A 64,889-nucleotide genomic window follows, 5' to 3' on the forward strand; every position below is an offset into this window, starting at 1 on the left:
TGTCTCAGTGTAACAATCAAGGATCCTTTGGAGCTAAGGAGATGAATATCTTTTTGTGTTGGAGACCTTTCAGACTGTTGTGACAATTCAGACACTGCTGTCTGTTTGAGCTCTGCACGGATGGTACAAAGTCGCATCTAGCGGGTGTGATTCCAGAATGCACCAAACTATTTTTGGTCTCACCTCACTCTCTGGGAGCCGGTCGCTTTCCTGCAGTGTCAACAGATTCTGCTGTCGAGGGAGTGCAGCGAACTGGTTGTTAAGGGACTGTGTGGTGGTACTGATTACTTTCATAGTCCATTTTCATTTCATGCAGCAAACAAACTGAGCTAAAGAACCCTAACTATTTTATTCCAGTCAGTAATGCTGTCATTTGTAATTTACATTTTTTTCTAGTTCTGTTTTGCAGTGCATGATGACTTTTGGCATAGTTTGGGTGAGGGCATTTCCTTGATCTGAATGGGACTTTGTCTGTACATTGCTCAAATAAGTAAAGAAAAATTCAAACATTGCAGTATTGAACAAAACCATTTAAACCTCAGGGATATGTCCAGCTAGGAAGCATAAAACCCTGTAATTTCACCTGCTTTGGTGCAAATGGAAGTGACAACAGGTGTACTACAGAGGCAAAAACAAGACAACTGCAAAAAAGGGGATGGTTTTGGAGGTGGTGGCCATAGACCGCTGTGCTCTCCTCATCCCCCCTTGATAGATTTTTTTTTTTCTCTAGTTTGGTTTTTGCTTGTGTCTTTGTCACTACTGGTAGCATGAGGTGATACCTGCAACTCATTCAGTTTGCACAGGTAGTCCAGTGTCTCCAGGTTTGCCGGCATATCCAGATTCCAAAGTCTGGAGATATCACGATACAGGCTGTTATACAAGAAGACAGGGCTGCAGAATGGGTGCCAGTGGCAGACCGGCAGCTCTGGTCTTCTCTGGCGAACTGTCCAGCTCTCCTTGTATAAAAATTTTCTTTATTCTTGAGACTGTGAAGATACAGCAAACCTTCTTGTGACAGCATGTATAGATGTATGCAAGTCTTGAGAAGTGGCAGGTATGGTCCCATGCTACCAGACAAAGACACTAGAAAAATGCAAAACTAGAGAAAAATAACAAGGAGGTGTAATGTAATGATCTGCAAAACCTTTTGCTCTGTGGTTGTGTCCTGTTGTTGCCTCCCTCGTGCACCAAAGTATGTGATTTACAATGGTTTATTCTTCCTAACTGGACAGATTTATGTCCCTGGAAAAAAATATATGTCTCTGTTTTTACTTTGTTTCCATTCATTAACACAAGACATAAAAATTATGTAATGCAGCACTGATATCCACTTAACTACATAGATTATGCAATTTTATAGTTTGGCTACATCAGGGCTCTTCAACTCCAGGCCTCGAGAGCCCCTGTCCTGCAGGTTTTAGATGTCTCTGCTTCAAAACACCTGAGTCAAATATAGAGGTCATTAGCAGGACCTGACTGCATACTGAGGAGGTAATTCAGCCATTTGATTCAGGTGTGTTGGATCAGGGACACATCTAAAACCTGCAGGACAGGGGCTCTCGAGGCCTGGAGTTGAAGATCCCTGGGCTACATTATTTTTCTTGTCTCTGACTGCATTTATTGTTCAGAACAATGTGCACATGTGTGGCTACCCCAACACCTGTCTCCAGTCCAACAGTGTGCTCATGTTATTGCTTTGAATAAGAGTTGTCCTAACTGTGAACTGCTACTGTACGCTGCAAAGATCACACCTGCTCCGTAGAGGTGTTCTAGTTGTTTTTACCTTTTTTTTTTCTTTTCTTCATTATGTGCAAATACATTAAAGCTATGAAAAGACATAGTGAACAAAAAGTGCTATATCAGGTCGTCACCGGAACCATGTCCAGCACCATTGAAGGACTTGACTTTTCACAAGGCTCACTAGTGAAGTGAAATCATTCCAGGCAATGACCTCATGAAGCTGGGCAGCATACAGCATCTCCTTTATTCAATCTTGCTGAAATCAGGTTTTAGGTCGACACCTGGGGTTACCTGTGTCGATTTCTTTTGCTTTATTAATGTCACTGCTGTAGCACAGGTGGCACACATGTTATATGATCAGGCTTCAGTGTCTACAGTCCCTATGTTGTCTATTTTTATCAGCAGCATCAGGAATGAAGAGATGCTCTGCAAGCTGACAAGATCTTATACATGTAACTACTGTAATCTCTTAGATTTATGGACGGAGGATGTATCAGCTATGACACAGGAGTGATATTTATACCCTATTACAATCTTTTCCATTATAGCTGGATTCATAGCATCTGCGTACCTTGTGTCTTGTTACGTTTGTTACTTTTTGGGTTATAGTGCAGCTATAGTGCATACAGTGGCTCGAGCGTCACATACATCTCAAGCCACCCAGCTGTTTGACATGAGAGTGCAAGAAAGGGAGGCAGACGAAGCAATATAAACTTGACTAAATATGCCTTTATACTTTGTCTCATAAACATTGACAGTTGTGAGAGAAACTTGGTGAAACATTTGCTTGTCACTTCACAGCAGAGGTATTGATTATACCACTGAAAGAAGATTTATAGCATACAAAGAAAAGAGGTTCACCATAAAACAGTATACATTTTGTAACAGTATATAACAGAGCAGGAATCAGCTGCCTCTTCAGTGTGTCCTTGTCCTGTGGAGCGATTTAAGCTTCACCGTCTTCAGCTGCAGGCGATAACAGCAGTCCGTGTTCTTCTCTGCAGCCTCTGTGGCCTCAGGGTAGTGGCAACAGTTCTCCACTGGCTGCATGTTGTGGTTTCAGCAAAAGAAGCACAACTGTTTGTGGTCCAAGATGTAGGAGTTACTTGACCAGCCTGCGTGTAAGAGGAACAGTAGACAGAAAGGACCAGAGCTAGCTGGTTAGCAGCAAGTGAACTTTCAAAATAAGAGCAAGGGGAATGACAAATAATAAGTCAATCACACTGTCTTCTCAGGTGAGTGGGGGGGAAAAAAAATCACTAAATACATTTTGGTGGCCTGTGTGGGGAAACATTGTAATATTACTCCTAAAAATCATATTAACCTGCACATAGACAGACTACACATACACACATAGACTTTCCTCCAAGAGCACTGTGTCATCTGCAGTCACAGACAGTTCCTTTCCTCTGGAGACCAGCTGCGACCTGGAGGGCTACCCAACCAGATCCTGTGCTGCAGTTCCAATGTCGTCAAGCTTGCAGCACAGAACAAGGACTACTGCAGCCAGCTGTAGTCCCAGACTGTCCAGTTGTAGTCCACCAGCAGGACAAGAAGCTCTCTGGAAACAGTTTTTGTAACAAATTACATGGGTTTTAAAGTTTTTACTGAGGAGCACCTCTATTTTAATACCAACCAGTACTTCACAACTATAACTATTAGTCATCTCTCACACTAACATGCTGTGAACCTTGTTTTTGTGCAGTGCATTGTTTTCTGAGTGTTCTGCTTACATTTTGAAAGAATTCCTAACTAGCTTTATTCCCACCCTGTCAGGTTTTTTGCAGGTGGATCAGAGCGCAGTGGGCAACAGATTGTGGGACCCCCCAAGAAAAAGAGCTCCAACGAAGTGGTAGAGGATCTGTTTAAGGGGGCGAAGGAACACGGAGCTGTGCCTTTGGACCGCAGCGGGAGAGGACCGGGAGAGCCCAGCAAAGCTAAGGTAAAGTGAAGCTCCTGTGAACAGCTGTTCATATCAGGCTGCTTCTTCTTCTACTGTCATATGTCTTTCATGTTTCATATTTTTTGTATCTCAATGGTTACATGGTGTTTGGTTGTACCTGCTGTTCTAGGCATTTGTTGGTGGAGGTTACAGGCTAGGAGCAGCCCCTGAGGAGGAGTCAACTTATGTGGCTGGAGAGAGACGTGTTTCAAACAGCCAGCAGGATGTGAGTATAGATTTTTGTAATTCAGTTCTTGCATTTTCCTGCATTTGTGAAACCTCTTTAGGTTAGACTTGAGCCAATAAAAGCCCGGGACTCTTAAGTTTGTAGCACTAAAACAAGATGGTAACAGATGGAGGCTGATTAATCCTATTCCAGGAAACCTACTAATCATTAATCAAATACTGAAAAGTATTCTCATAAGTAGAGACACATACCACTTTGTAGTTAAGAAGCCGGGACATTTACTGTGTTGTTTTGTTGTATAAACTGTACTCAGGGTCATCTCGCAATTCATACAAATGCTAAAAGGCATGATGCAATTAAGTTGTTGTTCTGAGAGTATTTCAAAAGGTACATTGGCTCTAAAAGTAGCTCATAAATCTGAGACAATGTGTAGGCAATCCAGAGGTCACCGTCACCACTAAGACCAGACAGTGCAACATCCCTGCAGGGTTTTTTTTTTTTTTTAAATCAAGCCTGAATACACTCTGCAGATATATATGTACTTAAATATAAGTTTTCAGCAACAGTAAGAAATAAATAGAGCTGATTTTAGGGCCACCACTAGATTTCTCTGAATAAGTCTGCATTTAGAGTTGCCCCCCCCCCCCCCAATCCATCCATCCATCCATCCATCCATCCATCCATCCATCTTCTTTCACTTATCCAATTCAGGGTCACAGTTGGGCAAGAGCCTATCCCAGCTGCCATAATGCGAGAGGTACACCCTGGACAATCTATTGCAGGGCTAACACAGTGTGAGATTATTAACACTCATATTCACACCTATGGCCAATTTAGAATCACCCATTAACCTAACATGCATATCTTTGGACTGTGGGAGGAAGCTGCAGTACCCAGAGAGAACCTATGCAGACACAGGGAGAACATCCAGACTTCACACAGAAAGGCCCCAGCTGGCCGGTGGATTCAAACCCATTCCTCCATTGTCCAACCATCCTACCAAAGTTCATAACTACAAAATCAGTGGTTCTGCTTGGTGTATTTTGGCAAATGCAGGACATGTGGAGGGCAGCATGTCTGGTGTCAACAGCAGAATTCAAGCACGCGAAGACCAAGACCTGGATTTGGATTCCTTGTACAGTGATACCTCGAGATATGAGTTTAATTCATTCCAGAGCCGAGCTCGTAAGTAGAGCAGCTCGTATCTCGAACAAATTTTCCCCATTTAAAATAAAGGAAATAGATTTAATCCGTTCCAGCCCTTTGACAAGTCCCCAAAATATCCCAAATTATGAAAAAATCCATGTTTTTAATTAAGAAAAAGACAATTATACATAGATAAAACATAAAAAAATAAATAAATAAAAGAAAAATGTATAGAATACGGTACTGTGATCTTACATTGGCGACAGATGAGCGTGGCTGAGGAGAGAGGGAGGGAGCAAAAAATGAGTAATAGGTAGTTTATCCCTTCCAAGCCCCCGTTTCCTGTTTATCGCTCCCGCACAAGTTGACCGGGCGCACACCCAAACAAACAAAATTGTGTCCGCATACACCTCAGAAAGTAGCTGCGGTCCTGATGGGAGACGTATCATAGGCACTTTGCAGATTTTGCAAGTGTGAAATATGTTCTCACCATGCTGATTTAATTCAACGTGCTAATACCGAGAAGCACACATGCACAAAAAAACAAAACTGTGCACCCTTCTCTTCTGAGGCTAAGAAACATGGATTTCACTGTTCCAAAACACAATGAAACAAAACAAAGAAGTGAGCTATACTGTTTAAAAGCGGCCTCAGTTTAACACAGTGTTGGGTTGCCAGTTGGGCTTTTTTGGGCTTGTTTTCATAGAGCTGGTTGCTTGTTTCTATCGCAAAATCTGGCAACACTGGATACAAGATGAGGGATCCGTGAGGATTGTGGGACTGAGCGCCGACGTGCCAACTATCGGTGGCGTCCTGAAGCTCGGCTCGTATCTTGGAACTGAGCTCGTATCTAGAGCAGAAATTTTACTCGAGCCGCGGCTCGTATCTCGAAAAACTCGTATGTGGAGCAGCTTGTATCTCGAGGTACCACTGTAGTTAGTTTAGTGATTCATTATAGAAAAGCAAAGGAAGAGGCTTTGACGTGGGGGACTTGCATCCATATTGAATTACGTGTGTGTGTGTGTGCGTGCGTGCATTAGGTACATGTGGTGCTTAAGCTGTGGAAGTCTGGTTTCAGTCTGGATAATGGTGAACTCAGAAGCTATGATGATCCTGGAAATGCCAACTTCCTTGAAGCAATCAGAAGAGGGTGAGAACAGTTCCACATATGTTCATGAGGGCACACTATTTGTGTTTCAGTGACTCACTTTTCTGCGCACATTATGAGTCCCACATTCACCTGTTCATCCTCACCCTGCAGAGAGATTCCTCTTGAGTTGAGGCAGCGGTCTCGAGGGGGCCAAGTCAACCTAGACATGGAGGACCACAGGGATGAGGACTTTACCAAGCCCAAGTTGGCCTTCAAAGCCTTTGAAGGTGAAGGACAGAAGCTGGGGAGGTGAGGATGATGTTTCATTTGACATTGTACCTGTATTCTTTCAGTAGAGCACGTTCCTCACCCGGTAAAGAATCCTTTTACAAATTCCTGGATCTAGATCGTCATCCGAATCACCACCTAAATGTAATCAGTTGTTCCTTGTACCATTCCCAACAACTCCAGAAATGTTTATCGAAATCTTTTCATAATTTTCCAAGTTATCCTGCTAACACCAAATGAACGCAACTGCAAACATAACCTCCCTCCACCTGTCAGTGGGTGAGGTAAAGAGCAGCAACTGTGTTCAATGCAAACCCGATTCATATAAAGGCCAATGAACCAGTCTGACTTGTTCTGCATGGATTCATGAAGCACCTGAATCGAAGGACTGGTTTCCATGGGACATGTAACTCAAACTTTATTGTTAATCTGCAAAAATCAATACACGCTGACAACGGTTACATTGGTGCTGTTTTTATATTTAATGATTAGGATTAGAATAAATATATTTAATACATCCATTTCAGTGAAGATTTTAAGCAACTTACTCATACTTAGTACAATATGAAAGATTAATATTTAGGAGCATTTACTGTCACATGCAGGCTCGCAGCCAGTCTGGAGAAATCTTAAAAAAATAACACTGTTCAGTTCTTAGAAGGTAGAAGAAGTTTGAAATTTAAAATGGTTTTATGCTGACAGTAAAATTAGCTCTGATTTTATTTTTTTATTCTTCAGAAATGCCTGTTCTATTTATGGAATTCCCTTTTTCTAAAACATAATCAAATAAAACGAGTCAGATATGTATTTGTTCAAAATATACGTGACTGTCACTTTTAAAACCCGAGTGTGTGAGGTGGATTTGTGAAAAAGAAGGCCCCACTCTGAGCTTTTTCCTCTTCTGGTACAGCTCCGATCTCCTGGCTCTGCCCCAGAGTCCAGTCTGCCTGCGCTCGGTGTCTCTCAGCCAAGACCTGAGAGGTTGTTCTCCCAGGACTTGGCTGTCAGGGAACAAGAAAAGTAATTGTTCTAACTGACACACATCAGAAGCTTTTTACTTAAAAAAAATAAAAAAATTACCATGCAGAATATTTTCAAAAAATTGTGATGTGGTATAATTTATATGCTGGTGTTATCTGAAAATTATACAGAATCCCAAAGCTGAAAATGGAGCTTTTTCTCAGGCCATGAAATCGCCTGCTTTCCACAGGACTGCAGGAGCATGTAATTCAAATAATTAAATACTTAATATCCCAGCACCAATGGAATATAAATTCCAAATTAAAATACAGCATGGCTTTTATATAAATAAGGTTTGGACATGGCTGAAAAGAAGTCAGAAAGAAATCGAAACTAGAGCAGTAAAAGCTGCTGGAGCGTTTCAGGGAAAGTAACTGCAAACAGAGTCAGTGCCTGCTTTATTCTTCAGAGGCTGAAATGCAGATTAAAACAAAAAGTATACTTTGTGTATTTTTTGCATTCATAAACCTCCGTTGGAGTTAAAGGTTTTTTCTCCCTCTTCCATCCAGCGCCACTCCAGAGCTGGTGTCAGCTCCGCCCACCTCTCAGCAGGACCAGGCTGCCAACGAGGCTCAAGCCAGTGCCTCAGTGACCCTCGACCCCTCCCAGCCCATCACTAACATTCAGATCCGACTGGCCGACGGTGGCAGGCTGGTCCAAAAGTTCAACCATACCCACAGGTGAGTTTCTGCTTGACGTCAGCATGTACACAGAGCTGCTGTTGTTTCTGTAGGACTGTGGATATGTTGACAGAACTGTTTAAAACAACAAGATCTGCAAATATTTGGTCCCAGTTTTTAAACCAGCCCGCATGCTTAAAGGGTTAAATCCGTTTGATTGTTAAGGCAGACACCTCGTGTTGCTTGTTGCTTTATTAGGGACACAAAGATCAATGGGGTGAATCAGTGAATTATAATCATATACTGTGATTTTTCTCTGTTACCAGCAGTGAGAAGCCAACTTGTCCAATTGTCTCATTGATCAGTTGCAAGTTGAGTTAAGAGTGTTTGGCTACTGTTTTTGTATTTAGTAATGAATGAGTGCCTTTTTTTTTTCTCTGTAGGTTTTAGTTTACAAAAACAGTTGTTGGTCATTAGCTAAGGTGTGGTTCTGAATATGAGGCCTGACTTTTATCTGTTTCAGGTCAGAGTTCAGTAATAACTCTCAAATTACAGAAGATTTCCCTACATTTCAAAGTCACTACTGACTCTAATTTAAAATGATCCAAACATGAAGAGGAGGGATGCAGTTTAAGTGTATTTCATTGAAAATATTCAAAGTAATGGCTGTGAAATTTAGCAAAATGTATTTTATCTACCACCATTATATTTACACACGTTTCCACCAACACAAAACATGTTCTTAACAAAAAAGGTGGAACAGATCCACATTTAAACTGTGGAAACACAAAGACTGTGGATGAATTTGGTCAGGTTACTCTCCTGATATGTAGCTTGGTCAGTGCTACCAGCCAGAGTGATCAAAGAGGGTTAAATCAATCCTTTATCTAAAACTAGAAACTAATGTTGAATTTCCTCCTGTAATGGAAGTCTCATTTCCTGTCCCGATGTGTCCTGTTATCTCTCAGGGTGTCTGATCTGCGGCACTTTGTGGTGGCGGCCCGGCCCGCCATGGCTGCCAGAGAGTTTGTTCTGATGACCACGTTCCCCAACAAGGAGCTGACGGACGAGAGCCAAACGCTGCAGCAGGCCAACCTCCTCAACGCTGTCATTGTCCAGCAGCTAAAGTGAGGATGAGAGAGGAAGAGCAACTCCTAACCCACCCCACCCCCCCCCAGCTCCCCCCTCTCCCAGTGGTGAGGCTGAGCATCTGCAGCCCTTTGAAACCTGCTGTTCCTATTGAGGGAGGAGAAAACACAGACTTATGTATGGACTTCTAATTTCTGAATTTTGTTTTTCTAAAGTCAAACTTAACACTCTGCTTCACAACCCTGCCCCCTCCAAATTCTCCCCCTCTCCCTGTCTGCGACAGACTGTAAAGGGGAGGAAACTAAAAATCTTCCAGAATGGAACAGAGTTCAGGAAAGAGCCTGTCGGAGCCTGCAGACGCAGTCCATCTTGCTGAACGACAGTTTAGTTATAAACACGATCACTAAACGTTTGTTTACCATCAACCCTTCTTTTCTTCTTCTATTAACATTAACTTGGCCCGTCAGCTGCTTACTGTCAGTGGCAGATCCACGCAGCCACAGATTTCCACTTCTAATCTGTCTCAACAGCACAAACCAGACCCACATAAGGAAGCTAGTTTAGTATCGCATGATGATGAGGCTTTTTGTACAAGTTTCCATTTCTCTCCACACATTCTATCTGGAGAGAAATGTGGAATGATGGAGCAAAACACTTAGGATTTTTTTTTTCTCTCCAAACCAACTTATACCAGTAGCCTTACTCTTCTTTATTCACCTCAACAATCACAGCTGTCCCTTTGTTTAAATGAAGATGGAATTATTTTTTTAAATGAACCCCTCTCATCCTTTTCTTTCTTCCTTTCACAGATTGTAAGTTTGTCCCAGTTAGACGGTGGCATTTTGATATATGAAAACCAGTTACACGTGGCTTTACTATCGAACCAATGGTTGAGCAAAAGAACATTTAGATTGTAAACACTGGATTGTGTTAGCAGAAGTTGAATTCCTAAGATACACTGACATCTTCTATGCATCCTGGGGCAACACAAAAATATGTTTGGACCTCTGGTGAAATAAATTCATTTTATGGTTGATGTATAAAGAAATTACAGTCTTGTGTTTTTGTTGTTGTTGGTGGGAAGTGGGAGATTTGCTGCTTTTATAAAGTCAGAAAACATGAATTGTAATTATGCCAGATTTTGTTTGCAGACTGTCATCATTATCAGTGTGTTTATGTGAACAGCATGTATCAGATTAGCAGTGATGCAGCCACATTGCTGGATTCTTCTGTTTGTCAAACTTCCCAAAAGAAGTGACACATGGAACCGTGTGTAACGCTTATATGAAGTGTGGAGTTCAAAAAAATGTACCCACAGTATAGTTTAAGAAGGAAACTAGCTATAGAGGCCAAAAGCATTTTTTCTTTCAGGCTGGATACGTGATTATTTCTGCTGTGAAGCTGAACATTTTAAAATGAAAGTCTATAGAGACTGCCTCACTTTTGGAGACATCCTCAGGTGGCTATTAGAGCCATTTTGTCACATCATTGAAAGGAGACTCATGATGTGGTTTTTAATCTAGGAGGCCTCCTTGGATTGGGCATGTCCAAATGGAAGGAGACAATCCCATTTGGACATGGGATTGTTTATCGTGTCTCTTGGCTGGCTTGATAAAACCTCAGTCCCTCCTGGAAAAACTAACAGTGTTGGCTGGGAAGAGGGAGGTCTGGGCGGCTCTGCTCAGCATGCTGCCCCGTGACGTGTGGTGGGTGGGTGGGTGGGTGGATGGAACAGTTTTTCCTGTGAAGCTTTGTGTAATATTTGAGTACTGATCAGATCTACTGGGCCTCCTTTTATTTAAGTGGTGTTTTCTTGGCTGTTTTGCTGTGTTTATTTCTAAAAAACCTAAAATTGTTTCAACATCATTCCTGATAAGTAAAAAAACAAAACTTCCACTTTAAATGTTTCCTGTTAATCTCACATCTAATTGAAGTTCTCTGTAGTTTGAATTAACATTTATTTCATGGCATTGCATGGCACGCACTTTTACACTGGCCTCAACTACTCAGCTACAGTTTAATGATCCATGGAGAAAGTTAGGAAATCAAAACGTACAAAGTGACTTAGTTTGGATTCCTGTTTCAGTCAGAACTGAGAGGCATACAATTAAATTTCTCGCTGTGCTGTGTTTGTGGAGCAGTTGCTGGTGTCCTTGTTCCCCGCAGTGGCCCAACGTAAACCCAGTGCTGCGTGATCTGTTTTTCCTTTTTGAAGGCCTGTTTTTCTGAATATTTTGTGAATGCAATCCTGAGATATGGCAATGAATCTGAGAGATGAAAGTTGGTTTTTTTTTTTTTGTTGTTTTTTTTTAAATGTATTGTTTACATATATTACATTCCAACTCTGACTGGCTTAAACACACTATTTCCACCTCCATCCAAAACAGAAACAAGAAGGTTCAACCCACACTTAAAGTGACTTTCCTGAAAGCTGTTGCTAAGGAATCAATGCAAGTCTGAAAAAGAAAAATAAGTAAAAAAAAGACAAACAGATATGATCAGAAGACAGGCATATCACACACACAGAGTACTCAGAAACACTGCTTACTGCTTTACACTGATGCTCTATTTAAACAAATCTATAAAGAGGTGAAAGAAGACATTTCACACTCACTGGCCACGCTATCAGTTCCACCTTGCTACTGGTTTGGACCCCCTTTGCCTCCATAACTGCCTTAATTCTTCATGGCATCAATTCAACAAGGTCCTGGAAACATGCCTCAGAGATTCTGGTCCATGTTGACACGATGGCATCACACAGTCACTTCACATCCATGATGCAAACCTTCTACTCCACTACGTCCCAAAGGTGGTGTGTTGGAATCCATTTTCTCACTGTCCTGTTCAAGAAACCAGTTTGAAATCACCTGAACTTTGAGACATGGCGCAGCATCCTGCTGGAAGCAGCCATCAGGAAGAAGATGGATACGCTGTGGTCAGAATCTAGTGTCTGAAGGCAATAAAAACAAAATAAAAATTTACAAGGAAATAAAATAGAAGCTAACAGACACACACAGTTTTTAGGTTTAGGCCTGTGAGAATAAAAAGGTTTTAAGTTTGTTTTTGAATTTAGACGGTTCAAAGTGACCTCAGGCCAGCAGGCAGCTCGTTCCAAAGAACAGGAGCACAGTAACTGGAAGCACCCTCCGCACAACTATGAACACATTTTCTGTCTCTTGACCTTTTGGACCAACAACAAATATTTCTATAAACAAAAATAGTTTTGTGTCATATATTTATTTGCTACAAAGTAAAAAAGCTGAATGAACATCCTCCAAGGGTAATGATTTCAGAATGAATCCAGAGGTTCTGTTAAACTATCTTATCTTTGTTTATAATAACCCATCATACAGTAATGCCTGTGTGTGAGACGACAGTACAGTTTAACTCATTGAAATGAAAAGGGTATAATTTGATCCTGAGAAGCATGATGAATTTGAAGGCTTTGTTAGAGATAAATCATATCTATAAAAATACAAAAATGTATTTTTCCTTTATCAAGACTGTTATTATCTAACAATTAGTGAAATTAAATTTATGGCTTTCAGTGTCAACAAAATCTCTCCTGTTATTTTATTTCAAAATTTGATAACATAGGCTAATGCAAAGCTCAATTATCTCCTTTAAAATGTTTTCATTCAAATAAGAATCTAATTTCTTGATCCACATTTCAAGATTTTCTGGTGTCAAAGATTCAGTGGCTCAGAATCAAGTCTGCAGCTTGGACAGATATGAAGTCATTGATTTTCAATAACGCTGTCAACACTGATGTAAAACAAAAAGTGGATGTGAATGGAAGATAACTCTTTGTTTTTTCATGTAAATCTCTGTATGGATAAAAAATGATGTATACAGTGACAGACCTACATCATTTTTCTGAAATTCTTGGAGGCTTATTTTTTCAATCTTGAGAAGAAGTTATGTGGTATGGACGAGAGTTAGTCCACCCCAAATGATATTACTAAAGACCGTACATGCTGTATGAGCCACTATGACGTTATCCATTGTGTCAAACCCCATCCTGGTGTTATAAAAGTGGACATTACAAACAAGAAGTGACTTGTGCATGCTGGCAGGCCAGTGACTTTTCAATCACACAGTAAAGCATAACCTTTATTATGCTCCTTTTTGACGCTAGCAGGGACCATCATTTGCCAAAGGAACATCATACTGTATTCAAAAAGGCTTTAAACTGGTGCCAGATCAGCTCACGGTGTGAGGTGATATTCCTTAGGGCTGAAAGTCAGCAGCCTGGGTTAAAGTCTGACCTATGGTCCTTTGCAGCATGTTTTCTCTTGCTCTCTCTCACTTCCTCACTGTCACAAACTTTTTTGGCAAAAAGGCCAAAGAAAGCCTTTAAACTTGTGATTGATACCATTAAATCATCAGGAAAGTTTTTAGAAGGGAGCCCCGGGAAGCTTTTTTTCATACGCTTAAACACAACTGAAGCTCTTTGTTCTGCAGGTGTCACCCCCCTGCTGGCTACTGGTACAATGGCAGCATGAAGGCACTTCTGCACTGGCTTCACTTTTCAATCCAGGAATCTGCATCCTTGTTTCCCCTCTATGTAACTCACATTTCTGACATCATATTTGACTCAACTTTTGTGCCAGTGCATCCTCATTCTTATGTAGTTCGCAAATTTGACCGCATATATATATATATATATATATATATATATATATATATATATATATATATATATATATATATATATATATATATATATATATATATATATATAAGCATATCTAAGCATTTATTCTTTTATTGTGCTGAGGGATTTCATTAATTTTAATACAGTTAATCCAACCTAAATTAATAAAGGGGTCTCCACCGTGACCGCCAGGGATAATCCCACTGGCTGAGATTTGGTTTTACTTTGGAGGTCGTGGACGGAAGTGTTGATGTGAACAATTGGCGCTGATCTGCGCCCACTGTAAGTGTGTATGTGCGTGTGCGTGTGTGTGTGTGTGTGTGTGTGTTAGAGAGAGAGAGAGAGAGCGAGAGAGAGCCGGAGGAGCGAGCCGACAGACGGACTGCGGGAGGAGTGTTGCCGTGTTCAGGGACAGCAGCAGCAGCAGCAGCTCCAGGACACACAGCGCTGAAAATGGGAGTCGAAATCGAGACCATCACCCCCGGTGACGGTAAAGCCGCTGTACACTTAACGTGCTTGCGTGCAGCCATAGAAACAGCGCCTTAATTGCGTCATGTTCCCGTTATGTTAAGCTTCCTTTTGGTTCCTCCACAGGACGGACTTTCCCCAAAAAAGGGCAGACGTGTGTGGTGCATTATGTCGGTGAGTTTGAGTCTTTGACCTAAGAAACTTAACCGTACATGCATGGACACATTCTACACATTAGGCTACTCCTGTGGCTCCACATAAAGGCCGTCCAAGTGGCGTGACGGCTGTGGGCAACTGTCTCCTGCACCCGTTATGAAAAATAGCTCAGCGTGGTAATCCTCAAAGTATCGCAGTAGATAATGTGAATCCTCACAGGAACGCTGTGAGTGTTGCATTCAGAGCGACGTGCAGCAGGACAAAGTATGCACAGCAGACATTTTTTGTGCCTCAGACCTCTCCAAGCAGTGATTTCTCAGTAGGGCAAAGAGGTATTACTGTCAGTCACCGACCGGGCTGCGTGGAAATTTAACCCCTTCCTCGCTTTTCTGCTCCCTGCACATTTGCGCTTCGTATATTTGGTTGGGTGAAAATGTGCACAGCAGCATCAGCAACAGTAGTGGTGGAGGTGGTGTGTCCCGGGGACGGTGCTCTGGATTCACCGCTGCGTAAAATAATGCGCGCCTCAGTCTGGGCCGACCGCTCCGTTACAGCCTCATGAAGACCACTGGATGAATGTGGTCATTTGTCTTGTTTGGAGAATTAACCAAAGGAAAAAAAAAAAAAAAAAAAGTGGTGGTGGTGGGTGGGGGTGCAGGCTGATTCCGCCGCAGGGTTCACTCAGAGCACCAGACAGACCAGAGCAGTCCAGACAGCAGGGTTTTAAATCCCGTCTGATTTCCAGCGCTTTTCTGTCTTTGTTGGAGTTTCTCTGGGGTCGTGGGGGTGGGGGGTTTGGTGGCGTTTAGCTGAGCGGATTATAACTGTCTGGGTGACTACAATAATAGCAGGCTCAATCCTCTAATATTTTCTAGAGAATTGCACATCATGTGAGTGGAAATGAGTATTGGTCACTAGTTACTCTGGAAGAGTTAGCAGTATTAGTCATATCCTTTATTTTTAACACCACCTTTGTGCCACCAGGATGCAGCCATAGGACTGATGTACAGCACAGGCTACAACTAAGGCTTATTTTCTGTATTAATTAATAATCACAGGTATACTCATCAGTGAGTGAATCATTTGGTCTAAAAATGCATACAAACGAGGAAACGAAGTAGCTCACTGAGAGTCCACATTGTTGACAGCTTAAAGTGTCTTGTTGTCTAACCAATAATCCAAAACCGCAGGGTGCATATAAAGACTGATAAGATCTTTAGAAAGCCATAAAAACAAACAACAAACATTTGAAAGTCTGGATTTTTTCCCCTTGTTTTTCTAGTCTTACTGACCAGTTCAAGCACTTTACACTATAAAAAAAAAAAAAGGTTAAAAAAAAAACAAACTAATAATGTAATAATGTATTCACGCCATCACACATGTAAGTGCCACAGCCAACGGTGAAGGGTATTTCAATTCTTTATCAAGCTGTATTATACAAACAGCTCTGTGAGCCTGTATTGTATAACAGGTTTCTGTAACAGAAACCATATTCACCACTGTCATGTAGCGGGTTGGCATGCTCAAATATGCTAGTTAGCAATCATTAACGCTATTAGTTTTGCGGCTTTCTGTATTACTAAAGCATTGAAGTAAATTTAAAAATTTGCCCTGATGCTGGTGCTAAAGGAAAAGCTAATCATCAGTTTTATGTAAAACCTGCACCACAGATAACACTGTAAGCGGTGCTCTATGCTCTGTGTAAAACTAGATGCTAACAGCACTGTGAGCCTGCATTCTTTTTAATAGGCAGCAGGGGGCGAAGTTGCAAGCAAATTTCCAGTCCTGTAGTGGTCTACAGGAAAATGGCCCCTGGCCTTGACCTCTGTAAATACTTTTCTGATGAGTTTACGGGTTAAATAATTTGTTAAACATCACATGGAATAAGCGTTAAGTCTATTTTGTAAATTTTGGTCATTCTAAGTATTAGAACGGAGGATTATCTAGAGTGGCTAAGACTTATAATTGACACGCGGTTAGCCAATAGCTGTGCGGTTTCACAGTCACAGCCAGCTCTCACTTGTCACACTGAGATGGCCACAGTCAAAAGCTCAGCTTGAGGCTTCATAATGAGCTTTCACTAATCAGTGAGTGACTATGTCCATGTTTTTCACTGTCATTTAAACAGAGCTTCAGCTAAACACTAATGTTTGCATGCTAACTTACTCACAGTGTTAAAGCTAACACTGTGTGCTAAGGTTGCGTAGTGTGTTTGCATGCTAATAGAGTCAGTGCTATTAGGTTTGTGGCTTTTGCTGTTGCCAGAGTACTGCAAACATTAAAAATGTGCCCTAATGTCAGTGCTACATGAAAAGCACGAGGGGGACATGAAGTTAGTGGATCAGCAAAGCCATCAGGAGTTCTTTTCTGGAAATTGCACACTGCTTCGTGGGAATCCCTCCTTATGTTGCTGTTGAGAAGTAAAAGTAGTGGACAGACTGACAGATATCATTAGCATGCTTTGCAGTGTATTAAAAGAGAATAAAATGTAAATGTAGATCCTGTCGTGGACTCCCCAGCATGCTAGACTACATATTTGTCTGCACCTGTTCTTAGTTTGGCACAGCTTGTTGCCTGGTAAGACAGACATAACTCACCCTGTAACACAAGCCTCTTTGCCTCGAGATTATGTAACTTGAAGTAAGCGCTGATTTAGGCTTTGCAACGCAAAGCATTTTTTTGAAAATTTGTTTTCAGGCTTGAGCCTGCATTGGTTCTTTTTTAATATCCCACAATCTACAGGATTTCCTCTCTGAGCCGTCTCCCTTCCTGTCAGCTTAAAAAGCAATCTTGACATGAAACAGGATATTCCATTACACAAGCAAGTCTTTTTTAATGCAGACATCTGTGTGAAGATCAAAACTTGGCTTGTCTGGGGTTTAGGAACAACTCTGCATCCAGGAAGCAGTCAGTGTGTGAGAAAGTTGCTACTGGGTTGTTTGCACTGCAATGCTTGGATTGGATCGGACCTTTCAGCTCATCCAGATTATTCCCTCAGGATGATATCTAGATGTCCAGAAGAGAACAGGACACCCACTTTGCTGCCTGGATTACAGGCTGCATCTTACCACCTCACCTCCTGATCTGCGTATTGACATGTGTGATATTCCACCTACACACATCACAGCACACCAAGCTACCACAAGCACACACACACACACAAACATACACAGACACAGACACACACCCTGCCATGATGATGCTAATAACAGTAATAGCGCTAGCAGAAATAGTGTTGGAGGGCTGCTATTCTGTGCACTGATGTCTGCATTTTCCTGACTGTCACTGTGAAACCCACCATGCAGACAGCTGCAGCTTCTATTTCTGAATCCTCAGAATCCCTTTATTTGTACACCCAGTATAAACACAGCAGAGATGATGGCTGCCAGACAAGCTTGTAAGATGTCATTGTTTCCAATGGTTTTATGAAACATCTTGTAAATGCTGGATATTAGCTGGCCTGAACATTCTGTGAGTGATCGGTCCTGTAATTATGCATGTTCAGAGGTAATAGCTGGCTTTTACAACAGCTGGATAAGGGCGTGCGCCAGCAGTTGTTTCTATTTCTCTCTCACAACATACCTCCATCTCTCCGTCTCCTTTTTTGCAGGCTCCCTGACAGATGGACGGAAGTTCGATTCCTCTCGTGATAGAGACAAGCCTTTCCGGTTTAAGATTGGCAAGCAGGAAGTGATCCGAGGCTGGGAAGAGGGAGTAGTGCAGGTAGGCTGGAGAACTTGGAGAAACGGCTTAAGAAGATAGTAAAAAGGTTAATATCAGTAACATTACAGTGTTTCTCACACCAAGACTTTACAGGGTGGGTTGCTGCCCAAGTACGGTGACTCATTTAAGCATTTTTACTTTTATTCGATTATGACATCTGCCGTCACTTTACTAGAGAACTGTCTTCTTTTATTTTGAAAGGCTGCCAGGCAGCTAACCCCAGCCCTTTCCATCTTGTATTTTCCCCTACCAGCTGAGTTGCTGACCAGGCTGCTGGTGTGGCGGTCTTCAGTATCTTTCAGCTGGTTTGTAAGGATCTGGTCCTGCGGTTGGACAGATTCCAGCTCCACTATCTTGGACTGTAGCTGGTGTTGGTAGTCCTTGCTATGCAATGGGCCACTCTTACCAAAACCAGAAACAGATGGAGAACTGGGTCATGTGCTGCTATGCTGAGCTCTCAGAAGCTGTACAGCAGAAAAAAAGCCTGCCTTCAACAGCTGCAGTCCAAGATGGTGGAGTTAAGAGTTTAACTACAGGGCTCACTGAAGATGATAATTCACTAAATATATTATTATTATATATTCACCCAGCCTCAAACAGAAAGTTTGTTTTTACAAAGTTTCAGTTACTTTTCAGTCCAGTTAACAACCATAGACTATATGTAAAAGATGGGAATAACCACCTTGACATCATCCACTGGTGTTGGAGTTCTTATTTTGAAGTCTCAACAGTAGAATTTTGGCTGCTGCCATCTTATTTTTCTGGAGCCAGAAGTGACCTTATTTATAGGAGAGGTTGGAATGCTAAGTTATCAGCTAGTGCTAACTAACTTGGTTAGCAGACTCTGGGTGCATCACACAGACACGGATAGCTGCTAATTAGTCCTAAGAGTTAAAAAACAACAAAAAAAAACACTAGAATTTCAATCACAAGTTCAGTAAAAAATTCCCAAACGAGTTGCGAAATATATGCAGGTGGCCGTTGATGTGCCTGACCGCTCCACCCACGTAAAGTCTATGTGGGAACTACTTTGCCTCTGGGAGTAACAGCCAATGTTTTGTGTGGCCAGTTATTGGCTAGATAACTGATACAGCAGCCTAATCTGCAATATTTGATGAAGTTTAGGCTGCACTAGTTTTTTTTTGTGTGTGTGTGATTACAGACCCACCATGAATGCAGATCTATGAAAAAAGGGAGTTTGAAGCAAAATTTTCATCAGGCAAAAGATTAAAAACTGGGACTGCATTTTGCAAAATGTCTTCCTCTTTTGCTTTCCACTTGGACAGTTTGCAGACATGCAGTCAGGCCCACTCAAACACGATTAGCCGTTACTACTCAGACTAGAAACGGGCTAGAAAACTGACATCAGAAAAATTCCTGGACTGATAATCTTGTTCAGATTTTGCTTGTGTACACATGTTCACTGTTACCTGTTTATAAAGATCAGTTTCATCAGACCTACAGCAAATGCCACTGCTCCTGCTATCACAGTAGCTTGGACAGTGATTTTTTTTTTTAAATCCATAAAGTCATGATTCTGCTACTTGTCTGGTTACAGGTCATGTAAGTAGATTGATTATATTACTGTGAATTATGAAATTCAGCTGATAGGAATGAGGTGCAGATATCAATGAATCTGTGTGCTTTGGTTGGTTGGACTGGGTTAACTGTGGAAAGGAAATAAACAGCTTATTATGTGGTCTTAAAAAGTCTTAAATTTGTATCTGACAGACCCCACAGAAACCCTGATACTTCACATATAAAATAATGATCAGGCAATGAATCTAATCATAAGCTCTGTGAATTTATTCCAATCCCGTCAGAGGACTTTCTACAGTGTATTTTATGCCACTGATCATACAGATTCTGGGGGAGAAGTCATGCAGCTCAGCGGCTTCAGCAGTCATGATTTAGAGGCAAATGTAATTGGGAAGGTTAGAAAGAAGATGCATTTTGTTACTGAAACACATGAATTTATTGACATAGTTCTTTTATTGAGTTTTCGCTAACCAAGCTTTCCATTAACTCTCCCTCTGTGGACCAACACAGCAAGGACTCAACTCCATATCTCACCCGCTCAGCCATGGAGCATTTAAATGAGGCGGCTGGTGTTGCATGTGTGGACGTCCTGTAGATTCACAGCAGCAACTTCAAGTCCTCTGTGCATTCAGTGGGCTCTTTAATATCCCTATAGGGTATCTAGAGTTAGATTGCAACATTTGCTATTGTGCAATAAAGCAGTCAGAGTGGGTACACCGTGGATAAGATTGAGAAAAACTGAAGCATCATTAGTAAACAAGATATTTTTACTGTCCCCTGTGGCTTATTATCTCACTTCCACAGCAGAGACAGCATTATGATCCAATTAACTGTATCTTCTAGCAGAAGAACTGCTCAATAACAATCCATTGTCTTTGTCCTGTTTCTTTCTCCTCCTCTTTCTCCTCTTACATCCAGATGAGTGTTGGTCAGAGAGCCAAGCTGACCTGCTCTCCTGACTACGCGTATGGAAACAAAGGCCATCCGGGCATAATACCACCCAATGCCACGCTCATCTTTGATGTGGAGCTGCTGGGTTTGGAGTGAAACAAACCCTCTTTTTTTTAATGTTGTGTGAGTAATCTGCAAAAAGTTATAATGTGACCTTGTTGTTGGTAATGGAAGTTTTAGCTAGATCACATATTCACCAGGCAGCCCAGGATGTAGCACAGCAAAAGCTCATAAGCTATGTAGCTGTTATTGGTAAGCTAACTGCTAGCATGCTTGCAAGTTGAAGTCATGCTTGACCTAGCCACCTACATTCATTTTCTTAAGCTTTTCTCTCTACCACACTTTTAATAGATGAACTGGTATAGTTGTCATTTCTTTGTTGTCCCCGTAGGACACAGCTACAGTATTTTAACACACTACTATAGCACAATGCTTAGCTAGCTTTTTTGGTAGCTATATTTGTAGCTACAATACTGACATATTCACTCATGAATATGAACTGGCTAAATTTGGGTTGAAAACTGAGCTAATGTAGCTGTGTAGATGTGTATCGCTTCCGCTACATGTTTAAGTCGAATCGCACACTGTACAACCCTGTTACAGTGGCATCTTGTTCACAGGATTAGAATAGGTTTTTGTGTAATCTATACTTACATGTGTATATTTATATAAGCTACTTTAGCAACCAACATTCACACTTTAACACTGATGAAGGCTTGTATGCTGAAACTCAAAGGTTTTTGGATAAAAATGTCATGGGAGTGAAGGCATTCTGTTATTTATTTATTTACTTTTTTTAAAGCTGCCACTGAGGTTTTTTTTTTTTTTTTGTATTTTAGACAAAATGACATCACCCATTGATTTCTGGACACTGATTTTTGAAGCTTCAATGTTAGTGGTTTTTTTTTTCCATGACTTTGTTGGTTACTCTGAACCAGAAATGACCGTATTTAGAGAAGAGGATGGAGTGTTAACACTCAAAAGCTTGGTTTACAAACTGCATCCAGAAACTATACAGGCATAACACAAAGACATCGATACCTCATAATTAGTGTAAATTAAGACTAAAAAATAGAATTTCATTACAGTGATTCAGCTTAGTGAATGTGAGGCTCAGCAGACAGCTATGGGCTACAGCTCCCTGTGATTGGAACACCTGAATTCAATGATTTGGATGGGTGAGTGAATACTTTTGGCAATATAGTGTATATGCTATATTCCATCCAAGTACCACCTCAGTCAAATCCAGATTGGATCCAGAAGGTGCTCCTATTCAAATATTTTTCCATTTGTCTATCGGGGTCTCATTGTTGGGGTTTTCCCTCTAACATTGTAGGGAGTTTATCTCATAACATGACTGGTGTTGTGAATTTGCACTAGATGAATAACACTGAAGTGAGTGTGAATGGTTGTCTGTCTCTCTGTGTTAGCCCTGCGACAGGCTGACGACCTGTACAGGGTGTACCCTGCCTCTTGCCCTATGTCAGCTGGGATAGGCTCCAGCCCACCTGCGACCCTGAACAGGATAAATGGAAGAGAATGGATGGATGGATGGATGGATTGAATGGAACTTCTGGCTAGATGCCAACCGTTGAATACTTATGTACTAATTAGTACTACAGACTGTTTAGTTTGGATTAAAATTTAGAGCCATCTTAAGTTTCAGAGGTACCACCTGTGCATCCTAAAATGCTTTTAAAATAAGATGTGCTGCTTCATGTTGTCCTCACAGGTGACTTCCTACATGGGCGACCAGGAGAGAAGCTAGGAGAGTCTGCACTTGAGGCTCAAGTCAATATTCCACTACGTATTTCATCAAACTATGACAGTTTGTTTTATTTTGTCTCTGTGACTGAGTTGATTCTGTTTTTCCATCCTATTCTTCCTCCTAGAAAACCATGGGCCATAACCTTACAAACTTCCATGTTCTTAATCTTAAAATGCTAATTAAATTGCTTTTCTTTGTGTTTTTAGAAGTGTTGTGCATGGTTACGCTGAGAAGTACAATACCGATGAACCATTAGCAGCAACATTCATCTATTATGAGTCAAACTCATACTGATGTTATATGTTTAACAGCTTGTTGTATTCCAAAAAAAAAAAAAATGTACAAATGCATATGAAAAGCACACATTTGTATCCCTACCCAGCTTCAAATTGGGTTAAATAGGCTTAGGGTTGAATTTAATGGCTACTTATAGTGAAAAGTCCTGGGAGGCCTTAAGGGTGCAGTACAGGAACTGAGTTTCTGTGTAACACCACTGTGTTTACTTTTTCATCACTGTTGCTAAATGAAGCTGGCGCAAAAAAAACAAAAAACAAGTCACAGTTGTAGATAGCTCTCATGTGCCTACATATTCTCACCAGATACACGGTTACTACCTTGCCCTATCTGCATGTTGTAGGTCTGATGGAAACTTAGTGTGTACATGCTGAAAGCTTTGCATCTGATTTTGTGTTATTACTGCCTTCTCATCTTGCCAAGTCTTTAAACCCCATTTAAAGCCATACACAGGTCGAACAGTGCAAAGATGGGATTTGTGTGAACGCACATCAATTGGACTTTGGTTATTTTTGTGTTACAAAAAAAGGTGGAAATGCTTGAAATGAAGGGGGCAGTGTCAATCAAATTGTGGCCTCCCCTGATTTATTTTGTGTAACTTCAATTCTGTATTTTTTCAGATGCTAACTTTTTATCTCCGAGAATCAACATAGCTGATGTTCAACCTGTGATGATAAATCTCTTTTTTTGTTTTATTTTATTTGATATTTTTGCCACTGTAAAGTACCACACTGCCTAACTGAAGTCTGTGTTGTCGTTAAAAAAAAAATTGCTGACACAGGCAACCTAGTGGTTTTTGTATCTCAAAAAAAAAAAGTAGTTTTAAATGGAGTTTAAATGAAGGGATTTGCTGGCCTGGCTGTCTGATATTGACTGTTGATGTTGCATATTGGCCAAGCTGCAACCGGTGTGGCAGCAGTCCACCTCTGTACTGTGTAGTTACGTGCTGATGCATTACTGCAGGCTAAACCAATGAAGACATATTTAAAATAAAAGAAGTGCTCTCCACCTTCCTGTGGAAAATTGTTGTATTTTTTCCCACTCTACTGTATTTGATTTATGACAGTTTTTCTGAATTAATAAAACACAAAATCCTATTCATTGAACCAAATACACAGTGCTAGAATGGCCAGTAGTGGCTGGATTGAAGCAGGAGGTTTGAAGTGCAGACCAATCAGATGTTCATTCAGCAGTGTTGAAGGTCACAAAACAAAAACCATGTTGGCCACGCGTGCCGCGTGGCTTTAGCGGCTGCCTCTGGTGTTAAATGGGAGCTTTTTTATTGACTGATCACTCATCCACAAGTCATGCCACTGTCTGGGGGAACCTAGTCAACTAAATTAATAAACAGCTTACATAATGAACTTTATTAACATCAGATCAACACTATAGAAATGATTGTTTTAAATTATTTCACCACCAGGCCTACAAGCTGTAAAATAAAGCTTTTATGCACATTTCATCCTTTATGCAATAACATTTGGTACGACGTAGAACCTTTAAAAGGTGCTCAGGATGCCTGGGGACTTCGCCTGAGGGGAGAACTATGAAGCAAGTTGAACATAAGCATTTTTTTTGCATTAGACTGACAAAATTTAAAACCCCAGTCAGAGATAACAGGTATCACAACCGTGGTTATCAACTTCCTCTGTTAGCCCAGGCTTTGTGCATGCTCACATAAAAACGGGGCTGATGATGCATCATTTGACTCTTCTTCCAGTCAAAACGGATCAATTTGATTTATACTGAATTAGTACATTTTTTATTATTTGTCTAGCTTTTTATAACTAAATTGGTTGAGAAAGCAAGTAATACCATGTTCTTAAAAATTTTGAAGCTAGATAATGAATTAACCAATAAATTCAAGCTGAGTCAACCATTTCCATATACTCTGTTTATTGTTGGACAAATTTGTTGGAATTGAGTGGTTTGTTAAGCAACAAATATCATGAATATGAACTTTTGGCGATTCACTCCTCCGTGAATCGCCACCTTATCGTGGTGGAGGGGTTTGTGTGCCCCAGTGATCCCAGTAGCTATGTTGTCCGGGGGCTTGTCCCCCTGGTAGGGTCTCCCATGGCAAACTGGTCCTGGGTGAGGGTCCAGACAAAGAGCAGTTCAGAAGACCCCTATGTTTGCAACAACGAGGGAACAGTTTACCCTGCCCGGGATAGGGTTACCGGGGCCCCACCCTGGAGCCAGGCCTGGGGAGGGAGCTCGAGGGAGAGCGTCTGGTGGCCGGGCATTAGCCCGTGGTGCTCAGCCGGGCGCAGCCCGAAGAGGTTACATTGGCCCGCCCTCCTGTAGGCCCACCACCCGCAGGAGGTGTCGTAGGGGTCGGGTGCAGTGTGTGTCGGGCGGTGGCCGAGGGCGGAGGCCCTGGCGGACCGATCCCCGGCTATCGAAACTGGCTATTGGGACATGGAATGTCACCTCTCTGGTGGGGAAGGAGCCTGAGCTAGTGCGTGAGGTTGAGAGATACCAGCTAGATATAGTTGGGCTCACCTCAACGCATGGCCTGGGCTCTGGAACCAGTCTCCTGGAGAAGGGCTGGACTCTGTTCCAGTCTGGAGTTGCCCTCGGTGAGAGGCGGTGAGCTGGGGTGGGTATTCTTGTATCCCCCCGGCTTGCTGCCTGTACGTCGGAGTTTACACCAGTAGACAAGAGGGTAGTTTCCCTGCGCCTTCGAGCTGGGGAACGGGTCCTGACTGTTGTTTGCGCTTATGCGCCGAATGACAGTTCAGAGTACCCACCCTTTTTGGAGTCGCTGGGTGGGGTGCTGGAGGGTGCTCCATCTGGGGACTCCATAGTCTTGCTGGGAGACTTCAACTCTCACGTGGGCAATGAGAGTGAGACCTGGAGGGGCGTGATTGGGAGGAACGGCCTGCCTGATCTGAACCCGAATGGTGTTTTGTTATTGGACTTCTGTGCAAACCACAGTTTGTCCATAACGAACACCATGTTCGAACATAAGGATGTCCATAAGTGCACATGGCACCAGGACACCCTAGGTCGCAGGTCGATGATCGATTTTGTAATCGTATCATCAGATCTGCGGCCGTATGTTCTGGACACTCGGGTGAAGAGAGGAGCTGAGCTGTCAACTGATCACCACCTGGTGGTGAGTTGGATCAGGTGGCGGGGGAAGATGCTGGACAGACCTGGCACACCTAAACGTATTGTGAGGGTGTGCTGGGAACGCCTGGCAGAAGCCCCAGTCCGGGAGATCTTCAACTCCCACCTCCAGCAGAACTTCGACAGCATTCCGAGGGAGGCTGAGGACATTGAGTCTGAATGGACCATGTTCCGCACCTCCATTGTTGAGGCTGCTGCTCAGAGCTGTGGCTGCAAGGTGGTTGGTGCCTGTCGTGGTGGTAACCCCCGAACCAGATGGTGGTCACCGGAGGTGAAGGGAGCCATCAAGCTGAAGAAAGAGTCCTATCGGGCTTGGTTAGCCTGTGGGACTCCGGAGGCAGCTGACAGGTATCGGCAGGCCAAGCGGAATGCAGCTCGGGCAGTGGCCGAAGCAAAAACTTGGGTGTGGGAGGAGTTCGGTGAGGCTATGGAAAAAGACTTTCGGACGGCATCGAAGCGATTCTGGCAAACCGTCAGGCGACTCAGGAGGGGAAAGCAGTGCTCCACTCACATGGTTTATAGTGCGGGTGGGGTGCTGCTGACTTCAACTGAGGCTATAGTCGGACGGTGGAAGGAATACTTCGAGGACCTCCTGAATCCCACTGACACGCCTTCTGTAGTGGAAGCAGAGTCTGGGGACGAGGGAGATGACTTGACCATCACTGGGGGTGAGGTCACTGAGGTAGTTAAACAACTCCTTGGTGGCAGGGCCCCTGGGGTGGACGAGATTCGCCCTGAGTTCCTGAAGGCTCTGGATGTTGTAGGGCTGTCTTGGTTGACACGCCTCTGCAACATTGCGTGGAGATCTGGGGCAGTGCCAATGGATTGGCAGACCGGGGTGGTGGTCCCCATCTTTAAGAAGGGAGACCGGAGGGTGTGCTCCAACTTTCGGGGGATCACACTACTCAGCCTCCCCGGTAAGGTCTATGCCAGGGTGCTGGAAAGGAGGGTGCGTCCGTTAGTCGAACCTCGGATTCAGGAGGAACAATGCGGTTTTCGTCCTGGTCGTGGAAGGCTGTACCAGCTCTTTATCCTCTCAAGGATATTCGAGTGTGCGTGGGAGTTTGCCCAACCAGTCTACATGTGCTTTGTGGACTTGGAGAAGGCATTCGACCGCATCCCTCGGGGTGTCCTTTGGGAGGTCCTGCGGGAGTATGGGGTGTCTGGCCCGTTGTTGCGGGCCAAATTAGTCTTTGTACAACCGCAGTGAGAGCTTGGTCCGTATAGCCGGTAATAAGTCGGATTCGTTTCCTGTGGGTGTTGGACTCCGTCAGGGCTGCCCTTTGTCACCGATTCTGTTCATAATTTTTATGGACAAAATTTCTAGGCATAGCCAGGTGGCAGAAGGCTTCTTCCTCGGTGGCCTCAGAGTCTCATCTCTGCTTTTTGCGGACGATGCGGTTCTGTTGGCTTCATCAGGGGGTGGCCTCCAGCTCGCAGTGGAACGGTTCGCAGCCGAGTGTGAAGCGGCCGGTATGAGAATCAGCACCTCTAAGTCTGAGGCCATGGTCCTCAGCCGGAAAAAGGTGGAGTGCTCTCTCCGGCTCAGGAACGAGTTCTTACCCCATGTGGAGGAGTTCAAGTATCTCGGGGTCTTGTTCACGAGTGATGGGAGAAGGGAGCGGGAGATCGACAGACGGATTGGGGCTGCCTCTGCAGTGATGCGGACGCTGCACCGGTCTGTCGTGGTGAAGAGAGAGCTTAGTGTAAAAGCGAAGCTCTCGATTTACTGGTCGATCTACGTTCCTACCCTCACCTATGGCCACGAGCTTTGGGTAGTGACCGAAAGAATAAGATCGCGAATACAAGCGGCAGAAATGAGTTTCCTTCGAAGGGTGGCTGGCCTCTCCCTTAGAGATAAGGTGAGGAGTGCGGCCATCCGGGAGGGGCTCAGAGTAGAGCCGCTGCTCCTCCACATCGAAAGGAGCCAGTTGAGGTGGCTCGGGCATCTGATTAGGATGCCTCCTGGCCGCCTCTTAGGTGAGGTGTTCCGGGCATGTCCCACCGGGAGGAGGCCCCGTGGTAGACCCAGGACACGCTGGAGGGATTATATCTCTCGGCTGGCCTGGGAACGCCTTGGGGTCCCTCCGGATGAGCTGGAGGAGGTGGCTGGGGAGAGGGAAGCCTGGGCTTCTTTGCTTAGGCTCCTGCCCCCGCGACCCGGCCCCGGATAAGCGGAAGAGAATGGATGGATGGAGTTCAGAGTGCAGAGCTAGGGATGTGAGCTCAGTGCTGATATCATTAACAATGGATGGAAACAATCTGAGACAGAGGAAGAAGAGTGTGGAAGAAGTAGTGAATGAGCACGAAGACTAGGAGAACAGTAATTTTGTATGAATCTTCAGCAACTGTGATAGACCGTGTTTTTGTTCATGCAGTTACAACTCACATTTCAGTCATACAACTCAACAAATGACTGATTTATACTAAGACACATTTCTTGAAACCTTCCACGCTTTTCTTAAAACTCTCTTCGCAAAACCCAATTTTCAGGCGACAGTCATGAAGCGTCTTGTTTTCAGGTTTGCCTGTGTTCCCCGTGCCTTGTGAAGTTTGTGTTTGTTGGTCGTTCCGTGTTACTTCCTGTTTCATTTTGCTAATCTTTTGTCTCATTTGTATTGTTTAGTTTTTCTTCCCCTTGTTCATTAGTTAGATTCTATTTTTCTGTGTCCTCTTTCCCTAATCACCACGTGTGTGTATTTAAGTCCTCCGTTTTCCTCCGTTCCTTGTGTCTTTCTCCTCAGGTAATGTGTTTACTTGTTCTGTGTTTCCTCACGAGTCCTTATCCGTTGGATTATTTGCTCCTGTAGAGCTTTTCATGTTTCCTTGTATTTTGTGAGCTACCGGCAATAAAGCCGAGTTTTTGTTTTTGAGTTTACATTCAGCTTCCTCAGTCCTGTATTTGGATCCACTCTGCCTGCCACACTTATGACAGTGTGTACTTTTGCAACACCAGGGGCCTATTCCAGGAAGCATGTTCAATAATCTCTGAGTTTAAAAACAAACTGAGTTGACCAATTCTGAGATCGGCAACTCTGAGTTTCCTGTTCCAGAACAGCTGATCAGAGTTAGTTCAATCAACTCTGAGTATGTGCACTCTGAGTTAGCGCGTGCGTGAGTAAAGAAAGAAATCCATCATGGAACTCTGATACCAGGAGTCACCATGGCAATGGGTAAATAAAGAGCAGAGCCTCCATTTTAATTTGATGGATGAAGGTTCGCACGTGTCAGTGTGGAGCATGACGAGTTAATTTAATCAGCCTGACCCACTCTGACATCATCATAGGCAGAATAAAAGTTTGTTACAAAATATATAATTTCTTTTATAATGTCTGCTGTCATCATTTACACAACTTGAGCTTTCATCAGATGAAGCTGAATCCTAATGTTTGATTTATAAAATTTAATTATTCAGCTGCAGCCTGACGTACAAACTGCAGGAGACAGAAAGTGAAGATAAAAATGTGGAGAAACAGCTCAGACTGAGTTTACTGACCAACCTGGGTGTTAGTGACTGAGACAGCAGCAGACCCCAGGGGCAGAGCTGACCTCAGGTCAGTTTTTTGCTGCAGTTTATGACAATTCAGTTTATGACCATTTAATTTTTTAAATAATTATACAGTAAAAATGGACTCTATTGATGGAAAAGCAACCTCAATTTATTCATTTTTTTAAAAATGAGAATTTTGTTGTTTCTGCCATTACTTGATAAATCAGAGCAATGAGATTTACAGAAAAACTTCTTTAATGTTTCCAGTTTAACTGTTTCTAATCTGATCTAAGATCAGCTTCAGTGATAGATGATGGCTCTCTGACAGCCACAGCAGAGATGTTTCACTGAGCCACTGTTAAAGGTCAGAGGTCAGTCAGAGTTTGATATTTAACTGAAAACATTCAGAGCAGCTTTCCAAGTCTGTAATGAATGTGAAGTTTTACCAATAAAGGCAAAAAGATTAAAATGAATATCTCAGCTTTATAGGATTTAAAAAATTTCAGTTCAGTTTTGGGAGGAGCCATTTTAATTAAAGAATGCAGATCATGTCGGGAAATGAATCCATTATGAACGGATCCGGACTGGATGAGCTGGAAAATGACTGAATCCTGACCTGGATCTGGGCCTTATCCGGTCTGAATCCCTGATCCATTTGGATCATCCTGCTGTGAAGGTGGACTTGGACACAGTTTGTGGATCCGTTATAGAGCCTATGATCAAAGATTTAGGTGATTTACAATGGAAAATATGTCAAGATTCATACTCTGAATTTCAGACATCATAGCTTTCCAAATGATGATTTTAGTCACTTTAAATCCATTTAATTCAGTTTTCAAGTCGTAAAATCATTTCAGCCTCATCTTCACTCAAACATTCACGTCATCTCCAGGATCCAGACATTTTTCTGTCCAAAGTGTGTTCTGTGTCTAAAGCTTCATCCACATCAGTGTGATGTAACAGTGATGCTACAGTAAGTACAGTAAATGCTTCAGAGGAACTGACTGACAGTCTGACAGCTGCAGCTGCGCTCATTATAAATCCATGACATCATCGCTGTCTCCGTCCTTACAGCCTGTTGACTGTAAAAGCTTCATGTTATGCACAAAAAATAACAAACTAACATCTAGCTGGGATTTCAGTGCTTGTAGAAACATAAACGTCTGCAGATGAATTCGCTCCTCTGATGCTCTGACAGCCACTTTATGAATGAGGAAATGAATGGGAGAGTCAGACAGGTGGTTCAGGTGCAGCAGGAGGGGAGGAGTCAGAGAGACACCCAAGTTTGTTGGATAAAACCTGCCAGGTTAGGTTCACAGAGTCTGTTACCCCAGTTACTGACTCAGAGTTGGAGTTAGCTCTCTTTCTGGAACTGAAAACCTGAGTCTCCCTCATTTTAGGGTTAACAAACCCAGAGCTGTAGCTAAACCTGCTTCCTGGAATAGGCCCCAGAGCTGATAGCTGGAGAGGGGCAGATTAGCAAGAAGAGAAGCAAGGAAAGGAAAGGACGGGGGGTTCAAAAACAAACAGCACCTGATGAACAAACATACAATCTTCCTGAGTTGTGTTTGAGAGGTTTTACCATTGTTAGTGTTATAATGTTTATGCTGAACAACATTTCAGCATTCAAGCCTCCATCAGGAAGTCAGACTTTATGGAAACAATGGCTCATTTTTTAGTGGTGTCCCACCAATAGAAAACCTCCAGCTATGGTCACAGTGGAATATTCTACCAGTGATACTTGACCAATACTACGTCACTGCTACTTCTATTAGCAGTCACATGATCAAACACTAGTGGGCCATTTCCATTGGCAGTCATATATGCCTGTACTATAACAATGCCTCTATTATGTTTGACACATGATGCAGTATGTGTCCAATTATGGGCTATTTCATACTTTTCTCTTCCAATCTGGTGGAAGTTAATCTTGGTTTCCTGTGTTTCTTTTTCCAGAACTGTGCAGATTGAGATGGTTTTTGGCACAGTCTAATCTAGGCCTCTTGTTCTTGAGCGTAACTATTTGTTTGCATCTTGTTGTAAGTATTTACATTCATGAAGCTGCTTCATGTTTGTAGACTTTATCAATGTCTACAACCATACTCTCAAGGACACTCGGTGTCCTTGAGAGTATCCTTGACTTGTTTAGATGTTGAAGGCTTTTTCTTAACTGAGGAAAGAATTCTGCATTCACTTTTCCTTTTGTGGTCTTTCAGCCTTTTGGTGTTGCTGAGCTGGTCAATACATTCCTCCTCTTTTAAAGTCAGATTTTGCTCTCTCTGAGATTTTGGGTTATAATGAGCTCCTCTGTCATCACATTAAAAGTTTCAGGGAACAGATACTGAATGGAACAGACTCCAGTTCTTTTATCTCCTAATTTGAATAACAAGGGTACAGGCCTCACCTAGCCATGAAACTATTGAGTTAATTTTCAATTATTTTGGGGGGACTATACATGAAAACAGCTGTAATCCCTAAACAGTAAATAAAATACTTTTGTTCAAAGTAAAGCCAACAGTCTGGATTTCAGTCACATCTTTAGTGTTTGATTTAAAATCCACTGTGGTGGTGTGCAGTCAAATTGACAGAAGTTGTGAGGGGGCTGACGGGCTGTTCGTCCAAGTGACTCGGGAGGTAATGGTGGAGAGTGGGCAGGCAGGTGAATTGCAAGTAAATGTTTTTGTTGCAGGTCTGAGGCCTCGCCAGAAAGCAGCGCAGATGATCCAAAAGCTCCACAAGGAAACAGGAATCCAAGAAAACAGACGCAGGAAACAAGACTTCAATGAGGGATTAAACAGCAAAAGGAAACACTGAGTTACAAGACAAACAGCAAACACATTTACTAGTTTCAGAGATAACTTAGCACCACCATAACATCAACAATTGGACTTTTCCTTTTCAGGGTTGTGGGGGGGTTGGAGCCTATCCCAGCTGGGCCAAGGTGGATTCGAACCCAGACCTTCTAGCTGTGAACCGTGCTGCCTGCGTTTTGCATCTTTATGTTTATTTTGCATCGTATTTCAGTTATGTGGCTTCTCTTTGTAACCATTTTGCTTTGTTGTTTCATGTCATGTTCTCATTTTTCTTTTTATTTGAGCCATTTTTGTTGGATTTTTTTGCCTTTATGTGTAGTTTTATTTTGCATCACATTTTAGTCATTTCAAGTCTCTTTTAGTCATTTTTGCATTAGCTGCTTGCATCTCTGTGATGTCATTTTGTCTTATTTGGGAATTTTGCAACGCTTGGTGATAATTTTGGTCACTTTTTATTCATGTTCTTTTCATCCCTCACTTTTAATAATCCATCAGTAGTGGCTCCATAGTGTTGTGGTTTACACATTGACCTGACAAATGAAAGTTCCCTGGTTTGTTGCCAGGAGGAGACACAAATCCCTTTGGGGTTGTGTCAAGAAGTTACCCGCTGCCAAATCAAACTAGTGGAGCTACCTGCGGTGGCTTTAAGAAAAAATCCATGTACAACATTTATATTTTTGATCCTTATGTTGTTGAGGATGAATATTATTGCCTAAGTACAGTAACCTGGGCAACACGCAGTTTTTTTTTAAATATTTTCTTGTCTGAATGTCTGAGTACATCATGTAGGGTTTTATTTTTAAAACTGTGTGGAGTCTTATGCAGTTATGGAGGCCGGACAAGACAAACAACCTGTGGGAGGTGTCTTTTGGCCATAAATTTGACTAAAGCAGTGCCTGTTTTTTCCCAGGCAGTCAGAAAAACGGAACTGATAATTGTTCTTTTTTATGTTTTATTTTTGTATCTTTAGAGTGTTGTAAAAAGTGGTAGTTAAGTAACAGTAACAAATGCTGTCTAAAAGACTCATCACACAGGACACACAACAGCAGATATAATTTAAGTATTGTGGTTGAAAGAAACATGTTAAAATTGTCTCTTTTTTTCATCTTCTTTCCCTTGTAGTCAGGTCTCGCATGAATACAGAACGATGTGATGTAATGATATTGTTTTCATTGTTGTGTGGAATTCTTTTTTATAGTTAGATGAAGGAAACACATCTGAACACTGAAACATCATTTGAGCAAATAATTTCTCATAATCGAGCTTTTTGATTAAACTGCATTCTGCAACAATGATCGCACGCATCGTGGAAGGGGACTCAGATCAGATGGAGGAGGACCAGACATCAGAGCAGGAAGGTAAAAGCTCAGAGTACCAGCTTTGGAGGAGCCTGAAATGGGGCGAAATGAAGCCACCAAAGTCCATTATGGATAAGAAGTGTTGTGTAAGCTTGGGCACTGAAGTTGTGAGATTTGGACACTGGCCTGTGAAAGGAATTATCTACACAGGCCCTCCATGGTCTGAACAGACTGAGGCAGCCTTGTTGTAGTCTTGTTGTAGTCTAGTAGAGGTCTCACCTTCAAGGGGTATTATACTTTTTGTCCTTATTGAGACATGAAGATCATTTGTTACTTTGACGGACTGCCTAATCTTTAAGAATCTGTCTCCACACAGTGACTATATTGGATTGGCTGTAACTAGGAATCGGCAAATTTGGACCCTAGGTTATCAGTCCTGTAGTGAACGTGGATCTGCTGAAGAATGTTTTCAGCTCCAGACTGTTTTCAGTTTTAAGGCTGCCTTCAGAGACAAGCACCCCCCTCTGGTCTGTGTGCTCTGACATTTTATTCAAAAGCCCAGTTTCCCGTTTACCATCTGATGTAATCAGAGGGCCTCCGGTCTTGGTGGTTGTGGGCAGTGTTGTGTTATTTTCATGTTTCATATGATTGAAATTGAATTGATAAAGACAGGAGCCGTGCAGTTTAATACACTTTTAGCATATACATAAATGTGTGTGTGTGTGTGTGTGTACTCAACTGAAAAGGCTCTTATTTCCCCTTCTACACACTGTAATGCCAAAAAAGCTTCAGAGCCCTGGCTTACACATTGCTTCTTATCCATAATGGATGGTGGGTGCCATCATTTTGCCCCTGCTCAAGCTCTCCGAAAGCTTTTCCCTCCCGCTTTAATGCCTCCCCCTCCTCCACTTTGTCCACTGGCAGCAATAACTCTGACTCCTCTTCTACAAATCTGAGTAAACTCCTTTCTCCCTCCCTCAGCCCTCTGCTTTCTTAAGTATGGACACTGGTTGAAAACAGGAGTTAGTAAGTCCTGTATCCCACTTACAAAGGACACTGAATAAAAGTTTTGTTTTGAAAGGGTTAAAATTAGTGTACATTTCTGAAATCCTCCTAAATTGAAGTTAAGAATCTCACGTTGAAGAAGCAATTTGATTTTTAGCAATAGAAAAATAATATCTGCAAAAAACTTATAGATTAACCTCCCTTGGTTCCATAAAATATGGAAGCTGCAGTGCCCGTCATTTTGAAAAGAAAGTTCATGTTGTCTGTTAGTGAAACCCCCACACGTGTGGCCCCACTAGAAAGCCCAGGATGTCCTCTTGACAGTACAGTAGGACTCATATAGATGGCATAACTTGAGGTCTCAGACTCATTCCCCCCACAGAGGACAAAATTGAATTGCTGGGTCTTATTGAGGGCATTAACTCCTGATGGCAACAATAACGTTTCTTTCACATAAATATGGCCATGTTGAGTCAAAATTCATGTGACCGATACCGGGCGTGGCTTACAGCGTCAACATTGATTGACGTGGTTAGCACGTCCAGGAAGCCAGAAGTGACATCACTTTCCAGAAGTCCCCTTCAGGTTTGATCGGCTGAGAGGAGCAGCGAAGCAGAGACGGCAAAATAAAGGCATTCGCTGCTATCTGACATTCCGGAGCGTTTGAGCTGATTTTACAACCAAACATTTACAAGGTGAGACTGCGTTTACCAAATTCTTGTAGAAGAGCCTTCCTCGGATTAACTGTTACATCCTGACTTCGTGTACCTTACAAGCTAACGTCGTTACGGCTAGCGCCCTGCGTCCCCGCTGTTTATGTCGGAACAAAGACGGTCTGTTCCTCGGCTCCTCGGCTGGTTTTCTCTTGATTCACGCACCTCACAGTGTGTTCTCATTTCAGATATGTTTTTTGCAGCCTTATAACTGTCTAAATTGTAGCAGCCGTCTTAAAGCAGCTCATTAATTTTTAATGACCGTGCGGTCACGTTAGGTAACGTTCATTTATTGTAACTTAATGACTGTCATATGATTTAGACGCAACTGTACGGCCTCATTATTTGCTTCATTTGGCATGAGTATTAGAAAACCATGGCTATGCCGAATCCGTTATTGTTACTGATCTAACGTCAGTAACATGTTGTCTGTGGGCCAAAGGCAGTTCCTCTGTTGTTATAGCGTTAAAACAACAGCTCACGGTGCTTGTGTTTTTTAAAGGATAACGGGATATTAGCTGCTGTGGTATTAATAAATAGGGCACATTAAAAAGGGTGTAGATCTCTCTCTCTCGCTCTCTCTCTTTTTTTTTTTAACCTTTTCAGCCCCTCTCCCTCCCTCTCTGGTTTTCCCAGCCATGTCAGTAGACCGGAATAAGCTGCCAGGAAGACCGCATTCTTAGATCCAACCAATTCGTTCAGGCTTACTGAAGTTAGCCTGCTCCTTTCTTTCCACTTTCCAGCAAAGCTTTTTGCTTCGCTAGCTCCACACTGTCAGGCTGAATAGAAGTGATGAAAAGTACATTAATTCAGTACTTCAGTTTTGGGGAATTTGGACTCCACTTGAGCGCTTCTGTTTGATCCTGCTTGAGTTATTGTAGTTTTGTCTTTTTCATTTGTTTTTCTTTTCATTTTATTTTACATATAGTTTGGTTAGTTTCCACAGTGACTCTGCACTTTGGTTTTTAATGTTAGAAAGTGCTCGTTTTTAGTTTAGGTTAATTAGTATTGGTATTAGTCTAGTCTTTATTTATAATAAGTAAGGGGGAAGGGGACATATTTGTATAACAAATTCAGACTAGGTATTACAGTAATGTAGACTGTATATAAAGGATGGAGCTACTGTGATACCGCCTGTTATTGTGATGCTGGACCTCATGGGCTGAAGGTGGATGTGACTGAGAAAAAGGGTCAGTCACTCTCAAAGGAAATCCTGCTTTATCCAACTTTTTGATTGTTGATATGATAATTTGCAAAATGAGCAAGACTCAAAACTAGTGATATAGACCATTAACTCACCAGGAAAGTCTTTATTGAGGTCATAGATTAAGTGAGCAGTAAGGTCATTTTCTTATGGACTTCTATGACTAGATGTCTTTGCAGTGTGAGGAATCTCCCCCTGCAGGCGATTAGCAAGAATGCAGGTTTTAGGAACTCCTGATTTGGCTTTGCTTTTCAGACTTGGAGGTTACGTCTGTGTTTTCTATACAGTCTGTGTAAAATACCTATGGCCCTTGACTTACAGTTATGGCCTCTGAGTTTGAACATGTATGAATGCCTCTCAGACTAGTTGGGCTGACAAACTGACAAAGCTAAAAGTAAAGATATTTCCTGCATATTTCTATAAATGTTGGTTTTATATGCACAAAATATTGTTTTGGTTAATCAGAGGTCATTTTAAAAGTTTTACTTCAGTTAACTAAAACATTTTTTAGCACCTGGTTGTAGTTTAGTTTTTTGTTAAAAGTAACGACCTTTGTTCCAGGGCACGTCTTATTCCTGTATAAGTATGGAACAGCTGTATTCAGAAGGGGCAAAAGTATTTTACTTAAGTAGAAGTACAGATGCTTGTGTTAAGAAAATACTCCAGTAAAAGTTGAAGTACCAATTCAACATCTTTACTCAAGTAAAAGTGAAAAAGTACAGGCTCTGAAATGTACTCACAGCACGGTGGCACTGTGCTTGCGTGGGTTTCCTCCGGGTACTCCGGTTTCCTCCCACATTCCAAAGTAAGACATGCACTCACTGGGGTTAGGTTAATTGGCTACCCATAGGTGTGAATGAGAATGTGAGTGTGAAAGGTTGTTTGTCGTTGTTTGCCCTGCGACAGGCTGGAGCCTCTTGCCCTATGACAAGAGGCTCCAGCCCCCCGCGACCCTGAACAGGATGAGCAGAAGCGAATGGATGGAAAATAGCTCATTGAAAAACATTTTTACCCGCTATTTTTGTGTAAAACTAATGGAACTTCATGCTATATTAATATAATAATAAAATAATATTAGTACATGGGAATAAAAACTTTTTTTTAACTTTGCCTCCACACTCCACACTGTCTTTATACTGACAGTATGCAGGTGATATAAAGCCTGAATTCAGTGAATGAATCTAAGCATCATCAGCTTAAATTCAAATTCATCTCTGCTACCCTTTATGTAACCAAACTGACCATGAACACCACATTTGCTGTGCACCAGTTCAACACAGAGCTTTACTGTAAATTAACCACAGTACAGCAAGCTATAACCTGTTTATCCTGCACTAAACTGACGAGTATTTTCAGGAAACCTTTGAATAACACAAAGTTAGTATCCATCATTGTTTTCCAGGAAACTTTACGATATGAAAAACATAACTTCACATCATATAAAGATCCACTATTTGACTAAGAAATGAGGACATTACATGTAAGCTTTAAATTTCCAGTTCATCAAATGTCACAGCCACTGTACCTTTAGCTAGCAGACACACTGTGACACCGCACAAAGAAACTGTGTGTTTGCTGATATTTGTTGAGCTGATAGAAACATTATTTTTAAAATGACCTGCTAAGTAAAAGTCGTTGCTCCCTTTGTGCTTGTTTCTCCTCTGTAGCTTTAGCTACATGTTCCAAGTACCGTGACCACAACTTAAGGACATTCCAGATCATTCCAGTCCACATTAACCTCTGAGTGTAGCGCTATAAATAATGCATAAATTAAGTGTTTTTGCATCTTTCATCTTTGTGTGTGATAAGCCAGCGATGGATACACCAATAGGATCATCTTTTATGTGTTATTGGGCCCTCTTTTTAAGCTCAAATTGATTTAAAGTTTGAAGGCACGCAGTGACCTGAAATAAAAGCTTCCCTCAAATGTGTTAAACCTAAAGAAATGAGCCTGTTCTGAAAATGTAAGGAGTGAAAAGTACAGATATTTGTGTTAAAATGTAGGTAGGAAAAATAAAAAGTTGTCAGCAAAATAAATACACAAGTAAAATAGAGATACCTGAAAATTCTACTTAAGCACTCTTCCCACCTCTGGTTGTAGTTATTGGCTGCTTTGCAAATATTTACTTTAAAGGCACATGATATGGACTTTCTGTGTTGTGTTGGTTTTTCTTGAAATGGTTGCCTAATCACAGCCCTTGAGGTTTCAGATGAATGTCTGAGCTATTTCCCCTCTAACATTCTTTCCCACAGGGTTTCTTTATTTCTAAATTATCTAAAGCAGAAGTTTTGTGAATTGTGACACTTTTGCAGTTCAGGCTGGGGAAATGCTCCTTACAGAAGGGTAACTACTAACAATCTCAGATTATAACTAGCCACAGAGGACCTGCAGAACAAGTGCTTTTACTTTAGCACATTTAACTGATGAATTCAAATTGTCAGTGCTTGCAGTGGAGGGATTTTTGCCATATCGATGCTCTTGTTAGAGTAAAGGCTCTGAATGAAAATATCAGCTGGTCCACTTCATTTAAGCTGCAGATGCAGAAGTGACTCAGGGATTAGATTATGTCATGGCAAAAGTTGGTCAAACTCTCTTTTTTTTTTCCAGGCTTATTCCCTTATACCTCAAGCCTGCAGACATGAAGGAGGAATATAAAGTGAGCAAACAAACAGCTGAAAAGTAAACAGTAGAAGGTACAAAAGTGTGCCTCTGTATCTACTTGCACAATGATGCACTTGTACGTGAGGACTGAGCAGAATAGAATAGAGTAGTGGCTGGAGTAGCTGGGAGAGTGAGATGTTATTGTGGTCAAGTGATTTGCTTGCTTTAGGGACTGAGTTAGTTTTATTCACTGGTATTAAACTCAGTGTCTGACTGTGTGTTCTGCCACAGTATTATGACATACAATTATTATTGTGAAATGCAGTTATTTGGTAACACATAATACAGCTAATGACTTAGCATTTGCCGTGCATTGTTCAGTATCTAAAAATAATTACTGGTACCTAACAATATTTAAAATGTAGGTACAGTACAAGAAGTGAGTAACATCTGGCCTTTGAGTAACATTTGTCAGTTTTAAAGTAAAGGAAACATTATAATGCAAGTATTTTTAGGTATGAAGTAGAATGTAATTTACATTTGAAGTATTTTTAGGTACTGGCAGGTAGCTTTAGGTACTGAAAATGGAACCTTTATTTCAGAAAAATCACTTGGCAAATGTTGGGAAATTACACCATAAGTCATAGGCTGCATTATGAAGTGCTAATGACTTTTTTTTGCCTCAGTATGGTGTATAAATGTTTTTATCTTTGTGATGGGTTCATCAGTGTGATGGAGAGCAAGTCATTTTTTCACTTGACTCTATTTTTTTCACCATTATGTTGTCTTTTTTGCTATGAAGCTTCAGTTTTTCAGTCTGTTTGGAATTTGACCCTTGGTGTCGTTTATCCTCCTCACTGATTTCCTGTTTTTCTTTGAGGAGTAAGTGTCCACATGTCTTGTGATCATGACGCACAGTTAGCTGTCACGGTTTGACAAATGAACTTGTAGAAAAGTAGAAAGTGCTGAAATGGAAAGACAGTCATTTTCATATTTTAAAAATAATTTGCTTTTCTCATATGGCTTACAGATCTGATGTACTGGTATCTGCAGTCATGTGTGATCAGCTCATCTTTATCAACATAATATTTTGTTCTGCTGGACTGATGACTCTGCTGTGGTAATAGTAGAGATGTTCCTGGAAACTTTATTTGCTAGTCGTTTAAACGAGAGAAACAAAAATTAAGCTATTCAACCAGTCTGAAAGACAGAAATCCTCAGAAAACATTTACCGCTGAGCACACTTTAAAAGGGTGAAGTTAGAAATTGACCAAACAAATATTTAGTGTGTACAGGAACTGTATGAAACTAAATCACATTCCTCGTTAAACAAATATTGTTTAAATGTTGCTGAAATGTGCGGCACTTTGTGCCATGTATAACATTTCATACGCAGATTAGTTTGCAGCGTTTACCTAACATTAGCAATGCTAACACAAATAGCTTTGGGTTCTTCCATGCTAGCGTCCGCATCCTGGTGCAGAATATGGTTACATGTTGCTTCGGTTATATTACAGTTTATTCTGACAAAGCTGACATACAGCTGCTCTTTCTGTTTTTTTTTTATTTACATTTTTTACATCTAATGTCAGCAGAATGCTGATTTCCTTCCAAACTTCTGCAGGTTTTTTTTTTTTTTACTGCTCACTTATAACAGCTACTGGTGATAAATTATCAATTAAAGAGAAAGATTATGCACTTTGGAATACAGATGCATGATTCAGTTTTCCTGTGTGCAACCTCGGGCAGAACCACTGCAGGAGGGATGTGGAGGACCAGGAGAAAAATATGATGTGAAACTGATGTAGGGAAAACAAATGGTAAATGGACTAGCTCTTATATAGCGCTTTTCTACTCAGTCAGAGCACTCAAAGCGCTTATACAACACGTTTTACATTTACCCATGCACACCCATTCATACAAGCACTTCCATATTAGCTAAGCTAAGTGCTTTAATTATCTAACATTCACACACATTCATCTGAGAGTAACTTGGGGTTAAGTACCTTGCCCAAGGATACATTGGCATGTAGCCTGGAGTAGCCAGGAATCCTTTCGATCAGTAGGTGACCTGCTCTACCTACTGAGCTACAGCCACCCAGGCTGTACAATCATACAATAGTTTGCTGATGCTGTGGTATTGTGCTTTATGTCACTAAAGTTCAGCTTGAGTTCTTTTTTGGATCAATGATTGTCAAAAAATTGTGCTGTATGTGGAAGCAACTCAGCTGCTGTAGTGGGCCATGGCAGAAAAAATTTAAGAACCATTGCTTTTCAGTAATGTGTGTGTCCCATGTGGTAAGTTGTGGGTGTATGTTTTTTTTCGTTTGTTTGTTTGTTTTTTGGCATTTGGTCAAGTACAATGGTGGGGTTTTCCAGGGTCAGAATGGGCTGTTGCAAGGTGACCATAAATAGTAATTGTGTTCATACAATACAGTTCTTGCTGTGAGTCTGTGTCACTTTAGTACTTTACCTTACTGCCTTTTCCTGTTATTTTTAACCTAAATGGAATGGAAAAACAGTATTGCAGTATCAATATGTTTTAAGGAAGAATAGCTATTACAAATAGCTATGCTTTCTTAAAGTAATTTTTCAAGAAACATTGGGAGGTTCCAATTTCACAAATACAAATTTCATTTTTTTTTTTCTACTTTGTTATGATAGTAAAGTCAAAGCAATGGGCCAAAAATGGAGAATGTGGGTTATATGCAGTAAAGGTCACCACTTATTTTACCAGGTAGTGAAACTGTTGAGAATTAGTTCTGGTTTGAACCCAGGACCCTCTTGTGAGGTGGCAGAGCTAACGACTGTGCTGCCATGCTGCCCGAGCTTTAAATCAGAGGATGCTGTAGTTTATTTTGCACTTTAGACAAGGAACCTTTTTAACACAAAATGTAGACATTGTGTAACCTTCATCAGCATCTTTTTGTGCCAGATCACTAGGCACCAGAGTAAAAGAACATATGAATAATATTATATAACAAAGCAAATGAAAGGGCTGGATCTATTGTAACAGATGCCAGACTCAGACATACTTGTTTGTGACATGTAATCATGTTAGTGCATGTCATAGCCTGTTCTGCTGGACTGTTGACTGACTGCTACCTCTCATTTCCTCTTCCTGTTGCACCCTGCTGTTTGTTTGTGTTCATGATAATGACTTCTGGTCTAATTTTTGTTTATACTAAACCACAGAGGAGTCTTAGTTATATTAATGTAATAATTTATGCTATTACTCCCTGCTTATGCTTTTGTCTATAAGTTTTTCCCTCCACCCATAGGTACTCATGTATTATGTTGTGTGGCAGGCAGCCCATGCTTCACGCAAGATTTAAAGACCTCAGCAGAGACCTTTATAATGAGCACAGTACAGAGAAGCTGAACGAAAGGCTTTTTCTGCGGATGAAGAAAATTAATTTCATCTCGATATACATCAACAATACTCCTTGACATACTCTAAATACTGACTCTTTGCCTGCCTACATTTGAATTATTTGTGAATGTAAGTCTTTGAAACTTGTTTAAAGCTTACGATGTTCTTGTCACAGGAAAAGGAAAAAAATACAAATTAAAACTGAAGCGGCAAATAGTATGAAAACGCAAAACTGTGCCACTGCCAAAACTTTTGGCCATGACTGTACAGCAGGTGGAGCACTGGTTCAGATGCCCCTATGCTGGGCTCACTGAGAACATCTGCTTCCAGCAGCTGTTAATACAATGAAGTCAACAAAATGAGGGACTAACTGGAAAGGCAGGCGATTAATGTGTGATTATTTACTATTATTTTAAGTGTTTGTAAGTATCTGTCTTTTAGTTCGTTATTTTAGAAAGCATGGATGTACCGCCTTTTACACATCCCGTTATCTTCACTCACAGCCGTTTGTGTTGTCTCCACAGCATGTCCCTGTACCCATCACTCGAGGACCTTAAGGTCGACAAGGTCATCAAGGTAAGAGGCGGGTTTGACGTGAATCTATATTAAACCATTTATCTGGAGACAATTAGTGCTCCTGCAGCATGTGATGCTGGCCTCTCCAGAACAAGAGCTGATGCTACGATGGTTCAAATATGGTTCTCATTTTCTCCCTTTGAAAATGAGAAATTTTACTGATGTTGCACAATCTCAATTTGGAAGTTCAGTTTAGTCATCATTGAAGGCAGTTGATTTTAGAGAGACTGTAATTGTCTCCTGTGGTTCTGCAGCTTTCAGGAGTTTGAGATGTGTTGCATTGAGTTTAGGAGTTCATATCCACAGATGAGAAACTGAATGAATGACCTTTTAGGAGGTAGGGACAGTTAATAAAAAGTCTAGCAGCTTTTTGAGTAGAATATAACCTAAAGTCCTCAAGCAGCTTTGGTTTTGACCAGCCTTGGCTTAACCTGTCCTTTGAGCCCCTCCACTTTAATTCAACTTGGCTCTGGAATCACAGAGTGCTCAATAACATTTTCATATCAGCACAGATCCTCATGCCATTGAAGATGTACAGGGCAGTGCAAATGTTTGGGAACCCCTGAATAAAATTTCTGTTTAGAAAAGGTATTAAACTTCTCAACTTTTTTTTAAGGAACATTTCAGTATTATTATATGTTTGCTGTTATTTTAGAACAGAAAAAGGATGGCGCTTTGGCACCCTAAAAGATTTGAATGGTAAGATTAATTTTAGCAAGGTCTCAAGACTGTACTTGGCCTGTTCTCAAGGAAAGGCCAGCTGATGCAAATTTCAAGGCTATATAAATAAATAAAATGTAAGAAATACTCCACAAACCTTTTCCATTGGTTCCTCCAAGCAGCTGCTGAGCACTTTGAAAATGAAAAAAACTGACGCCCATTGCAGGAGGAAGTGTTTTCATGTAGCCTTGTCTTAAGTTCATAATGGAATTAAGAAATGAAAGTTATGGTGGAGGTCAAGTTGAGGTCTGGCAAAGCAGAATAAGTTTCAGAGGGAACCACTTGCAGGATTATTAGAAAGAAAGACGAGGCTGCTTCACTACATAAGACCCTCACAGAGGTCAGGAAGGCTATGGAATGGTGATACCCTGTTCTAAAGTGTATAGCATAAATATGTGGTAGTTTTAAATAAGATCCCATGAATGCCAATGAAGAGTCTTCATTTGCTGAAAAATAACCATAATGGACCTGAGCTGTACAGCCCAACAATACCACATTAAGTCTGAACATTGTAAGAAATCATCTTCCATGCACTGAGTCACTCACAGTCACAGAAATGTTGATCACACACACACACACACACACACACACACACACACACACACACACACACACACACACACACACACACACACACACACACACACACACACACACACAGTTGCCTCTAATTCCGTATTCATAAATCATGGTGTGTCTGATTACTTTTTAGGCTCAGGCCCAGTTCGCCCAGACTACCACCCCCATGCCAGCCATCACTGAGGGAGCCTACCAACCTCAGGCTGCCACTGCTGGGATGCCAGGATCAAGTGAGTCTCACTGTTGCGAGTCTTCAGAAAGCATTGTTTTTAAAATACTGTTGTTGTTTTGCCACCTAAACACATTTCCAGTGCCTTTTGTTTGTCCTTTGGTCTTTCTCTTGTTTCTGTTGTTTGATGTGTGTCTCTGTGTGGGGGCTTGTGTTTCTCCACACATTCTGTGATTTCTCACTTTGTGACTTGTTTCCATTTTGTTGCCCATCTGTTTTTGTTTTTCTGTGTTTTTGTGTGAATGTAAGCCTGAACTGTGCAGTAGCTCAGTCTTAGGTGGAAGCATGGCGAGAGAAGCCACTCCACAAAAGATTAAAAGTGGGCCAAAGAAGGGCCTTTGGAGATTAGAGAACACCACTTATTTTCACTCACTTCTCCCCCTTATCCCATTCTCCCACTCACTCAGTTTCTCCACTCTCTGCTTGGATGCAAAGTCCTGTGGGCTTTTCGGTCTTTTGTTTTTACCTCAGCAGAGCTAGCTATGAGTCACCATGGAGACCAGCTCTGGTAGTTGCGCTGGGACAGGGCATGAAGGGAGAGGAGGAGGAGCTGAAAAGGAGAAAGGGGAGGAGGGGGTGACAAGGGGGCAGTATGATTGACATCAACACTGCCTAGTTAGATATACTAATTCTGTTCCTGAACAATATCACCCCTCTTCTGTCCTTTCAAGGTCGTCTTTTGTCACTGCCATTGAACAAACTGACCAGAAAAAGAGGTCAGTTTGTTCAAAGCAACAAAATAATTTTAATGGAGATTTAACTCTTTCTTATCTTAAAGCATGGGTGAATTCTAGTAAAACAGTAAAATGCTCCTTTGGAATCTCTCTTGATATGAATCCAGGTCCTTGTTTACTGAATTCAAAAGGTTGTTACCCAGATACTTCACCTCAGTAGACTTTGCTTTGCTTTGGAACATTGTAGAAGTAAATAAAATAGGAGAAATCACTCCTAATAAGAGTTTTTTCTACTTGTCAGTGTGGGTACATGTGGAGAAGGCATGCGTGGGAGACGTGAACCAAAGAGATAAAATAAGAGAGCATAGAAAGACACGGAAAACAGAGAGGACAGGCCAACTGTTATGACTAGGCTTTCTCATTTTCTGATATCACAAAACACATTTAGTGATTTTAATTGGAGCCTAGTGTAGGAGTGTACCTTGAATTGGCATATTTTATTTTATGCTTTGTGCTTGATCAACAACTTGTGGGTGCTTCTCTGTCATCTGTGAGTGTGCCTTGGGGGATTTCTGTTTGCATGGGTTGAGTCTATATATGGTTAAATGACATATTTAGATCATGTTGACTTAAGTCTCGACTCCACCTGGTACAGTCACTGTACAGTCATTGTTATGAAACTAAGAATATCCCTGAGTAGTATATTGATAAAAGTATTGACTAAGATCGAAATCATTTAAATGCTCCCTCCTGCTATCCTGTCATACCACATGCCGCCCATCCATTGCTTTGTTTGTTTCATTTCCACTTTTGTCTCCTCAACAGCTGACTCACTGTGATTTCTGTGATTAGTAAACAAGACGTCAGAATCCAATAGCAACCTTCGACGGAGAAGGTTAAAAGAACAAAACAAAAGCATTGCAGTTCTTGGATTTCCCCCCATCAAATGATAGGATCTAACACCACCCCTTTATTTCTGGTCACCTTGCCACCACACAGGCAGTACAGTTTAAAGTTATGATAACTTCCTCATTATAGCTCTAGCTTTTCAGGTAGCTGTGGGTAACATTTCAGCAGTCAGTAAATTACTTTAAGAATTACAGCCCCTCCCCTGAGTTGCTGATTATTTTTCTGTTTATTTACTTATGTATTAATCTACTAATAATTTCAGCTACAGAACAGGTAAACATATTAGTTAATTTCCTGGCAATCCGTTCTGTGCCTGGTTGCATTCGCTGTCAAAGTGCCTAAGACCATTCTCCTGGCAACCGCTAAACCCAGGCTCATCCGTTGGGTTGCAAGATGGAGGAGCGTGATTCGTAACTCCAGAGAACACGTCTAGACTGCTCTAGAGTCCAGTGGCAGCATGCGTCACACCAGTGCATTCAATGCTTTACACTATGCTTGATGATGTAAGTCTTGGATGCAGCAGCACGGCCATGGAAATCCATTCCACGAAGCTCTCTATGCACTGTTCTTGAGCTAATCTAAGGACCACATGAGGTTTGGAGGTCTGTAGCCATTGACTGCAGAACGTTGGCAACCTCTGTGCTAGGGCTGTGTAATTAATCGAATTTTGGTTTTGATTTTGGCTTCAAACAATCTCCAAAACAGTGTAATTTGACAAAAAGTTATTATTATTAAAATGCTTTTTTCACATTACACTCTGTATACTCTTACCCCTGGAGCCTTGAGTCTTTGTGGGCCCCTACAATGTAACCTAAGTGGCCAGCGACGTTACTGGCTGTTATGTTTGTGCAGGTGCATTATGTGTTAATTACCGTTACTTATCAAGCGGGAAATCTACGCCGTAACCTGACCTGCACCTCCCGAGAAATATCAAATAATGCCTGTCATGTCCCCACTTATCATGGAGCATGATTAGCAAGGGACCGTAGGGACACGGCACTACTAATACTTGCTCTGGGTGTGTATTTATATATTCTGCTTCTTATTTTCAATTTAGTATTTATTTTCAAGAGACTGTAGATTTCAAGCTATTCATTGTTCTTGTGATAAATGCAGTGTTTACAAAGGCAGGGAGTGATCATGTTAAATAATCGTGATTTCAATATTGAGCAAAAATAATTGTGATTATGATTTTTTCTGTTATCGAGCAGTCCTACTCTGCGCATTATCTGCCTCAGCATCTGCTGACACCACTCTGTAATTTTATGTGGCCTATCAGTTTGTGCCTGACTTGCTGTCATTCCCAATTGCTTCAACTTTGAAATAATCCCACTGTGGAATATTTAGTGAGGAGATTTCTGGCTGGACTTGTTGCATAGGTGGCATCCTGTCACGGTACCATGCTGAGCATACTGAGCTCCTGAGAGTGAGCCATTCTTTCTTTAATGTTTGTTTGAAGCAGTCTGCATGACTAGGTGCTTGGTTTTACACACCTGTGGCCATGGAAGTGACTGGAACACCTGAATTCAATTATTTGGATGGGTGAATGAATACTTTTGGCAATATAGTGTATTTTCATTTGTTTTTAACCACTTAACTTATACCTGTTAAACGTCCTCTGAATACCTACCATACACATTCTTTCTTTTACTGTTTCCAGTATAAAACTATGCAGACAGGCATGCATGAAAATTTGCATAAAAATTTCTGTGTATATTTTTATACACAGGAATATTGCTATATTTAAATAGGCAAAACAAGAAGATGAAAAAGGCAAACTGACACACAGCAAGCAAACCCTTCCATAGTAGATTATGGAGGACTTGCTGTCATAACAAGGAACTCAATGTCTGGTTTTTTAACACAGGTCGCTCATTGTCAGAGGTCTTGAGTGGAGAGCTTATTGTAGCTCAGACAGTGGCGTTGTAGTGATGGATGATATGAATAAAATATAAAGTGCTGGAAAGAGGCTAAACAAACTACAAACAACGTTCATACACCTGTGACTGCAGGAGGGAGATTAAAGCCTGTGTTCACCTTTAATTTTAGGGGAAGGAGTACAGTAAGTACTTCTATAAGCATGTTTACTTTTTGTATTTTAATGTTTATGTAACCTAAAGGCAATAATAATAAAAATATTAAAATATATTCGTATAGCACTTATCAAAACCAGCGCTACACAAAGTGTGATGTTCTATAACACAAAGTATTATAGAACAACACACTGCACACTACAATTATTTGGACAGGAAAAATTTTTTAGAAGAATATCAAAAACCAAAAAATGAAGCTTCAAGGATAAATTACTGCTGTTTCAGCTTTGTGTCTGTAAGACTGTTGTGCAATGTCCAGAATAAATTACAGTGAGATTCTCTGCCAAGAATACAATAACCTGAAAAGTGTAAAAGAAAAATTATAAGAAGGTCTGCCGATAAATCTTTATACACGATTTACATAAAGATACTGACAAAGTGAGTTGGAGTTCTTCAGACAGGGCATTTTCAGCTGAGGAGCCCTGACAGCAAAGTATGAAGTGGGAGCAGTTAGCAGGTTCCTGCCTGAGAACCCCAGGTTGCACACTGGTTAGTATTGCTGCCACAGACTCTACTAATTGATTTCTGATTGATCCCTGTGATTGCAATAATCTGACAGGAAATTAAAGCACAAATGGTTTAGAATTTCACTAAAAATATCTTCCCTGGTGCTTTGGTCTTGTTTATGTGTTTCTCAAAAATGAGGTAAGTATTAAATAACCCAACCAGGTTACTGACCATTGAACTGATTGAATCTCTAAAGGAACAATGAGGACTGGATGCTAGGATACAGTTTTTCAGAAGCAGTGACAAGTACCTTCATATTATCTAGTCTAGTTTAATCATAGAACATTACCTAATTTTTTGAATATTATTTAGACAGTTTGTACATTGGAAAGATTGTAGTGTTGTTGGTCTTCACTGAAGGATTAGAGCTGTGTGTCATCAGCATAGTAGTGGATTGAGATGTTCTGTCTCCATATATTGTGGTTAAGTGGCTATTTTTCCCCCCTGCTACAACCACCTCAACCTTCTTCCATGTGCTCTGCCCGCCTCCAACCGCTCCCTTAACTTCAGTTCTGTCTTGACCTCCTTTTTCACCCACTCACCCCCCCTCTCTGTCCTGCCTGTTCTCCCAGGCCTGTACCCGAATCTGGAGGAGCTGGGAGACTACATGGGACTGGCCCTCAACAGCGATGAGGTCCAGAAGAATTTGGCCTTGATGCCTGTTGCTGACAATGTAAGCATTGTGGCTGTGTGTGTGTGTGTGTGTGTGTGTGTGGGAGACTTATTTCTAGCTTCATCCTACCCGATCATGTATGGATTTATGTGTGGAGTGATATATATATTTTGTTTAAACTGTTAAAAAACATAAAAGCAAAAGAAGTTTTAATTCATTTGATTAAAATTTCAAAATGAATCTCACTTTAAGCCAGTGATGTTTAAAGATTCTAAACCTGCTTTTATTGGACAGAGGAGTCATCGGAGCACAAAAGTACTGTGTTCCTGGAGCTCCACATTACTAAATGACTCATTGCAGGCCTGGAGCACTGTGTGGGAGGGTGTGAGCTCCTCATTCCCCTCCAACACAGTGCGTGCGTGTGTGTGTGTGTGTGTGCGTGTGTGTGTGTGTGTGTGTGTGTCTCTGGATCCTGGTGCACTCAGTCTTGTCACCTGGCATTTAACCATCTGTGTTCTCTGCCATTTGCTGCTACTCTGCACCTCCGCTGTTATTTTTCTGCTTTTTAAAAAAAATAATTTCAAAGCATATTAATGATAGAAGTTTTCAAAAGAAAAGCCTAAAGCATCTCATACACTGGTGGAGGAGGAGATGAAACTGAATCCTCACATATTTCTATGTGATGCAGCATTCCTTTTTATCTTGAGCTGAATATTAATATAGCTTTCCTCTTTAATCCTTTCTCCCTCATCCCTGCTTGTTCTTTCTGAACCCACTTCTTTTAACTTTCTCACTTTCCTTACTGTTTGCCCTCACCAGCAAGTGGCACTGCCCTCAAGCTCAGGTGTTGGAGGGATGGTGCGGCCGGTGACCGGAGCAGACATCGGTATCAGGAGGGCAGAAATCCGCCCAGGGCTGCGGGAGGTCATCCTCTGCAAGGACCAGGACAAGAAGGTCGGACTCCGGCTCAGGGCCGTCGACAATGTGAGTCAACGGCAAATGCCAGCCCTTTGCCACGCACCTACTCACTTTCACATGAATGTTTCAGCACAGGCTGACAGTCGTTAACACCCCTTTGACACCACACCAGCGACCGAGGAAATCCACACAACTTCTTGTGTTCTTAAGCACAGGATCACAGTTCTGATGTGGGTCAGACTCTGCGTGGACCATCTTTTCTTCCAGCATATTGATCACTAGTGGTTTTATCAACTGTTTTAGCTACTTAAACGAGAGCAGAGCCCATTCAGGGAAAGTGTAAACCAGAATTTTTTTTGTAGCTACAATTTGCAAATGTCCCCTAAATGTGTCACATTCAGGCTCTCATAAATGCTGCTTTGAATAGAGGAAGGCTGTAAGGACACACTCGGTGAATGCATGTCTGTGTATTAAAATGTGGCTGCTCCAAAGGCCAGACGAGTTGCAGTGTTCCATCCAGACATGAATGGGAATTTGTAGAATTCTCTCTAGGATTTGGTTTGGCACTTGATGATTGTTAAACTTAGGAGTAAGAGGCTTATCAATAGATTAATGCTAATGAATGTCCTCACAAAGAAACACTCGTATGTGAATGTGTTGAGTAGGCAGCAGTAACTCTAGATCAGAGGTCTTCAACCTTTACTATCAAAAAAAAAAAAAAAAAAACGTTTTTAAGCAATCTTTGACCCAAAGAAATCTGTATGGAGCTGCAAAACATATGCCTAAAGCTTATTTTAGAGTACTGCGTTTGTGTCCATTGCGTAGGTATTTGCCTACACAGAGAGGGATGCAAACTATACAAACATGCGTGCATGCCTTCCTCCAAAAACTCTCCAATGCTCAATGTGAATGACGCTGTGGGTGGGTCAAATGCTGATTGGTTGAAAAGAGGGCTACACAGGAAAGGGTGCGACATCGGAATTAACTACGAACTTGAAAAGTTTGTTTGTAACCTTTGACCTTTGGGTTGACGTCAGCTCTTTGTACTTCGCTCTGCTCTGCGGCTGGATTACGCTGGAAAGATATTTTAATCTAGTCCCTTTTCCTGCTGCTTTTCTAATGTCTCTGAAAACAGTGCTACATGTAGGCTCAACACAAAAGCATGAGAAGGCCATTATAATGAAGGTGACGTAGCCTATTAAATATAAATTAACCTATCAACATTACTAGTAGGTGAAAATAAGTTAATTTTAAATATTAACTTGATAAAATAATATTTAAATGAATAATTACTGTGATTAGTAACCATGTAATTACTCTGCAGTGGGCTGTTTTTGATTTTATTTTAAGTAATACTTTATTTGTCTCCAAATCAGAACAATTCGGAAATCAAATTAAAGATTTACTATAAGAAATTGTCCACGTATTTCTTAAGGACATGACTTTGAATGTTTTTGTTTTTTCCTCCACTTGTCCAGTTTCCTCAAATTATTTAAGGACACACTACACACCATCATATATACCACATTTTCACTTAACAGCTCTTTGGGAATCAACTTGTTGATACAAAAATACAATTTTTATGCCTGTCAAACTGTTACCGTTGGTATTTTTTTACATAGATTAAAAATGTTTGGAATAGGTCATGTGGTACAAACAGGTATTCTGTTTTTTTTTGGGGGCTTAAGTGCCTGTGTTAGGGTAAGTGAAGCTGGATAGGCAAAAAGTATCCTCAGTGTGTTGAGCTTGCTTCATAGTACAGCTGAAACGATTTAAACTGATAGCAGGGTAGGCTTCTCTCAGAGAACATTATGAGGCTTATCAAGTTTTTTTAGGTCAGGTTGAAGGGCGGTGTTCACACATAACTGCAGAAATGAATGGAAACTAATTATAAAAAGTTCAAAGGAACACAGTATTTTTCTCTGCCCAAGCAAAATGAAGACGTGAACACGTCAGTGAATAACACAAAGATGACGGTATCAGTCATCTGTCCTGAGCTGCATTTGCTAGACTTTGTGGAACTGTCATATGATGCTTTTGTTGTCATGAGAACACTGGTGGCTGGTGCTTTGTGTCTGTTGCGTCAGACTGTTGTGCTAATCTCTTTTAATCTGGAGTCAACAGTCCTTTTTTGTATTATAGGTTTGCATTTCTTTTTTAAGGTCTAGTTAAACATTAACTGAGTAAATGTGGCTGTGCTGGCTGATATCATGTGAGTAGTTGACTTCTGAACACAGCATTTACTTGAGCTGATAAAGCTCATAAAGCCTCTGTTGAAACCACCTGCTTGTGATGATGTTCCATTATTAAGACAGAAGCATTTTTATTGGTATGACTGTGATGTCATGACATTGGCAATATTTGGGGTAGCTAACAGAAGTCAGCAGCAAAAAAAAACATATTTGGGGGGGGGGATTAGTAAGTAAGAATTTTACCAACAGAAAAAGAAAAAAAAAAAAACAGATGGAGGGCTCGGGTAGACTCTGAATGTTTTATCTGTTTCCTCTTTCTCTCAGGGAATGTTTGTCCAGCTGGTGCAGGCTAACTCTCCTGCTGCCCTGGCTGGGCTGCGCTTTGGGGACCAGGTCTTGCAGATCAACGGGCAGAACTGTGCTGGGTGGAGTGCGGACAAGGCCCACAAGGCTCTGAAGGCAGCGTCCGAGACCCGCATTGAGCTGGTGGTCAGAGATAGGTGAGGAGACTCTTAGTGCACAGCAGTGCTTTGTGAAACCTTTTATCAGGACTTGCTGCATCACTGTTTGACAGAATGAACTCTGAACATGCAGCTGCCCACGTACAGCTGGGCTTACTCATTTTTCTGCTCTTTGTTCTGCGTGATGCCAAATACACATATCTTAATATTGTCGTCATGACACACAGCTATAAACAGTGTAAAACATGGATGTGAGCTGGGCAAATGGAGCCGAAAGGTCCTTAAACCTGCATTCTATCTTAATGCCACCAGATGGCGATACCTGTGGGAAAAACAGTTTCCTGCTGAGTTTGAGGGCTCAGTCACTCATTTTGGTTCATATTGAAAGTTAGTCATACCATGTTTCGAAATGGAAGAATATCTGAGGAATGAAGTCACGTGCTTGTTGCCCAATGACTTGTAAGTCACAAGTTTGTAAGCCAATCAGCCTGCGGTTTCACGGTCGCACCTGCCCCTCCCCGTCACATCCAGTTTTTTGTACCGAAGGTGTTGATGGCGGAAACGCTTTCAAGCTTCAGAACGGGACTTCGAAACCAAAGGGTCATGTCACCATAGCTACATCCACGTTTTATACGGTCTATGGACCCAGCTCTGGCACCACCTGGTGTTTATGAGGCGCAGCCAGTCTGAAGAAAGCTAAAATGATGCTTCCATACAAAGGATGAACTGAGTTGCTTCACTAAAGCCCGCTATAAGAACAATAATAATTAAATTTAACTGTGAATTTGGAATAATAATAATATGCAGGTGGAAATGAGAGGAATCGGTCCATCTTAAGCTAACCTCCACTGTGTGCAGTTCTCACAGGACATATACTGTGAAAATGAATTCTGAAGAGCCTTTCATTACATTATTTTAATGTAGTGAAAGGCAGGCTGCACTCTTTTAGTGCAGCGTAGCCAGGTGGCCTGCACTAATATAGTGAAATACAGTATATACAGTATCATAGTAGGAGGAGATTTTACCATTCAGTCTGTACCTGCATGCAGGATGCTGAATACAAGGTTATTACTGTTAACTAAAAGTAGACCAAATGAAGAAACTTTGCAGTTAACTGAAATAAAGGAGGATAAAGTAAGAAAACAAACATGAACTAATACTGTGCATTTACAACAGTGATCAAACTAAATTGGTTAATATGACAATATTCAGAGAGCTATCATATCAGTTAGATAAGCTTTTCATAAAATAGTTTGTCTGCTCATCCAATTTTTACTTTCAGCAATGTGTCTTTTTATTTGGTGACACGCATTCCTGAGACTTCAGTCTCAGGAACAATCCACTCCTTAGCTTAGTTTCAAAGGAAAAGTCGAGCTTATTGGCCTTGGTGTCAAAAACAAAAAGAGCAACAGGCCGGGACTCAAACCTGGTCGCCTGCTCCACCACTGAGCCACCCTGGCGCCTGGTGTCAAAAACTTTATTATTGGCCATAACTGGTGAACGATGTGACCTAGAATGTTCAAATTCACACCACAGATGTGTCCACTAAAAAAATCTGAGTTTGAATCTCAGCGACCATGACCTAAAGGTAAAGGTCAGAGGTCAAGTTTTCAGAAAATCTTGTCAATGTGATCTCACCTAAGATGTTCAAATTCACAGCATAGGTGCATATTGTTTATGCTATACTCAGTATTAGAAGAGCCATAAATCTGTCATGCACTTTGACAAAGCTATCTCCTCCCTGGTTACAAATCCAAAACAGCCGTGCGGTGTCGGCACCCGCTCAGTGCATTTCTCTGTGATCCTCCAAACTATAATGACTATGATGCACATTAAAAACAGAACAGATACACAAAGGATGAATGGGTTTGTTTTCCAGTGTAGACCTCATCTTTATACCTGACTAAGGAACTCGGTCACCATTTGTGTATGGCACCAAAGCTCTATTGTTGCCTTGCCTTTAATACAGAAGTGTAACATTCAAATTTTTTTATCTAGGCTTCACTAACAACACTAACAGGATGTAAGTGTTGAAGGAGCTATCAACCTGTGAGCAGATTTCCAATGTAAAATCTTAAAATATTTAAGCTGCTGGGGTTTTGTTGCAGTGTGATAGCATCTGTGGAGCTGAAATGTTTGGCTCCCTCTGCTGACTGTTTCACACATTTCCGCTCTCTTATTAATTTATTTTTTCCAGTGTTATGAAATTATTTTCTGAGTCACAGTTGTATAATGACAGGCTGCCTTATAGCTAAGGCTTTGTAAGGCTTTCTGCTGATGGATTGCTGATGTTTCCTTTGTACATCTCTAGGCCATTTCAGCGCACCGTCACCATGCACAAAGACAGCTCAGGCCACGTGGGCTTTATCTACAAGAATGGAAAGATCACCTCACTGGTCAAAGATGGCTCTGCCGCCCGCAATGGCCTGCTGACTGAACATTACATCTGTGAAATTAACGGACAGAATATTATCGGACTCAAGGTGAGACTCTCACTCCTGCACATATCAGGCGGTTTATCTTATAGCTTGGTAGTATATTTGGGTGTTTGTAAGATAAAATGAAGTTCAGTGCAGAGAATTAAATGGACTAAAAATGAGAATCAATTCAGAACATTTGTAATTCTTATAAGATGTTTGGTGACTGATTTAAAGATTGCACCAGGATGGCTGCTCCCATAATAGCAGAAAATAATGAAACACAGGGTCGCCCAGCCGTTTTAAGTAAGTGCAGCACTCACCAGCTCCAAGCCTGTGAAGTGCTTAGTACATATTGAGTAGTTTGCTTTCAGTGCAGTATTTGCTCCAGTAGGTGTGTAGTTTCTGTGTACCCCGTGATGCAGGTTTGAAATATGTGGTTTGAGGTTTGTTTTGTTAGCTCGCACCTCTGCAGTGCTCATTACTATAGAAGCATTGTTTTTAAAGATTTATGGCTTTCTGCACACATCAGCCTTTCATTGAGCCACGATTCATTGTGTGAGAATAGGTTGAAGTACAAAATAATCACCTCCATAATAACTAAAAGATCACTGCAGGTTGGTCATGTTGATGTTTAAAAAATGATGGGAAAAATAAAGAGAAGCTGTAGAAAAAATGTGAACAAAAGCCTGAAAAATCCATACAGCATAAAAGATGGATGTAGTATCCAGGTCTGAAGAATGAAGCCAAATAGACCTCAGCTCCTGTGATCTGTCTGTGACTGCAGCAACACTTCAGTGATTAGTTAATGATTTCAGTCTGTGGTTTAAAGTCTTGATGAAAACTGCATGATGATCATTTTACGAATTAGGATCATCATGTGATTGACGTACTGCTAGTTCATGAGCACTCAGTGTCCCGCTGCAGCGTCCTCAGTCATACCTGCCCCCCACTCCAGACAGTGATGACAAACCTACTCAGATTAAGGCTTCACAGCAACACTTCATAAATTAGTGGTGGAAACTGTTGGCACAGTTTGAGTTATCCTATAATGTCAAACTAAGGCTTAGTTAGACTTTAGTGACCAGACTTTATTACATGTTATGTTTACATAAGAAATATTTTTCAAGGTTGAAATCACTACAACAGTTTGATCGACCTTGAAGACAGCTGGAAGAACACAAATGCAATGAGCATGTGTCATCACAGGGAGAGCCTACACCATAGAATCCTCACACCCACACTGGCTAGCAAACAGTGGGTGAGGTAAACGTATCTCGGCTTTGAAATGCAAATTGAAGCACCAACCAATGGGAGAAATTAGAGAGTGACCTACACAACTGTATGCCCATCAGCAGCCAGCTGTCAGTTACAGTTTGTGTGATGAACAAATTGCCTTATGTGGTGATGGAGCTTCAGCCTTAGTTAATCTAATGAGTAGCCTAGCTTACCAGCCCCTGACTCTGATGGGCCGAATATATGTAAAGATTCATGGCATAACTAACTTGGTTTTTAAAAAGTCAAATGACAGTGACTAATAAAAAGTCCACATGTACTGTTTGTATATCTGGTACCTGTTTGGCTCAGTCTTCAAACCCCCTTTTCCTCAGCAAGTGTTTGTGTAGTTGCTTCCCTCAGCGTTTGTAGTGCTGTGATTCAGAGCAGGCTACCACTGTAATAACATTTGAGTGTGAACTCATTATGCACAGGTCCAGGATGGATGCTTCAGCAATGCTGGTGAGGAAGTAAATGATTCTGAGAATGTAGCACCTTCTAAAGCGAGCTCTTAAACACAGTAATACAGAGTTAGGCTTTGTCTCCTCCATTCTCAGTGTTGGAGTTTTGTTTCTGAGAATACATCAAAACATTGGAGAAAGTGAGTGTACTTCTTATGCACTAGTTCACATTTCACTCTGCTTGTGTGGGAATTCCAGGACTCTCAGATCAAGGACATTCTGACCACCTCTCCAACCACCATGACCATCACCATCATGCCCAAGTTCATCTACGAGCACATGATTAAGAGGTAGGCCTGCAGCAGAGACATTTTAGTTCCATATAGTACCAGTCATTAACATCCAGTCTCAAATCATATCTGTATCTGTGTGGAATAATGCTGAGCCCTCAGAGTCACCTAAGTCAACTCTTCTTTAACCCAGCTGGGTACTTATCATGTTTAGATGACTCCAGATTGTTTGTCTGTGATTGGCCAGCAAATCCTTATTTTTCACCGGCAGTAGCTTATGAACCTTTGAGCCGACTGGGAAGTTTTAAAAACAGGGATGGGTACCAAAAGGTGGTATCAAATGGGCCGACCAGAGGTCAGATGAACTCCCAACATTATCAGTACTGCTTCAGTACTGAAGAAATTAAGAAAACAGAGTCATTAATTCTATATAAAAGTCACCTTTCACAATTTATCTGACTGACTGCCTTACTAATTAAGCCATTTATCTATGATGCATCTTTGCTGCTCCCTGTCCAGATGAGAGCTCTGTCTTGGTACCCACATACGCAGAATTAAAATGAGTTAAATGCTCACACATGGTTCCACTTTGCTGGAGTTGAGACAGACAGAGCTCATTGCCTCAAGTGCAAAAGGGATGTTCTTTAGAGAGTAGTTGAATAGTTCCCAGTGAACATCTTACAGCAGTTCTGTTTGAAATGCCCATCTCCAGAGATCAGGACTAAATGGGAGTCGTGCAGTGGTTTGCTGACCCGCTGAGTTGACAGGCTGTGTTCTTGTGTTCCAGGATGTCCTCTGGCCTCATGCGGTCAGCCATGGATCACTCTGTCCCAGAGGTGTGAGGACTTGGAAGCTGACTAGAAGCTGTCAGGATGTCTACATTGCAGATTCTCTCTCTCTGTTTTCCTTACTCATATGTGTCCCTCTCTCTGTTTCTGTCTTCATACCAAACCGCCTCCTATATCACAATCATCAACTCCGCCCTTGCTCATGTGTAACATAATCTTAAGATGCCTTTATTCTATTCTTTACCTTTTCTACATTTCCCTCACCTGACATTAGTATGTTTTATATGTTAACCTAGTAGTCTGATATGTTTTTTATTTGAGATTAAGGACAGTAATTATGTTCTATAGCCTGCACACTATCATGAGTCCAGAGCTTCCTGCTCTGTGTGGAGATGAATCATTGACAGTTTCATAATGCTGTAAAAGCTGATGGACAGCCATCAGAGTCCATCCACGCAGATATACAGCTGCGCTCCCGATCCCTGCACTTGACCCCTAATGTGTAAATAATCTTGAGCTGAATTAACACCTGCACACTCTTATGAAGAGGTGTGTTGTGGATTCCAGTGTACAGTCATTTTTACGTGGCCGGTAAAAGTGATGGTGAATGATTAGTGTTCATTTTTTTCTTTCGACATTAAAGAGTTCCCAGATTTTACCTCCCAGGTCTGAGTAGCACTTTCCACCTTTTCCAAGAGATGGCGACATATCATTGTAACACATTTCCAGCCTCTGACATTAAGTTTACAGATACTGTGTGTGCACATTCTGGGGGAAAGTGTAGGGAAAGGGTGCAGCAGTACATGTTCATTAACCTATGCAGCTGGGACTGTTCAAAAACACTCTGTAAGAGCTAAAGACATGAGTAAGAAGATCCCAGCGCACCACAGGCTGCAGGAGCCCCGTGCGGCTCTGTGCTTCAAAGAATCTAGGAAACAGTCTGTGTTTGTTTGGAGGGGTCGGCACCAGGCGGACCCACTAAGTGCACTTTCCATTAACCTTATAAGAGGTCCTCGATCCTCTGTCCATTTCAAGTTCAACCTTTCTATTTTCTCATAATTATTGTCTTTGTGATGCCTCATGTTAGTGAGAGAAAACTTAAAGCTTAAATTTGATGCTGAAAATCAACCATTCAAATGAAAAGCATTTAAAATCCGGTGAACCCGCCGTCCTCTGCTGTGTTCTCCGAGGCCGTCCCTGTAAAATTCCTTCCTTGGCTGATGGGCACAGCAAGACTCAGCAGAGCTCACAGTTGTGAATTTCTACTTGTTATATAAAATGTTTTCCTTTTAATGCTGTTCACGTTCAGATGCATGTGTTATTTTAATTTTCTAGGTATGCAATCTGATTAAAAAAACAAAACACAAAAAAAAACAAAACGCTGTCATACTGTAAAAAAAAAATGCTAGAAAAATCTAAAAATTTATATACGAATGTAACCATGATAATGTTGTAAAACAAATAAAGTCTTTCTGCTCACGTTTGTGTTCAGACTCGAGTCATTTCTGATATTCCTCCTAATCAGACGGTGTGGAAATAAACACAAAGACAGTACAGAGGTTTCCTCCATGCTCTTTAATTAATATAGGGGCTTTTGCTCTTTCTTTATACATTGTGGTGGGAGATGTAGCCTACTGATGATGTCTGTACCTGTACACATTACTATTGCCATTAAAATAGTTCATTTACATGACATTATCTGGTGATATTTATGATGTCAGCTAAATTCCTACATTGAACGCCCTCAGTGGAAGGATGATAAAGGACTCAACCTCTGATACATTAGTTAATATTACATACTGTAGGTTAGGGAACACACACAGACAAGGACTAAAGGGTAAAGTGACAATACACATTCAAATATTGTCTGCAAAAAAGAAATAAATATCCTCCATAATCCTGCACCTGTTTTCATGTGTATTCAACATCATATGTGTCTACAGGGGACATGTATACATCATCAGTCACCCCCACATACTGTACATTTACATAACCTCACATTACAGCAGGACAGTCAGGTGTATTATGGGACAGAAATGGGCGTGGTTACATTTTTCAGCACACCTGCAGTAACAACATGGGACATTCTCCTTGGCATGATCTTTTGATAAAGTCCTGCATGGTAAAGATACACCAGAGGAACATTCTAATGCAACAGGCTGAAAGCTACTTAATACAGAGTCCCCAAAATAATCTTTAAGAAGTGGCCATTGAACAATATTAATGTGGCTGCTAAAAATGCACAAAATACATGTTTGCTGTCATGAACAATACCCCGTGTTCCAGAAATATAATAAAAAATGTATACATGATTTTTAACTGCATGAGCAAGATGACATAATATCCAGATAAGATCAACTGTGCAGGTGAGTTAAGAAATCATTAAAGTTTTATTATCTTGCACACCTAATTGGGAAATATGTAAATATGCATGTAAAACATGTGGTTCCTAATTGAGTTTTAGGAACAGGAGCCCAAGTAATGTTAGTGAAGTGTGTTCTGGGGTGTGTGGAGGTAAATAAAGGGGCTGAGATGTTCCTGCTACCATCAACAAGCCTAAACTCCCAAAGCTGCTCACCAAAAAGCTTCTGGCTGCACCCAAGGGCTCGCCACAGCAGGTAGCTCCACATCTTTGACCCAGCCCTAAACAGGAATTTGTGTCTCTAAGCTGGAATCAAACCAGCAACCTTTTTCTTTGCCAAGCGATTGTGTTAACCCTCCATGGATGCACCCAAAACTTGCTAGATGTGCCCTTTTTTTTCTCTCTCCGTCACCTTGTTTGTAACAGATGCATTTAATGAACACCAGGACTGTCACACCAAAGTACAGTGCAGGCTTACATCAATAATCATTCACATGATTCTCATCATTAGACAGTTTGGTACATAGTACATTAATATTAAGAGGAGGAGGTAGCTTTCCACATTCTCACACCAGTTCCCTCACAGAATTATGGCTTTTGGTAAAACAGGGAATTGTTTTAGCCTCCTAATCATCTTTAGCCAAATGTTTCCCACAATGCAGTTAGAGGATGGGAACACAACCAGTTCACAAATCATAATAATGAGAGTGATGCTGAGGAAGGATTATGATTGTGTCCATAAGGCATTCATTTAATCTTTTCATGAATTGCAATGCATTAATTAAGATTATCATGATTGTCACTGACATCTGACAATTACACAATCTGACCACGCAGTATGAAAAAAATGCACATTTTAGAAATTAAAATGTTTTTTTTTTTAGATTAGACATCTTATTGACAGCTGTTTGTCTCAGTTTAATATTAAACTCAAATGATCCTGCAGTACAGAACAATCAGGGAAAACTAAATGACAATAAATAGTTCATTAATCATATACAAGTTAGTATTACATGGCTGCGTGGCTGGTCTTCATCATAATGCTGAAATGTTTTAATAAAGTTTGTCATATGTCAGAGCTGTTGGGTTCTCACATTCTGCTGATGGCTTAAGTGATTTTTGAAGGCTGGAAACTTACAATTATGACCTTTTAAAAAACAGTAACTTTGGCAAGATGAGTGTCTGAAGCTCAAAAATGTATCCACCGGTATGTATGATTCCCTCCACTGAACAGTGCCTAATATTTCTAACCAAGAATAGAGAGAGTGGAAGGTCAGAGGACCGGTACAGCCATTTGAGAAACAGATGTCCAGTCATATCTTTACTACTCATTTTGGAACTTCATGATTGAAAGTTATGAGTTTTTAATGAAGATCACGACATTTTCTGGGTAACCTCAAACTTTTCAGTGCTAGTTTACAATCTCAACTTCAAGTAATTGCTTAAAATTCATAAAGTGAACAATAGTGCAAAACATATCAACTAAATGGCAAAAAGAATAAAAGCGAAAAGAGTCGCTCTGTGTGGGTTTTTAACGCACAATAATTTCAGCTGCTATCTTTTTGTTGCTGGTTGTGTTGGAGCATTTTTCATTCAGGACACATTTTGACTTCCCATTTGCTTCATGGAGGGATTATTCAAATATGTCCCCTGGGCACAGGAGTATGAAGGGCTTCTACACACTGACGACCAAAACTTTTTATAGATACGTTTTGTGTCACTTCATAGTCGGTTTCTCCTTATAGTAGTTTTGCATCTGCTTGTAACTGTTTTGTGTCTTCCATTAAGATGGTGCTGATTTAATTGTGCTGTTTTCCCTCTGCAGTTTTACATCCATCTGAAATTCTTTGGTGTCTCTTTGTTGTTGAGTTGTATTCTTTCATGCAGTTGTTTTAAGCATCTTAGTGGTTATTCTGTCTTTTTGTGTTTTTTTTGCAGCCCTTTTCCATCTTTTTGTAGTCACTTTAAATCTCTTTGAAGCAATTGTGAATCTCTGTAAGCATCAGGCACCTCTGCAGTGTTTTCTCTCTGTGTCTTTGTGTCTCTTTCACATCTTTGTTGTGGCTTCATGTCTTTATGATCATTTTCTTTCATTGTTTCCTATGAAACAACTCCTTTACATCTATTTGAAACTAATGCCTCATTATCCTTGCTTTGCACTTAATGTTTGTTCTATCTCTGCTTTGCAGCTTTGTGTGGTCATTTTTTGTCTCTGTACACATATTTTTCTATATGTAGTCCTTTTACATCTCATTGTAGTTGCTTTAGAGCTTTAGGCACCTCTGCAATTGTTTTCTCTCTTGGTGTTTGTTTATGTCTCTTTGGTCATCAAGCATAACATTATGACCACATGTTTAATATTGCTTGTCCCTCTTTTGTTGCCAAAAATAACCCTGACACATTGAAGCATGGACTCCACTAGACCCCCGAAGGTGTGCTGTGGTATCTGCACCAATATGTTAGCAACAAATACTTTAAATCCTGTAAGCTGCGAGGTGGAGCCTCCATGGATCCAACCTGTTTGTCCAGCACATCCTACAGATGCTCGATTGGACTGAAATCTGAGGAATGTGGAGGCCAAGTTGCCCAAGGTATCATGCTGCCTCCGGCAGTTTGCCTTCTTCCCATAGTGCATCCTGGTGCCAGGTGTTCCCTGAGTAAGCAAGGCACACATACCTGGCCATCCACGTGATGTAAAAGGAAATGTGATTGATCAGATCAGGCCACCTTCCTCCATTGCTCTGTGGTCCAGTTCTGATGCTCATTGTTGGCACTTTCAGTAGTGGGCAGGGGTCAGCATAGGCACCCCGACTGGTCTCTTTGCAGCCCCATACACAACAAACTGTGACACACTGTGTATCCTGACACCTTTCTCTCAGAACCAGCATGAACTTTTTTGGCAATTTGAGCTACAGTAGCTCGTCTGTTGGATCAGACCACACGGGCCAGCCTTCACTTGCATTAGTGAGCCTTGGCCGCCCACGAGCCTGTCACTGGTTCACCACTGTTCCTTCCTTGGACCACTTTGATAGATACTGACCACTGCAGACGGAGAACACCCCACAAGAGCTGCAGTTTTGGAGATGCTCTGACCCAGTCGTCTAGCAATCACAATTTGGTCCTTATCAGACTCACTCAGATCCTGATCCTTGGTCATTTTTCCTGCGTCTAACATCAACTTTGAGGACAAAATGTTTACTGATATATCCCACCTGGTAACAGGTGCAGTTATTAACTTCACCTGTCAGTCTTCATAATGTTTTGCTTGATCGGTGATTGTAGTGGCTCTGTTTCTCTCTCTCTTTGTAGTTACTTTATGTTCTTTTCTGCAGTTGTTTACATTTTGTTTGTAATTTTATGTCTCTTTGTACAGTTGTTTTTATTTTGGCTGTCCTTTTACGTGTCACTTTAGATCTCTATATTCATCCTTCCTGGTTGTTTTATGCTTGTTTTATTTCTCTCTGAAGTCATTTTAAGTCTTTCTGAAGTCTTGCATCTCTTTGTAGTCATCTCTTCGGTATCTGTTTAATGACTCTTTGTGTTTTCTCTGGTTTTGCAGTTGTTTTGTGTCATTCTCCAGTTGCTTGGAGTCTTTTTGTAGTTTTTTAAATCTGTGTAATGGTTCACATTCATATACATGTGCAGTCAGTAGATTGTTTTCCACCTCTTTGCAGCCATATTGCTCTCTAGTGTTCTTTTAGATCCTTTTCCAGCTTCTTGAGAAAGTTTTTCTTCATGTTACATGTCTCAGCAGTTAGGCCTGTGCCCGGCAGGCCCATTCAGTAATCCGTCCACGATTTGCTAATTTACTCATTTACACATTTATCTTTCATCACAGTCCTCTTATGATGCATTCAGACAAATAAAATACCCTGATGCTAAGTGCGATTAAAACCCAGACACCTTATTAATGTACATTTGAACTGTCAACTAACATGTAGCACAATAAGTCTATAAATGCCTTCAGAATGATCTGTTAGACAGATAGAGCTGATTCATTAGCAGTGACTGACGAGCTCTTGTACAGTGGACTTGGAATACAAACTACCAGAGTGACAGTTAACAACTACACCACAGGAGCATTAAGTTTAGCAGAAATATACAGCACAGGTCACAGACTGAGCACGACTCATTTCATTCAGATCTACACTAAAGGTACCAAAGTGAGCCAGTAAGAATCTACAAACAGTGTTTGATGGTGATGCGACTTTTCTGTCAGATTTAATCAGCTGAACTTTCTTTGTTAAAATGAAGTAACTCAAACTGAGGTCAGTTATTTTCACCAAATTAATAGTTCTGGTGAGTTTGCTTTGAATGCAAGCTTAAGTGGATAAGGCCCAACCATATGACTGAGTATGGAAAATATTCCACCCTTGAATGGATTATTACACAAACACATCTTACATTCATTTAGAAAGCTTTGCATTTTTAACTTTTGATTTTACCTTTGCAAAGACTCAGGCTGGCTCTCAGCTGCTAAGCTAAACTCAATCCTTGTACTCTGGACTGTTAGATTTAGTGTAGAGTTATAAGAGTGTTATCAGTCCTCTCATCCAACTCTGCAGAACATATGT

General features: G+C 41.2%; 3 protein-coding genes across 4 annotated transcripts in view; all 3 read left to right on the top strand.

Moving 5' to 3' along the window:
* Nucleotides 1–10,829, top strand: part of nsfl1c (NSFL1 (p97) cofactor (p47)) — a 12,053-nt gene extending 1,224 nt beyond the window's left edge. For both annotated transcript variants that reach the window (XM_030733801.1, XM_030733802.1), the window contains exons 4-9: nucleotides 3,517–3,682; nucleotides 3,813–3,908; nucleotides 6,056–6,165; nucleotides 6,277–6,414; nucleotides 7,923–8,093; nucleotides 9,002–10,829. In XM_030733801.1, the coding sequence (XP_030589661.1) occupies nucleotides 3,517–3,682; nucleotides 3,813–3,908; nucleotides 6,056–6,165; nucleotides 6,277–6,414; nucleotides 7,923–8,093; nucleotides 9,002–9,164 (844 nt within the window). In that variant the 3' untranslated portion in view covers nucleotides 9,165–10,829. The remainder of the gene's footprint in view (nucleotides 1–3,516; nucleotides 3,683–3,812; nucleotides 3,909–6,055; nucleotides 6,166–6,276; nucleotides 6,415–7,922; nucleotides 8,094–9,001) is intronic.
* A 3,246-nt stretch (nucleotides 10,830–14,075) lies between these two features.
* On the top strand, nucleotides 14,076–23,686 carry fkbp1ab (FKBP prolyl isomerase 1Ab). The gene is made up of 5 exons (XM_030733988.1): nucleotides 14,076–14,269; nucleotides 14,374–14,421; nucleotides 18,014–18,126; nucleotides 20,584–20,739; nucleotides 22,349–23,686. Exons 1-4 carry the CDS (start codon nucleotides 14,233–14,235, stop codon nucleotides 20,710–20,712), a joined length of 327 nt encoding a protein of 108 aa, XP_030589848.1. The 5' UTR covers nucleotides 14,076–14,232; the 3' UTR covers nucleotides 20,713–20,739; nucleotides 22,349–23,686.
* Nucleotides 23,687–34,964: 11,278 nt separating this feature from the next.
* On the top strand, nucleotides 34,965–59,356 carry sdcbp2 (syndecan binding protein (syntenin) 2). Its single transcript, XM_030733168.1, has 9 exons — nucleotides 34,965–35,114; nucleotides 42,836–42,887; nucleotides 44,320–44,416; nucleotides 49,171–49,271; nucleotides 50,031–50,195; nucleotides 52,646–52,821; nucleotides 55,094–55,265; nucleotides 57,134–57,225; nucleotides 57,953–59,356. The coding sequence occupies exons 2-9, from the start codon at nucleotides 42,837–42,839 to the stop codon at nucleotides 58,005–58,007; spliced, it is 909 nt and encodes a 302-aa protein (XP_030589028.1). The 5' UTR covers nucleotides 34,965–35,114; nucleotide 42,836; the 3' UTR covers nucleotides 58,008–59,356.
* Nucleotides 59,357–64,889: the final 5,533 nt, after the last annotated feature.

Source organism: Archocentrus centrarchus, chromosome 7 (genome assembly GCF_007364275.1).
Source record: "Archocentrus centrarchus isolate MPI-CPG fArcCen1 chromosome 7, fArcCen1, whole genome shotgun sequence".
In the NCBI taxonomy this organism is placed as follows: Eukaryota; Metazoa; Chordata; class Actinopteri; order Cichliformes; family Cichlidae; genus Archocentrus; species Archocentrus centrarchus.

Coding starts and splice junctions, on each gene's coding strand:
- fkbp1ab (XM_030733988.1), top strand. CDS start 14,233: ATGGGAGTCGAAATCGAGACCATCACCCCCGGTGACG. Junction 14,422..18,013: donor GTGTGTGGTGCATTATGTCG/GTGAGTTTGAGT, acceptor CCTTTTTTGCAG/GCTCCCTGACAGATGGACGG. Junction 18,127..20,583: donor GGGAAGAGGGAGTAGTGCAG/GTAGGCTGGAGA, acceptor TCTTACATCCAG/ATGAGTGTTGGTCAGAGAGC.
- sdcbp2 (XM_030733168.1), top strand. CDS start 42,837: ATGTCCCTGTACCCATCACTCGAGGACCTTAAGGTCGACAAGGTCATC. Junction 50,196..52,645: donor GGCTCAGGGCCGTCGACAAT/GTGAGTCAACGG, acceptor TCTTTCTCTCAG/GGAATGTTTGTCCAGCTGGT. Junction 52,822..55,093: donor GAGCTGGTGGTCAGAGATAG/GTGAGGAGACTC, acceptor GTACATCTCTAG/GCCATTTCAGCGCACCGTCA.